The sequence below is a fragment of the Dipodomys merriami genome, unplaced genomic scaffold (assembly GCF_024711535.1).
Source record: "Dipodomys merriami isolate MVZ:Mamm:240054 unplaced genomic scaffold, mDipMer1.0.p SCAF_42, whole genome shotgun sequence".
NCBI lineage: Eukaryota > Metazoa > Chordata > Mammalia > Rodentia > Heteromyidae > Dipodomys > Dipodomys merriami.
This window is the reverse complement of record NW_027205826.1, coordinates 3,027,084-3,085,210: the sequence shown is the minus strand read 5'-3', so window position 1 is coordinate 3,085,210 and position 58,127 is coordinate 3,027,084. Positions and strand designations below refer to the sequence as shown.

The following is a 58,127-nucleotide window of genomic DNA, read 5'->3' as shown; positions in this document are numbered from 1 at the left end:
GCCCTACAGTCGTGTGGTGTGTGTGTGTGTGTGTGTGTGTGTGTGTGTGTGTGTGTGTGTGTGTGTGTGTGTGTGTGTGTGTGTGTGTCTGTGTGTCACAGGCCTGCCTTTCCTATGATCCTCCTGAGTGCCTGGCTTCTCAGCCTGTCCTTGTTCACTGCAACACCAGGAGCATCTGTTCTAAGCGAGGTCTGCAGAAAGTCTCCAACTTACTGGACAGAGCCCCCATTCGATTGGAGCATCTACTTTGGTGTGGGGGGGATCGTGCCCTCAAATCCGTTAAAATTAAAGCAAAATAGAAGATGAGGTGATGGGGAAATTGGAGAGTGGTTCTACATCAGCCAGGGCACATATGTTCAGCACAGGTATACTGGCGTTAAATCATTTTTGGAGGCACTGGGGGCCTGAACTCAGGGCTTTGTACTCTTGCTTAAGCGGTTTGTTGTTGTTTGCTGTTTGTTGTTTGCTTAAAGCTGGTGCTCTGCGACTAGAGCCATATCTCCACTTCTGGTTTTTTGCCAGTTAATTGGAGATAAGAGTTGGAGACTGTTCCTGAGCTGGCTTTGAACTTTGATCCTTAGATCTCAGCCTCCTAAGTAGCTAGGATGACAGGAGAGAGCCTTGAGAACTCAGCATTATCCCTCAACTCTAAAACTACCCTCTCCCTTCTGATCACTACTGGGGCCTTAGCTAGTGGATATTCACTCCCTGTAGCTTCCTTACTGGATGGAACTGGCACCTCCCCACTCCCAAGAGCCCCACTGAGTGACTGTCCTCAGGGGACAGGACAGACAGGAGGAGGGGGTAAAGAAAGCAGTTTCTAGCAAGGAGGTGAAGTTGTGCTCTCACTCCTGCCACAGACCTGCCATGTGCCTTCAGGAAAAGCTAACATTCCTCAAGTATCTGGAAGAAAAAGAAAATTTCTAGCTGGACTCTTAGTGACTTGTGCCTGTAATCTTAACTACTAAGAAGTCTGAGATCTCAGGATCACAGATCAAAGCCAGCCCAGGCAGGAAAGTCTGTGAAATTCTTACCTGCAATAAAGTGATTTTTTTTAAAAAGGGTCACAAGTGGAGTTGTGGCTCAAGTGGTAGAGCACCAGCCTTGAGGAAAACCTCAGGGACAGCACCCAGGCCCTGAGTTCTAGCGTCAGGACCAAAACACACACACACACACACACACACACACACACACACACACGTGGGGAGTGGTATCTGTGAGCCCATCAGCTACCAGGAATGGCTTGATGATTTGTTTTTTGAAGAAGAATCTCAGTATGTAGCCCACAATGAGTGGGCTGTAATCCTAGCTACTCAGGAAGCTGAGATCTGAGGATCATAGTTCAAAGCCAGCCTAGGCAGGAAAGTCCGTGAGTCTCTTATCTCCAGTTAATCATCAGAAAACTGGAAGTGGGCTGTGGCTCAAAGCAGTAAGGCCCTAGCGTTGAGCAGAAAAACTGAGAAACATTGCCCAGGCCTGAGTTCAAGCTCCACAACTTACAAAACAAAAACAATAGGTAGCCCAGGCTGGCCTCAAATTGACAATCCTCCTGCCTTAGCCTCCTGAGCTCTGGGATTACAGGCATGCACCACCATGCTTGCCATCGATGATTCTTCGTCCTTTTCTCCTCTTTCTTCTCTCGCCATGAATGTCCCCCTCCTGAAGCACTATCTCAACCTGTGAAGGAACTGAGGAGGGGAAGGAAAAAAGTGACGCCAGTCTTCAGTGTCGGCCTTTCTAGGGGAACAGGTGGCTTCTCTCAGGCCTGGTTCTCCCAGAAGGGCCTCCATTCTGGATGTTTTCCTACAGCAGCAGGTGAGGGGTGCTTGCCAGCTGCTCTATTCTCCATCCGAGGGCAGCTTGTCTCATTCTCTCCTCTACCCCCACCTCTTCCAGAATCCAGGCCACCAGATGGCCTGAGCAGGCTGTGTTTATTTGAGGCCATGGAAACCTACAGCTTCCTTTTCCTGAGGCTGTGCGGGACAAGCACAGGCTGGATCGCAGCCTGGGAGCGACGACGATTCCATCTCTGAGTTTCTTATTTCTAATCTTGAGTCCTAGACCTGAGTGAGTGACTGGCTTTGCTCTCCTGAGCAGCTCATTCCAGTCACCATGGAGACAACTCTGTTCCCTCTGGGACCGTGGGACTAAGTCAGACAAAGAAGGACCCGGGAGAGTTTCATTGCAGCCTACAGCTCCAAAAGAGTATGTCAATTGCCATTCCTCCCTGGTTGGAGTTTACAATGTCAGTGCCTGGAAATTGGTTTATCTCCTCAATGATGCAGAGATAGTAAAGGTTCCCTTCAATGATAATCTCCGGTTTCAATCAGCCAGCATCCCCAGGGAATACTTAAACTATCCCAGGGGCTTATTTTTGTAGGTAATTATGCTTTTTGCCCCTAAAAATAGCACTCTTCATGAAGAAAACTACCACAAGCATTACTACTAATGACTACATTTATTGAGTTCTGTTTTCCCTCAACACTGTATAAAGGAACTTTGGGTTTAGCTTGTTTTCAAACTGCTGGCTCTACTTGGAACCTTTTCAGAATTAAGAGCTTCTCAGTTCAGCAGAGCTATTTAAAAAAAAAAAAAAAAGATGGGGAGGGGTTGCTTTGCAGCTTGGGTGCCAGTGGCTCATACTTATAATTCTAGCTACTCAGGAGGCTGAGATCTGAGGATCCTTTTCTTTTTCTTTTTGTCAGTTGTGGGGCTTTAACTCTGGGCCTGGGCACTGTCCCTCAGCTCTTCAGCTCAAGGCTAGTGCTCTGCCACTTGAGCCACAGCACCACTTCCAGTTTTCTGGTGGTTAATTGTAGATAAGAGTCTCAAGGACTTTCCTACCTGGGCTGGCTTTGAACTGTATTCCTCAGATCTCAGCTTCCTGAGTAGCTAGGCTTACAGGCGTGAGCCACTGGCACCTTGCAAGGGAATCCTATTTCAAAGCCAGCCTGTGCAGGAAAGCCCCAGACTCTGGTCTCCAATTAACTAGCCAAAAGCTAGACGTGAGTGTGTGGCTTAAGTGGTACAGCACCTGCCTTGGAGCAGGGGAAGCTAAAGCTGAGTGAAAAGCCCTGAGTTCAAGTCTTAGTACTCCCTCTCCCCATATACAAACGAAGATCTAACTATGGCCCTCTGTACCTACCTCTCCAGGCTCCCCTTTACTTCCTGGCTAGAAGAAATCACCTTCCAAATCCTGGAAGCTGGGGGGGGGGGGCGGGGAGGGGATGTTGTCAACGCTTTGGAAATACTTTCCTCTGTGACCTTCCTTTCTAACATGCCCTACAGACCTGCAAAGGTGTGCTGATAGGCTGCCTTTTGGAAAGATCCAAAATCCTTTCATCTGTATCTAAACTCAACTCTCAAATACACATCACCACAAAAGGACCTCCATTCTGGATGTTTTCCTACAGCAGTAGGTGAAGGGAGCTTTGCCAACTGCTCTATTCACCCCGGGGCAGCTTGTCTCAGTCTTTCCTCGACCTTGCTCAGTATTTGTGGAGTGCTACGGAGGTGCCATGCTCCTGTTGCTAGGCAGGGAGGCTCTCTCCTAGGGCTCACATTCTGCCTAAGAGACAGAAACTTAAATTAGAAAAGTAAGATCGGATGATGGGTAGCTAGAAGGCAGGCAAGCAAGTTCGAAAAATAAGATTGGGCCACAGGGGAAGATTACACTAATGATAGTTTTCATTTGGATATTGAAGGATCCTAGAGGAGGCCGAACACATTGAGAAAAGAAGTATTTCTAGGGGCAAGGAATCCTGGGTTTTATCTTAAAGGTCTCCCAGCGTAGCCCACGGACGCGCGGCCCGCCTGCCTCCGCCTGCCTCCGCCTCCTGAGTGCTGGGATTACAGGCGTGCACCACCAGCTGACCCACGGTTCCTTTTACTGGCGGGCTCTTTGGGAAACTCGCTGTCTGGGAGTCTTCCGGGTGCCAACCAGGCCTCCCCAGGAACAGCTGACCCGGGAGTATTACGGGGCGCCCAGCCTGCCGCCTCCAGGACAGGAGACTCGGAAGCGGGACGCAACCCCAGAAGCAGGACGGAACCGAAGTGTCTAGCGCAGCGCGAGCGCGCAGACCGCAGAAGGACGCGCACACCGGAAGTCGCTTGAGATTCCAACATGGCGGCCGCCAGGTGCCTGCGCTGGGGCCTGACACGAGCCGGAACTTGGCTGTTCCCGCCGCCCGCACGCTGTCCCCGCCGGGCTCTGCACAAGCAGGTAGACGGCCCCGAGTTCCAGAGCATCTACAGCCTGGACAAACTCTACCCCGACTCCAAGGGTTCGGACACCGCCTGGAGGGTCCCGGTGAGCTGGAAAGGACGACGTCATGCCGACGGCGTTCCATTGGCCGGGCATGGAGTCACGTGAAGGCCTCCGCGCAGAACGTGGCGACGGGGAGGGGCTTGTCGTCCTGGCAACCAGGGGGCGGGGCGGGGACTGCAGCGCTGGGACTGAGGGGCTGTGGCCGGGTCTCCGGTGGCTACAGCGGTGGGCGCGATGGGAAACTTGGTTAGATGGACTTCTTTCGAGGCCTGTAGCTTTTCCGCGTTTGTTCCTGGTCGTCTGGCCCACATTCTTACCCCCAGAGGCATTCTGGCCCTCCACGATGGACAATAAAGGTAGAGGCTGCCTGGTACCGGTGACTCACACCTGTAATCCTTACTGAGACTGAGATCTGAAGGTCCGTGGTTCGAAGCCAGACAGATCAGAAAAGCCCCCGTAAGACTCATCTCCAAATAACAATTCAAAAACCAGAAGTGGAGCTGTGGATCAAGTGCCAGAGAGCTACCCTTGAGCGGGGGAAAAAGCTCCAGAACAGTGACCAGACCCTAAATTCAAGCCCCAGTACTGGCACAAAAGTAATTAATTAAGAGTCTGGGAAGGTGGCTTAGTGGTAGAGCGCTTGCCTTGCATGCCTGAGGCCCTGGGTTCGATTCCTCAGCACCACATAAGCAAAAAAGAAAAAAGCCGGAAGTGGCGCTGTGGCACAAGTGGTAGAGTGCTAGCCTTGAGCTGGAGAGTAGAGGGACAGCGCCCAGGCCCAGAGTTCAGGCCCCACGACCGGACCCAAAAAAATAATAATTAAGACCAGAAAGAAGGAGAAATGCTAGAGATAGAGTTGCCCTTTAAAGTAGGATAGGGCCTATGAAGAGTTGGCATTTAAGTAACAGTAGAAGAAACAAATCAATGAGCTGTGAGAATATGGGGGAGGTGAACATCCCAGGTGTGTTTTATGCTCCCAAGGCAGTCCCTGTATTCAGGTTTTCATAATCCCTTCACGTATATGTATAGACACAGATAAAGACATACAGAAATACAGATTTCAGCCACCCACATGTGAGCAGCACATAAACTCAAGGCAGTAGCATGCTGGACAGGTATGGCTGATCAGGGCAAGTCTAGAGTGAAGCTAGATAGGAGAAGGGTAGTTGGGGAAAGCGTCTTCTGGCCGTTAACCTTTCCTCTGAATGCAGTAGAGACCTTTTGGAGAGTTGAGGTAGAGAATGGAATGTTAGAACCCAGTTTTACAAGGATCTTTTATAGAGTCTGGCCACTAATAGACAATGGCCATCGCAAGATAAATTAGGAGGTTGTAATAATGCAGCCAGAGGGCTGGGAGTGTGGCCTAGTTGGTAGAGTGCTTGCCTAGCATGCATGAAGCCCTGGGTTCGATTCCTCAGCACCACATAACAGAGAAAAAGCCAAAAGTGGTGCTGTGGCTCAAGTGGTAGAGTGCTAGCCTTTAGCAAAAGAAGCTCAGGGACAGTGCCCAAGCCCTGAATTCAAGCCCCAGGACTAGCAAAATAATAATAATAATAATAATCATCATCATCATAATAATAATAACGTAGGCAGAGAGGACAAGCAGGGTGAAAACAGGAGTACTCTAAATTGATCAGATTCTAGCCTCTGTGTGTATGCGGACAGGGCAGTCCCCAGTGACAGTGAGGTGTGAAAGTACATTAGCATCTCAGAAGTGACTTTACATATGGAACTGAAGTTGTGAGGTTTGAGCCAGCAAGTAGTCAGTCACCAACACAGATGACATTTTTTTTTTTTTTTTTTTTTTTTGCCAATCTTGGGGCCTGAACTGAGGGCCTGGGCACTGTCCCTGAACTTCATTTGCTCAAGGTTACAGCACTCTACCATTTGAGCCACAGTGCCACTTCCAGCTTTTTTCTGCTTATGTGGTACTGAGGAATCGAACCCAGGGCTTCATGCATGCTAGGCAAGCATTCTACCACTAAGCCACATTCCCAGCCCACAGATGATATTTTCATCATGGAAATATGAACAGAGAAAGGATTTCAGGCAGACACCAGTATTTAAGATTACAAAGGCCAGGATTATGCCTGTAATCCTAGCTCAAATCTGGAGGATCATGGTTTGAAGCCAGGCCAGGCAGAAAAGCCTGCTAGACTCTATTTCCAGTTAAACAGCAAAATGCCAGACCTAAAGGATGGCTCAAGTAGTAGAGCATCAGCTGTGAACAAACTTCATGAGACCCTTGGCTTAAGTCCCAGCAAATGCATGTGCGCGCGCGCGCGCGTGTGTGTGTGTGTGTGCGTGCACACACACACAGCGCGCGCGCACACACACACACACACAAAGAGATTCTAAGGAAGAGACGTAGGGAGATATCTTCCCTCAGTCATTCTTTTTGTTGTTGTTGTTGAATTCAGGGCTTGGGCCCTGCAGAGCTCTTTTGCTCAAGGCTAGTGTTCTACCACTTTGAGCCACTGCTGCCCTTGCAGTTTTTGAGTGGTTAATTGGAGATAAGAGTTTCATGGGGACTTTTCTGCCCAGGCTGGCTTTGAACCATGATCCTCAGCTCTCAGCTTCCTGAGTAGCCAAGATTACAGTAGTGAGCCACTGGCACCCAGCTTTCCTCAGTCATTCTAAGACAAAAGGGATGCAGGCAGCCAGAAGGAATGTTTGGGATTGGATGTCGGCAGCCAGAGGGCGTCCAGACAAAGATGCTTTGTGCTTAGAGGGCCAGAAAAGCCTTGGAGAGGGTAGTGATTGTGCTGGGCCTCAAGGATTTAAGGCTGAAGAGGACAAAGAGCTTGGGGAGAAACACATGATAGATAAGTCCTGGGCTAAGGTAGTTTGACAGGAGCCTGCAGGGCAGAGGTCCCAGGCCCAATCAAGGTAGGTATCCTCACCTGGGAGCCTCCTGTGACACCCAAAGGAGCCGGGAGCAGAGGTGACCAGGCTTGAGGCTCAAGGGTGACAGTGGATGTTGGCTCTGTTCTGCAGCTACATACAGATGCATGTGTACAGGTCTCTGGCCGTGCCTCCCAAGAGCTTATGTGCACTCAGTCAGGGACAGCTGCAGATGTGAATTCTGTTTCCTAGAGGATCGGAGTTTTGGGTTTTTTGGGTTTTTTTGTTTTGCCAGTCCTAGGTCTTGAACTCAGTACCTGGGCTCTGTCCCTGAGCTTCTTTTGCTCAGGACTAGTACTCTGCCAGTTAACTTCTGGCTTTTTCTGCTTACGTGGTACCAAGGAATTGAACCCAGGGCTTCATGCATGCTAAGCTAAGCCACAGTCCCAGCCCTCAGAGGAGTGTTTCTAAGGGGGTATTTCTGGAATCAGCAGATACTGCTTCTGTCACTCTGATCTGATGATTTTGTTGGACATTTGAAAATGCTCATTATTTCATTTGAGAGAATTACAGTTTTAAAACCACTTCTTTTTTTGCTCTGGACCAGTTAGGGGGTCACCCAGCAGGTAATACTTTTTTGACACTGTGTACATTACATTCCAGGGTGATTTGAAACAAGCCATCAATGACATCCCTCTGGGTAAGTAATTTGGCTTTCATTAAAATAGCAGACAGGGTGGAGACGTGGCTCAGTTGGTAGAGCACTTGCCAATGAGCGAAAGTGTCGGTTACTGAGTTTGAGTCCTGGTCTCAGACTAAAAAAAAAAGAGAGAGGCTAGAGGTATAGCTAAGTGGTAGAGCGCCCCCCTCCATCTCTCACTTGTTCCTTCCAAAATCCCTTGCCCGCTTAAGGAAAAGAAATGGTTTGAGGCTCGGAAGGTGGCTCAGCAGTAGAGTGCTTGCCTTGCATGCATGAGGCCCTGGGTTTGATTCCTGAGCTCAACATAAGCGGAAAAAGCCAGAAGTAGCACTGTGACTCAAGTGGTAGAGTGCTAGCCTTGAGCTGAAGAGCTGAGGGACAGCGCCCAGGCCCAGAGTTCAGACCCCATGACCGACCAAAAAAAGAAAGAAAGAAATGGTTTCTGGGTAAAAAGTAAATGGCGGTATAGCTACTCATGTACAACTATACAGGTTACCACACAATTGAAGAGTGAGCTTGCTTGCTTTCTCTCTCTCTCTTTGTCTTTTGTTCGTGTGTGTGTGTGTGTGTGTGTGTGTGTGTGTGTGTGTGTGTGTGTGTGTGTGTGTGTGTGTGTGTGTGTGTGTGTGTGTGTGTGTATTGGTACTAGGGCTTGGACTCAGGGCCTTATGCTCTCATTCAGCTTTTTCTGCTTGTAGCTAGTGTTCTACTACTCGAACTCTGCCTCCAATCCAACTTGAACTTGGTGCGTGGGCACAGTCCCTGAGCATTTTCACTCAAGGCTGGCGCTCTACCACTTGAGCCACACTACTACTTGGATTCTTGCTGGTTATTTGGAGTCTCATGGACTTTTCTGCCCAGGTGGCTTCAAATCTGAAGCCCCAGATCTCAGCCTCCTGAATAGCTAGTGCCACTGGCACCTGGCTTGGTACTAGAATTTAAATCCAGAACTTTTTGCTTGCTGGGCAGGTGCTCTGCCCCTAGAGCCACACCTCCAGCCTCAATCTGTGTTTGACTGTGTGTGGCTAGAGGGGAGGACTGTGCACGGGGGCAGCTGGACTGACGGTGGGTTCACAGTTTGCGTATTTGGGTGTGTGATAGTCATTTGTGTGTGTGTTCCTCCGTTTCACAGACCGCCTGACCATATCTTACTGTCGGAGCAGCGGGCCCGGGGGTCAGAACGTTAACAAAGGTACAGCACCGTGGTGTGTTCTTTTGCTCTAAAACTCAATTAGAGGATGGGCTTGAGGAGGGAGCACTGTGCATGCATGCCTGTGATATAAAGGGATTTTTCAGCAGCAGCTTACTTGCCACCAGCTTAGAATAATCCTCTCTGTTCTGAGTGTGGTCTAACCGTAGGCTCTCTGCTGTGGGTTGCTAGACTGGCTTGTGAAGCTGAACAAAGAGAACTCAGTGTGAGCTGCTAGCCTGGCCAGGAACAGGTTTCCTGCATTCATTTTGTTTTGTTTTACTTTGTGTGTGTGTGTGTGTGTGTGCCAGTATTAGGGCTTGAATAGGGGCCTGAGTGCTGTCCCTGAGCTTTTGTATGCAGTGCTAGAACTCTACCACTTGAGCCACAGCTCCACTTCAGGTTTTCTGGTGGTTAATTGGTGATAAGAGGCTCATGGACTTTTCTGCCCGGGCTGGCTTTGAACCATGATCCTCAGATCTCAGCCTCCTCAGGAGCTGGGATTACAGGCGTGCGTCACCGGTGCCTGCTGGTTCCCTTCCTTCCTTATGGGACACACTCCTCCTTTTCTTTTTGGGACCACAGTAGAACTGTACATGAGCACTGTACATTGGGTTCCCAGGAGCTCTTTTGTCTTAGCCCACTAGCTTTGCAGGCCTGTGCTGGGGCTGTTGCTACAGGACTCAGTGTGTGTGGTCGGGGTCCCCTGGGCACTGGCCTTCCTAAGAGCCTTGTGATCTATGTGTGCTCTGTTCTCCCTTCATCCACAGTGAATTCCAAGGCAGAGGTCAGGTTCCACTTGGCATCTGCTGACTGGATGGCAGAGTCTGTGCGGCAGAAGATCGCTGTCAGGGTACTCTTCTCCCCGTCTTCCTCCTGGTGCCACGAGGGGCAGGGAAGGGAGGGCTAAGCCTGCCCCTGCAGGACCCATTGTTACGTTTGTTCTCTGCAGCATAAAAATAAGATCAACCGAGCAGGAGAGTTGATAGTCACCTCTGAAAGCAGCCGCTTTCAATTCCGCAATCTAGCAGACTGCCTACAGAAAATTCGAGATATGATCGCTGAGGCCAGCCAGACACCCAAGGAGCCATCCAGAGAAGATGCTCAAATCCAGAGAATTAGGTATCAGACAGTGCCCTAGGCTTCCATGAACTGGTCTGTGTGGCCAAAGGCTGCACTGGTGAGAGGAGGCATGGTGGAGCCTGGGAGCTCCCACGGGGGGGGGGGGGGGGGGGGGAGTGAGGACTTTGACCTGGCTGAGGTGCGCCTCTGGCACCTGCAGGTGTGGGGCTGCTCGGCTTCCAGCTCCTCTCTCCACTCTGAAAAGCACTGATTGGACATCTGGGCCTCACTGCAGTGTTTTTGTTTCTAGGATAGAAAACATGAATCGGGAAAGGCTGAGACAAAAGAGAATCACTTCCGCCACAAAGACAAGCAGGAGGGTAGATGTGGATTGACAATCACCCGCAGCAGCAAAGACCAGTGCTTGGGACGTCGCAGTAACACCACAGAAAAGATGGCTCTGTTTCATTTGTCTGTGGCGAATGATTGTGCACTGACTCCGTACAAGCACCATCCGTGGTCTCTAGGCAGTGTCATTGTTCTTCCCGTCCCCCAACATTGTTGGCCCCAGTAAACTCCCCAGCTTGCTGGGCTCCACTCCCCATTCAGAATGCCTCAGAGCCGAATTCTTACTTTTTCTCTCAATGAGATAGATCCACCTGGGCACCAACCCTCATAACGTGGCGCAGGGCAGAGGGTTCTGGCTCTGTCCTTGAGGGCTGAAGCGAGTAAGCAGCCATTTCGGCTGAGCTTTGGGAAAGGTGTGCGTTTTAATCAGGGAGGGAGTAGGACATGGCGTCTGAAGGGGACAGACAGTGTGAACACAAGACAGTGTGAGCACGGAACAGGAAACAGCTCTCTACTGGTGCCTAGGAAAACAGTGGTAGGTCCTGCCTGGGGGCTGAGAGTTTGCCTAAGGGGTAAGGGAGATGCAGTGAGAAGACCTCAGATCCAAGGGAAGGTGGTTAGGTTTGGGGGGTTTTTTGGCCCTTCATGAGGCTTGAACTTGGGCCTGGGCATTTTCCCTAAGCTGCTTTTGCTCAAGACTAGCACTCTACCACTTGAGCCACAGCTCCACTTCTGGTTTTTTCTGAATAGTTTATTGGAGATAAAGAGTCTCATGGATTTTCATGCCCAGGCTGGCTTCATATGATTCTTGGGATCTTAGCCTCCTGAGTAGCTAGGATTGCAGGTGCGAGCCACCAGCACCCAGTAGGAGGTTAGGTTTTAATAGAGAAGCTGGACACTGGTGGCTCACTATAATCCTAGCTACTTAGGAAACTAAGATCTGAGGATCACAGTTCATAGCCAGCCTGGGAAGATAAATCCAATAGACTCTTAAGTCCAAATAACCAGTAAAAAGTCAGAAGTAGAACTGTAGCTTAAGTAATAGAGCATCACTTTTGAGGGAAAATGCTAAGCAAGAGTAGAGTATAAAGCCTTGGGCTGGGAGTGTGGCTTAGTGGTAGATTGCTTGCCTAGCATGCATGAAGCCCTGGGTTCAATTCCTCAGTACCACATACACAGAAAAAGCTAGTAGTGCTGTGGGTCCGGTTTTAGAGTGCTAGCCTTGAGCAAAAAGCTCAGGGACAGTGCCCAGGCCCTGAGTTCAAGCCCCAGTACTGGTACCCAAAAAATAAAAGAAACAGGAGGCATAGAGTATTTGAAGGAAGAAGCGGCATGCATGAGGAGCTGTGTTAGGTGTAGACTTCAAAGGCAGGGCTGGGAAGATTTTTACAGTCCTCTGAGGATGAACACAGAGGCTAGCATGACAGAAGGTTACTTGGAAGTTCTTAGAATGTTCTATACTGTCAGATCAAGTTCTCCCATTTGACAAATATCGCGTCGTGATGTATCAGATGTGCGGTAATGAACCAGGTGTGAGCAGGCCAGGCCAGATACCAGAGAAACATTGTTTGGCATCATATAGATGAGCAGGGGGTTGAGGGTCGTACACAGGATGTGCAACGTTCTTTAACTCAGTGATGCTGGGTGTGTGACACACTGGATGAGGGGGAGGATGGCAGGGAACAGAGGAAGTCATCCTTGGATATTCTAGCAGGTGACAATGAAAAGCTGAGCTTGGGGTGTGGCTCAGGAGGCAGAGCTGGTGAGAGACTGAGTTCAAACCCCCAGAAAAGGACAGGGGGGAGAGGATGCATTGGGAAGGTGGCTCAGTGGTAGAGTGCTTGCCTAGCATACATGAAGTCCTCAGTACCACAGACACAGAAAAGGCCGGAAGTGGTTCTTTGGCTCAAGTGGTAGAGCGCTAGCCTTGAGCAAAAGCAGCTCATTGACAGTGCCCAGGCCCTGAGCTCAAGCCCCAGGACTGGCCAAAAAATGGGGAAAAAATGGATTTCTATTCTACTTATGTAACCCAAGAAAGGTCTCAAAAGACAGAGGCAGGGTGACAACAGCAGCTGGATGGGCAGAGGCGAGGTGGTATAGAAGGCACGGCTCCGTGGCAGGGAAGCGAGGTAAAAGTGTTTCTTGGAGAAACCAGTGGTGACTCAAGGTACAGAGGGGGGTGGGGAGGAGGCGTTACTCCTAGACCTGCCTGGAGCTGGGATGGTGAGTGCAAATTACAACCATCTCCTGCCCCCCACCCCAGCTGGGACACTCTGGGAAGTGACTACCCTGTCGTTATTACAGGGGCTTAAATAAGAGACTCCTGCTCATCTCCAGAGAATCATAGCCTTGGTTTCTAGCTCAATTCACTGGAACCCAGAGGTTCCAGCCAAGATACCTCACCCCTACTGGGGCTGCTGCCCAGCCAGGGTGTGAGCAGGCAGGGACCCCAGGGGCAGGTGGAGAGGAAATGCCAGGTGTTCCAGGAACCTGGGGACAACATTGGTCTGGGAAGAATGGGAGCTGGGGGTTGGGGGTAGGTAGCCCCAGCCAAGCATGGCTGCATGAACCCTCCTGGCCTACAGGAGCTGGATGTGTGGCCAGGAGTGAGGTGAAGAAGGAGGGGTATTGGGAACACAGACAAGGCAAGCCAGCACTCAGGGAGGAAGGAAGGAAAGCAGAGGAGGCTTAGAAGACACTTGATTTGTGAAGGCCCCTGGGAAAGCAGGAAATGCACAGGAGGGGATGGTAGGGGAAACAGAAACATACCAGTGGCTCACACCTGTAATCCTAGATACTTAGGAGGCTGAGATCTGAGGATCTTGAAGCCAACCTGGGCAGAAGAGGTCATGAATGAGACTCTTCTCTCCAATTAACTAGCAAAAAAACGGGAGGCTAGAAAATGGAGGTATGGCTGAAGTGGTAGAGCACCAGCTTGAACAAAAAATACCAAGTGAGAGTATAAGGCCCTGAGTAGTGCATGCGCCCCCCCCCCCCCAAGCAGGTTCAAAAGAATGAACATGACAGGTCTCAAAGACTCAGGACTGAGTGACAGAGACAACTACAATTCCACTAAGGTGATACTCAAGAAGATGCAAAACTACTTCAGGAATGCCCTGTCTCAACGGAAGTGGCTCAAAGACGTGTGCATAGGTACACACGGAGACTCAAGTCTTTTTTGGTGGAACTGAGGCTAGAATCCAAGGTCTAGTGCTTGCCCTCTACCACTTGAGTCACACTTCCCAACCCTGTTGTTTGTATTGTGTGTGTGTGTGTGTTTGGATAGGTCTCCCTAAAGTTGTCCTAGCTGGCCTCAAATTCCTGATCCTCCTGCCTCTGCCTCCCAATGGTGGTACAGCCATTGTAAGACCTGTAGTTACTACTGCTTGTTAGGTTTCAAAGGCATTGTCTTTTTTTTTTTTTTTTTGAGGGTCCTGGGGCTTGAACTCTGGGCCTGGGCGCTGTCCCTCAGCTCTTCAGCTCAAGGCTAGCGCTCTACCACCTGAGCCACAGCGTCACTTCCGGTTTTTTCTTTTTTGCTTATGTGGTGCTGAGGAATCAGACCCAGGGCCTCATGCATGCAAGACAAGCACTCTACCACTGGGTCACCTTCCCAGCCCTTATTTGTCATTCTTAAATAGGATTTTAAATACATAAATAAATAAACAAATAAACAAACAAATAAATGGACACTATGTTTATCACTTGCCTAAGGCAGGGTATTCTGCTCCAACAGGAAAGCAAGACTAGGGTGAAGTACCCCTTTGCCTGATGCATACATACAGAACAGACAGGCATAACAGGACCTGTGGGGGACGACTGTCCGCCGTGTTTTCCTTTCAGGGGTATGATTCCTATTTGTTCATCTTCAGCCTAAAATTCTTGGGTTACCCTGATAGGGTATTTTTCCTCTTTGTGGGGGTCCCCCTCCACACACGGGTTTGACCATAGATGGACACAACAAGCCCAGAGCAGTAGGAACGTGCATCCTTGGTGCAGATGTCCTGGCGGCCTCAGCGCGGCCCCAGCGCGGCCTCGCCCCAGCGCGGCCCCCTGCGCGGCCTCGGGCAGCCCCTGCGCGGCCCCCAGCTCCCTTGTGTACTGGGACTGAGCTGGAGTCTGGTGCTGGCCCAGCTCTCTGCTCCTGAAGACGCTACAAGGTCACCGTCCTGGAAGCGCCGTCCATTAGAGGCATAGGGGCAACCAGCACGTGCTGTGAGCCCCAGTGGCCTAATGGATAAGGCACTGGCCTCCTAAGCCAGGGATTGTGGGTTCGAGTCCCACCTGGGGTAAAGGTATTCTTTTTACCAAACGACAGGGATGTATTGATCCACCTTAGACTCCTACTGGACTCCGACCTACAGGAGAGTCTCCAGTACCGACGTGGGAAGAAAGATTAACCTCCCCAGGCAAAAGCAAGGCCAAGTAGGGGAACTGCGTGGCCACCGCCCTTCCATAAGCGAAGTCTTGCCCCCCAAAGTCATTTGAAAAGCTGCAAATGAGGGCACCACCCCAGGTGGGACTCGAACCCACAATCCCTGGCTTAGGAGGCCAGTGCCTTATCCATTAGGCCACTGGGGCGCGACAAAAAGCTGCATCCACGTGTTCCGTGATAGCGCGTGTGCAAACACGTGTTCAGACACTGCGGCAGGCCGAGGTCCCGGCGCAGAGGTCGTGGAGGTCGAGCCCGCGGGCGCCGCCCGTGGAACCCCGCACAGCGCCGACTGCGGTGCGGTGACACGCACCGCGGGGGGCGCTGCACCTCCGCACCTCGCAGAATAGACTTGAACCCACGGCTTCCTGACTCGCAGCCAATGCCCTAGCCGCTAGCCCACGCCCGACCCGAGCGCCCGGGGCGATCCCCGCCCGCAGTGTCCCGGTGCCGGAGGCGCGGCGGCGGCCGGAGTAAGCCAACGCGGCAGAGCAAACCACAAGCCGCGACCGAGTCGCCTGTGTGCCCTGAAACGGCAAGTGATGGCTAGTGGACCAACTAATAGTGCCTGGCAAAGCGAGCCAGGGAGTGGACCGCGTGGCCTAATGGATAAGGCGTCTGACTTCGGATCAGAAGATTGAGGGTTCGAGTCCCTTCGTGGTCGTAGCGTTTTAATCCCATCCATTACGATTCTACAACAGAATTCCACTTTTGATCCTTGCTTTGAGAGACACCAGAGCCGCCGCACCACTGAGCCAGGGACTCCCCTGTTCCGCGGATACTATCCGGAGTCTCCTCCCTTCCGTGTGATTGGTTTTGTTTCTGATTACAGCCGGACGTGATGTCATCACGCAGCCCACGGCGTCACAATTTAAGAGGCATCGGAGCTGACGCTTTTTGCGTGAAGCCCCAGTGGCCTAATGGATAAGGCACTGGCCTCCTAAGCCAGGGATTGTGGGTTCGAGTCCCATCTGGGGTGTGTGGAGGATGCGTTTTGTGTTTTTTAGATTGTGTGTGTTGTTTTTGTTTGTTGTTTTTTTTCGAGACTCGATCTCGTTATCGAGTCCAGACTTGATCTTCAATCCCCAGATTCTCCTGCTTCGTCTTCCCAAGTCCTGGCCTGCCCAGCCCGTGCCAGCATGCCCAGGAAATGATCCCAGCGTGAACAGAAGTGACACGGCGGCATCCAGGGGACCCAGCAGGGAGACGTCGAGGTCGTGAGCTCCGTGCTGCCCGGCAGGCTCCGGAGAGCGGGGCGCAAAGCTGGAAGGAAGTGGGAAGGCAGCCGGATCTTCCCGCCAGCTCCCACACTGCCCGATATATTTTACTTCCAAAACATGTATCTATTTCTGTTGTTAGGAAAACAGCTTCAACTCACCCACACTAGATTTAACACTTAAATCTAACCAGGATATATTTTTATGTAACTTAAGGTATCTTCATGGTGCTGTAAATATTTAAACAGACTAATGACTTTTCCAATGACTCAAAATGCTACTGGGATTATCCATTACTTAGGAGCATTGTTCTGCTCCACGGATCTCAGTCCTAGGTTTTTGTTGTTGTTGTTTTGTGTTTTGTTTGCCTTTTTGGTATTGTCCCGGGGCTTGAATGCAGAGCCTGGGCACTATCTCTGAGCTCTTTTTGCTCAGGACCAGCACTTGACCACTTGTGCCACAGTTCCGTTTCTGGCTTTTTGGTGATTCATTGGAGATAAGAGGCTCAAGGACTTTCCTGCCCAGCTGGTTGTGAACATGTATCCTTAGATCTCAGCCTCTTGTCCAGTCTTTTCCAGTTTTTTTTTTAAATAATGTATGACACTACAGTATTCATTTACTTCTCGACTTTTTTTCAGTATTTCGATTATTCTTTTTTCTATGATCTAATATACTGTGTATTGGGGCTGGGAAGGTGGCTCAGTGGTAGAGTGCTTGCCTTGCATGCATGAGGCCCTGAGTTCCATCCCTCAGCACCACATAAGCAGAAAAAGGCATAAGTGGCGCTGTGGCTCAAGCTCTAGAGCGCTAGCCTTGACCTGAAGAGCTGAGGGACAGCGCCCAGGCCCAGAGTTCAAGCCCCACAACCGACCAAAAAAAAAAGAGAACATATATGTATGCTGTGTATTGTATACTAAAATGTTTTAGGATTTTATTTGTGGTATGGTCTTGCTATGGAATCCATCAAAGTGTAGCTCAGGCTGGTCTCATGCTTAAGATACAAACTTGCAACCTAGCCTACCTTTCATCTTCTGTATCTTCTTTTTCTGGCAAACTTTAGAAAGCTTAATGCATTGCATGTATGAGCCTCTGGGTTGGAGCTAGGCATAATGGTACACCCCTAACCCTGCTACTCAGGAGGTGCCAGGTGGTCAGGGCTTGAAGTACAAGACACTGAGAAATAATTTAAAAAAAAAAAAAGACTTGGATCAAATTGCAGATTACTTTCCTAAGAAGCAACAAGGCCCTGAATCCAAACCCCAGTACTGTTTAAAAAGCTCTTTCATTCTGCTCATGCCTGGCAAATACCCTACCACTGAACTATATACCCAGACTCTGCAAAGCCATTAATGCACTCCCCAAAATGAGTATGCCAGTAGTGGCTCACGCCTGTAATGCAAGCTACTTAGAAGACTGAGATTTGAGGATTATTATTTGAAGATGGTCCAGGCAGGAAAGTCTGTGAGATTCTTACCTTCAGTTAATCACCAAAAGTCAGAAATGAAGAGGTGGCTCAAGCAGTAGAGCACCAGCCTTAAGCAAAAAAGCTCAGGGACAGCACCCAATCCCTGAGTTCAAGTATGCTCTAGTGCTTAGTCCACATTGGAATATCTCAAAGATATTTTCTCCTGGGTAATTGGTACAAATGAAAATCTAAATAAGGCCCGTATGCAGTATCTCAATGTTGGATCTCTTCAATCTCTCTCTGTCTCTCTCTGTCTCTGTCTCTGTCTTTCTTTTGGAGGAAAGGGAAGTCCTGGTTTGAACTCAGGGCACCTGGTAGGCACCTAGCTGTACCTTGAGCCATTTTTGCTACTGTCATTTTTGAGATAGGTTCTTGATTTTTTTGGCCAGATGGAGCTGGACTGTGATCCTCCTCTTTATGTTTCCTGGTGTAGCTGAGATGACAAGCCTGTTCCACTATGGGCCTGTGAGGCAGGTGCTCTACCCCTTAAGTCACACCTTCAGGGCAACCCTCCCACACACACACACCTTTTAATGTTAAATTAGGGGCTGAGGATGAAGCTCTGTGGTAGTCTGAGCACTACCTAGCAACTAAAAAAAAAGTAAACTGAATGCATGTACAATGTAAATATGACAAACAACCCATGAGGGCATAAAACAAAACGAATGTAAAGCATCCCCAACTGTTCATCGTGAAACTCAGACCCTCCCAGGGCCCCTCCCAGATGAGCTGTCTCCTGGGGTGACAGCACGAACACAGGAGCCACCATGGTGATCTTTGATGATCAGTAAGTTGAGGGTTTTTCCCCCCCAAATTTTCAAGGTTTCTGCCTGGCTGTTATCTGAATTCCTAGAGCTTCAGCCAGATGGCTGGGGACTCTGCTATCCAGAAGCAGGCGTGCATGGGACTTTCGTTCTGTTTCAGACATTTAAAAACATAGTCACCACTGAACAGCTCTTGATGGTTCTGGGACTCACAGCACTTCTCATGGAATAGATCTTGTCTCCTGACTACCCTCCATCTTTAGCCAGCACCAATTCCCCCACCGGAGGGAGGGCCCCACACTCTCAGCTCTCATCAGCTTCTATTCCAGAAGACAGAACAGACTTACCCAAGTCAGCCAGTGCAGATGGCCGTGTTGCAGGAACACAGGTTTGGATCTGTACATGCCACCCTTGTGTATGTGATGTTCCCAACAGGATTTACGTCGCATTAAGTTAGATGGTTGTGCTTACACATCTCCAATTTCCTAGGTTCTCTCACTTGATACTCATTACAATCCAGTTTATACATACAATAACTGAAGTCACCATATGCTGGTGGCTCACGCCTGTCATCCTAGCTACTCAAAAAGCTGAGACCCAAGGATCAAGGTTCAAAGCCAGCCGGGGTAGGAAAGTCGCAAGACTCATCTCCAATTAACCACCAGAAAACCAGAAGTGTCAGTGTGGCTCAAGTGGTAGAGCAATGAGGGACAGCGCTGAAGCCCAGAGTTCAAGCCCCATAACCGAATAAAAGAGTTTAAAACCCTTGAGGTCTCTGCTCAAACTGCTCCCAAACTCAGGTTTGAGAGCTCCTGGAAGTCGAGGCTGCAGTGCTGCTGCCTTATTCATGAGTTCTAAAAGCGCAATAATGCAGTAGGAAGTTACTGTTGAGACAGGGCCTTGCTGTTGCCCAGAATGGTCTCAAGCCATCCTCTCTCCCCCCTAGCCTCTAGGAGGAGCCGAGACTACAAGCATGCATCACTCTTTTAGTAGGAATTTAACCAGTTCACTTTAGTAGGAATTAAGGATTTGTAAAATGCCTACTAAAGTGAATTAGTGGAATGAAAACAATTTTCTAGCTGGGCGCCCATGTCTCACGCTTATAATCCTAGCTACTCAGAGGCTGAGATTGAGGATCACAGTTCAAAATCGGCCCAGGCAGTAAAGTCCATGAGACCCTTATCTCCAGTAAACCACTAGAAAACCGCAAGTGGCACTGTGGCTCAAGCAGTAGAGTGGAAGAACAGCGCCTACGCCCAGAGTTCAAGCCCCATGACTGACAAAAAAAAACAAAAAACAAAAAACAATTTTCTGCTCAGATGTAAATGGCTGTCAACTGTTAACTTTGTCACAAGGTTTCCTTGTGCTCTGAAAAGTTGAAGGAGAGGAAAGCCAGTCCCTTCTGCTTGGCCCGCAGTTGGGACGGGATGTTACGGCTCACAAAGCAGTGTGGGGGTGGGGACTTCCTTGGATGAAGTAGTTGGAAAGTAAAGCAAGAGTTAAGGGCCTCAGCAGACAAAATTCCTTTTTCATATCTCAGGGGAATACCTGGTCTCGGGCCCCAGGTCCTTCCTGGATGTTCGAGGCTTTGGTCATGCGCTCTTGGGAATGCTGATCCTTAGCCACCAGCTCATCACACACCCTTTGCTCACCCTTCCACTTAACAGACTCCCACCTCCGTGAGACCACGTCAAAGGAGAGGTCTGACCACCTCAACCACAAAGACAGCTCATGAAGACTATGTAATTATGTTTATTTTTCAACATCCAGAGTTTGCCATGTGAGGACCCTCAGAGCTTCCTCCCAGACTTGATTTTATAAATTCTCGATTGGCTGGTGGGGCCAGTAGGGGTACTTCTTTGTGTCCAATTTGGTTTCTGGGAAGACTTCATTCAAGTCCTCTATGGTCATCTGCTCAAAAGGAATCATGTTTCTCAATTTTTCCAGCTAGAAAGAGCAGAAATGTGTTTAGTTAAGGGAAGGCAGGAGATGGAGATGCAAATCAAGAGCCGCAGGCGAAGGCTGTGTGCGGAGAGGGTGGAGGGTGCCCAGCCCCCACCGCCCCAGTGCCACCTCACCTGTTTCTCATACTCCTGGATCCTGACCCTTGACTGAGACACAAACTCAGCACAGTGTTTCACCTTTAAGAGAAGAGAGAAATGCTGTCAGAAACCAAGTTGTATTCTGCTGCTAAGGCTGCGGCTCGAAGTGGCTTGCCCTTTCCCAAGGCCTAATAGAGCTCCCGCTCTGGCAGGCCAAGCGCTCACAGTCAGGACTGAGTTAGGACAAGCACCCAGCCATCCAGCCACACTTCTCTCTGGTGCAACCACCTAGGTTTCAGCACCAGCCTTCCTGGCTTTCAGGGTTACTTGAACACAACATGGACAAAACTTCTACCTAATAACTCCTTATAGTTGCTTTGAACAACTTGATTGAGGTACAACTGACATATAGAAACATGCACATTTAAATGGCACCACTCAACATATATGAAGCCACTACTTTATTCAAAAGAACAAATATAGCTGAGCACCAGTGGCTCATGCCTATCATCCTAACTACTCAGGAGGCTGAGATCTGAGGATCACAGTTCAAAGCCAGCCCAGGCAGGAAAGTCTGTGAGACTCTTATTTCCAATTAACCACCAGAAAACCAGAAGTGACACAATGGCTCCGGTGGTAGAGCAGCACATGCCTTGAGCTGAAGAGCTGAGGGACAGCGCCCAGGCCCAGAGTTCATGCCCCATGACCAAAAAAAAGAAAAAGAAAAAGAAAAAGAACCCAATATATTTATCATCTCCCCTTCTGTCCACAAGCAACTACTAATATAAACCTCTGTCACTACATATTGTGTGTTTTCTACAGATTTGTGAAACAGAATCATATGTACTTTTTTTTTTTTTTTTGGGTCCAGTAGTGGGGCCTGAACTCTGGGCCTGGGCGCTGTCCCTCAGCTCTTCAGCTCAAGGCTAGCGCTCTACCACTTGAGTCACAGCGCCACTTCCGGCTTTTTTCTTATGTGGTGCTGAGGAATCGAACCCAGGGCCTCGTGCATACAAGGCAAGCGCTCTACCAATGAGCCACCTTCCCAGCCCCCACTTCCGGTTTTCTGATGATTAACTGGAGATAGAGTCCCATGGGGGGGGGGGAGGGGGGACTGGGAAGGTGGCTCAGTGGTAGAGCGCTTGCCTTGCATGCCTGAGGCCCTGAGTTCGATTCCTCAGCACCACATAAGCAAAAAGAAAAAAGCCGGAAGTGGCGCTGTGGCTCAAGTGGTAGAGCACTAGCCTTGAGCTGAAGAGCTGAGGGACAGTGCCTAGGCCCAGAGTTCAGGCCCCATGACTGGACCCCCCCCAAAAAAAACAAAAACAAAAACAAAACAAAGAGTCCCATGGGGACTTTACTACTGGCTTTGAACCACAATTCCAAATCTCAACCTCCTGAGAAGCTAGGATTATAAGCGTGAGCCACTGGCACCTAGCCAGAGCATGATTATTAAGGAAATTCCCTAATAAGGCTGGGAAGGTGGCTCAGTGGAAGAGTGCTTGCGTGCGTGAAGGAGGCCCTGGGTTCAATTCCTCAGCACCACATAAGCAGAAAAGGCTGGAAGTGGCACTGTGGCTTAAGTGGTAGAGTGTTAGGCTTGAGTTGAGCTGAGGGAGTGTCCAGGCCCTGAGCTCAGGCCCTAGGACTGACCAAAAAAGAAAAAAAAAAAAAAAAAAAAAAAAGAAAGAAAGAAAGAAAGAAAAAAGAAAACTCCATAATAAATAAGCGCATCAACAACTTACATCTTCCTTTTCTTCAGCATCCACCAAGGCCGTGTATTTATCTTCGGGTACAGGAATCTTCAGGGCGTTAAACTGCAAACAGGAACAGTGGGTTGTCACCAACACACCCAGAAGTGCGAGAGCGCAAAGCTGCTGTTCTGTATAAATGTTATTACAATGCATTTTCCATCCAAAGAGGAAACTGGTAGCATGTGTCACAGAAGGAATACTGAGAGAAGGGTCTGCTCGACCCCATCACTAATTAACTAGGATAAACTTTTAACACAGTGAGCTTGTTTCCTCATCTGAAAGCACAGCTACACTTGATGACCAAGAAAACAGCCTCGTAGCACTTCACATTAATCATGTTAACATAATGGGGATAGACATGGTCTGTGGAAGACTAGCAAATGGTATAGCCTAAGCATTTTCCTTGGCACAGACTAGTAAATGAACTTTGAATATGGAGCTTAATCTAGAAGACTCAAAGGAAGAGAGGTGAATGAGAAATTACAGCTACAAGGGCTGAACAAGGAGGAACCTGTGAAAGAGTAGAAAACATGCTAGTCTGTACCGAAGGGAGACAGGTGGGCAGCCAGAAGAAAACCAGGGAGATGAGTTGGTGGATTTCTGACTCAACAGGGGCAAGGTTATACTGTACAGTCAAAGGAACAGACCCTCAGTTCCCTGCACCTATTCACTATTTAAATCTAACACCATTTAAATCTAACCAGGGCTGGTGGCTCACTCCTGTAATCTTAGCTACTCAGGAGGCTGAGATCTAAGAATCGAGGTTCAAATCCAGCCCTGGCAGGAAAGTCCATGAGACTCTTATAGTCAATAAAAAAAAAAAAAAAGGATGGGGGAAGTGGCGCTGTAGCTCAAGTGGTAAAGCGCTCGCCTTGAGCTGAAGAGCTGAGGGACAGCGCCCAGGCCCAGAGTTCAAGCCCCACGACCGACAAAAAAAAAAAAAAAAAAAAGGACGGGTGGGTGCCACGCCACATACACTTGGTTGAAACTTTTGGAATGAAAGGTTCTGGACAGGAGTGGAGCCTGGCATAGACTCAAGCCCCAGGCATCCCCCAGGAGTTGGTGGAAAACTGGATTCCCTAAAAAAGACAATCTGGTCAGACTTAACCCGTTGTTCCCTGAGAAAAAGAAGTTCCAGTGTGACTGCTGCTCACCACAGTGACCCAGGGCCCAGTGGCAGGATGCCTGCCCTGTGCCCTGACAAGTCCCACCTGGGAGAGCGTTTGTCCTGCCTCCAGGCCAGTTCAGGCCTGCCACTGTATACAACAACTCTTGTTTCCTCCTCTAACAAGCAGCTCAGTATCCAACCACCATGGGAACCCAGTCCGAGAGGCACAATGGAGAAGAAGCTGCCAAAGCAAGCGTTTGGAAAGAAGCAGAGATCACAGCAGGCAAAGCAGCCATAAAGATGTGTCTGCAAGGAGTCCTTAGCTGGGTTCAGCAAAGAGAGGCCGGCGCAGGTGGGCAGGGCACTTCCATAAAGCTGCCTGTGGTGGATAGATGGCTTCTGATTTGACATCGACAACAGAATAAGGAACTGCAAGTTCAATGAATAGTCTCTGGCCAGAGAAACAAGGTCAAATGCTTAAGTTTCTGCACTTCCAGTGGTTCCTGGTATTTACAGCTGAGTGGACATCTTTCTGTGACCAGTGGGTGCCACGCCACCTTCTGCGGAGTCTGCGTGAGAGATTGTGTTGGACAAAGAGCTTCAAGGAAGCATGCCTCCAGGAAGGGGTGTTGGTTCAAGGCTTCCCATACACTTGGCTGCACCTTTATAGCCTCTACCTTTATTCTTACTATATTCTTCTTGGCTTTACATTCGTTGCCTTTATTCTCGTTTTGGCTATTTTTCTATTGATCCGCGAACAGAGCATGTTGTATTTTTCCAGTCCAATAGAGATGGCTTCTCTAAATAATAAAGACTAAGGCCAAAGATTAAATGTGGGCAATCCCCCAATCAATCTATCATCTGATGTGACGTTGCCTCCAGAAACTCCTACAACTTCACAAGCGGTTTTGCAGCTCACGCATAGTAAATATAGAGACTTAAAATTTCCAGATATGTCCAACAGATAAAATCAATAAATTAAACTAAGTTTTTTTTTTTTTGGGTCCAGTCGTGGGGCCTGAACTCTGGGCCTGGGTGCTATCCCTCAGCTCTTCAGCTCAAGGCTAGCACTCTACCACTTGAGCCACAGAGCCACTTCCAGCTTTTTTTTTTGCTTATGTGGTGCTTAGGAATCGAACTCAGGGCCTCAGGCATGCAAGGCAAGTGCTCTACCACTGAGCCACCTTCCCAGCCCCTTAAACTAAGTTAAAAAGAGTTATCCCAGTACCTCAGAGAGTTCTAAAAAAGAAGGGACCTCTGGTTATAAAAGAAAAAGATTCTCCCAACAGTTATGATTAAGTTTAGTCCAACTTACGTTATAGGGAATAGATGGTGTTTTCACACAAAATATAAAGTTAGTAACATATTTCCTAAACCAACCAAGAACCATTTCCTTATACAGGAGCTTATAAAGATAAAAATAGTTGGATAAAAATAAAATTAAAAAGAGTATAATGTAAGTACAGCCCTGTCTTAGGTTTGTTAATTATCAAACATAAAAAGGCTGAATAGATGACGTATCCTATTAAACAATATGCTAGACTTGTTTCGTACCACTTAGCTTAAACAGTTGGTGGGATAGTCATTAATTTTCATGTAATTCATCAATGCTTTGCCTTTTAAAAAAATTGATTACGTGCTTAAATAAACAAAGAACCTATGTCACAATCACACACTGTATAAAAATGTTAATTCTCCTCAATAAAGATACACTCAGATGCAACTCTTTTGAGTCTGTGTCTGTTTGTCACTTCGCCAACTCCTTTGCCCACCTATCCCGAGATCCCTGTCCCGTCGGTCCCAGTGCTCCGGCCGAGCTGGTCCGTCGCAGGTGGGTGTGTGGAAGAAAATGAGGAAGGGGTAACAATGTTTACAAGAAATGTACTCGTTACCTTACTTATATAGCTGGATGCCCTCTGTACATCATCCTTAATGTAAAAAATTTTTTTAAAAAGCTGAGCCGGGCACTGATAGCTCAGGCCTGTAATCCTAGCTACTCAGGAGGCTAAGATCTGAGGATGGTGGTTCAAAGCCAATCTGGTCAGGAAAGTCCGTGAGACTCTTATCTCCAATAAATCACCTAAAAACATGAAGTGGCGCTGTGGCTCAAGTCGTAGAGAGCTATCATTGAACTGAAAAACTGAGGGACAGAGCTCAGGCCCAGAGTTCAAGGCCCATGACTGACAAAAAAAACAAAAAAAGCTGGAAATAGAAGTGTGGCTCAAGTAGTATAACAATAGCCTCAAGAAAACAAACGAAGAAAAAGCCAGGTACCGGTGGCTCACACCTGTAATCCTAGCTACTCAGTGGGCTGAGATCTGAGGATCGTGGTTCAAAGCCAGCCCAGGCAGGAAAGTCTGTGAGACTCTCATCTCCAATAAACCACTAGAAAACCAGAAGTGGCGCTGTGGCTCAGGTGGTAGAGCCCTCACCTTGAGCTGAAGAGTGCAGGGACAGCATCCAAGCCCAGAGAGTTCAAGCCCCAGGACCGACAAAAAAAAAAAGAAAGAAAGAAAACAAACAAACAAAGCTTAGGGATAGGACCCAGGCCCTGAGTTCAAGCCCCAGGACCACCACAAAAACAAAATAATAAAATCTATTAGGTCACACCATCCTTCCTAAGCCATATGGATGTTAATACCACCATCTTCTCTTGCGGTGCCTATTTGATTTTCTATCTGCTGCTTCCCACCCACTAACCAAGTGAGTGTCACAGTTATCTGGTCTCACCTTCTTCTCAAAGTCATCCACCAAGCCGGCCTTGGCCACGTTGGCCTTATAGTAAGCCCAGTCGATAGCTGGTGGTTTCTCAGGCAGAGCGGCCAACCTGTTCATGTGGAAAGGCAGTTAGAACTGTTCCATGCACAGGAGAAAATTCAAACAGAAACTTCCCTAGTCCTTATTCTCATGCCTGGTGTCATCACCCTTTTCTAAGGTCACCATGAAAATGCCAGAAAGTATGTTTATTTGGAAAATACATGGATTTATTTTTTTGTTAGAAAAATTCCAGAAACGTGTAATTCCAAAGCATTTTTTGGGGGGGGGGAGGGGCAATCCTGGGGCTTGAACTCAGGGCCTGGGCACTGTCCCTGAGCTTCTTTTGCTCAAGGCTAGCACTCTACCACTTGAGCCACAGCACCACTTCCAGCCTTTTCTGTTTATGTGGTACTGAGGAATCGAACCCAGGGCTTCATGCATGCTAGGCAAGCACTCTACCACTAGGCCACCTTCCCAGCCCCCTCAAAGCATTTGTTTCAAGATCAGTATTGGGTTCCCTCTCAGAAACACACTGACCTGGAGCTGAGGATCTCATTCCACGACTTCAAGGAGTTAGCAATAACCTTTTGGTTTGAGGGGATAATTTCCCCAAAAGCTATCCAGTCAATGGCTTTTACAACAAATTTGCGCCCAGCCATCTTGGGATCCTAGAAAATAAAACAGGTCAGATCAAACCAGTGTTCTTAGCTCTACACCAGTGGCCCATTCCTATAATTCTGGCTTCTCAGGAGGCTAAGATCTGGAGAATCACAGCTGAAAGCCATCCTGAATAGAAAAGTCAAGACTCTCTCCAAAATAAGTAACAGAAACGCCCCCAGCCAGGCCAGATACATGGCTCAAGTGCTAGCTGAGCAAGGGCAAGGCCCTGAGTTCAGGCTCCAATAACACCAAAATTAACACATTTTAAAAAATTCCCAGGGCTGGGAAGGTGGCTCAGTGGTAGAGCGCTTGCCTTACATGCATGAGGCCCTGGGTTTGATTCCTCAGCACCACAAAAGCAAGAAGCAAAAAAGCTGGAAGTGGCGCTGTGGCTCAAGTGGTAGCGCACCTGCCTTGAGCTGAAGAGCTGAGGGACAGTGCCCAGGCCCAGAGTTCAGGCCCCACAACCGGACCCCCCCAAAAAAAATTCCCAAAACGGTGTTCTTACAAAGAATATTTTAAAGAGCAATTTATCAACTTACAAATTTTTATTTTATTTTTTGGTCGGTCATGGGGCTTGAACCCTGGGCCTGGGCGCTGTCCTTGTGCTCTTCAGCTCAAGGCGAGCGCTCTATCGCTTTAGCCACAGCACCACTTCTGGTTTTCTAGTGGTTTATTGGAGATAAGAGTCTCACAGATTTTCTTGCCCAGGCTAGCTGTGAACCGCTAAACTTGAAATTTCTTTTTCTGATTTTTTTTTTTTTGTGTGTGAAAATACTGTACAGAGGGGTTACAATTACATGGGCAGGATAATGAGTAATTTCTTATCAAGCATTGTAGCCTCCTCCTTTGTTTCCCCTTCCCATCCCATCCTCCCCCACCACCAAAGTTGTAACATTTGTTTTCGACATAACAACTTGTATGTCTCATTATTGCAATGGGTCCATCTGTATCCCTATTTAAACGATTTGTTTTTCCCTTCCCCTCCACAAATTATACCAACATCAAATACAGTGAAAGCAGGGGTTATACCGTGGGGGAGGGACATACAAAGCAACAAAGAAATAATCTTATAAATGTTTTAGAAACAATTGCATGAAAGAAAAAAACATTTGAATACATATCTTAGGGTTCATTTCCCTAACATCAACTTATCTGACCTTTTCTGCTTGACTCAGACATATAATAGTTATTGCAAATAAGGGAAACCATGGGACCTATGTTTCTTTGGGCCTGGCTTACTAAACTTGCAAATTTTTATGAAATGTATCAGAACTGGAGGTGTAGCTCAAGTGGCAGAGTGCCTGCCCAGTGAGTGCAAACCCTGGGTTCAATTTCCAGTACTGCCAAGGAAAAAAAAAAAGGAAAGAAATCACTTGGTGGGTCTATCTATCAACTACAGGGATGAGGATTACTAACTCAGAAAAGAAGGGTAGTAACTTCACAAATTCAAGCTGTGTAATCTGGCATCTCTTCCAACAGAGTGCCTTCTCGCAGAGAGTGCTTTCTCAATTTTCCTATTCAACCTTAAAAGCTCAGACCTCTCCTTTTTGCTGTGTCTTTGGAAATGTTACTAAAATAACATTCATGCATTGCATAACAAAATAAGTTAAATATTTTTCAGCCCAGATTGTGCTTTATTCACTAATTCTCCAGTGCACAAAACTTGACATTAAAAAAAAAAAATTTTTTTTTTTTTGGTAGGTCGTGGGGCCTGAACTCTGGGCTTAGGCCCTGTCCCTGCACTTGTCAGGGACAAGGCGAGCGCTCTACCACGTTTGCCACAGCACCACTTCCGGCTTTCTAGTGGTTTATTGTAGATAAGAGTCTCACAGATTTTCTTGCCCAGGCTGGCTATGAACCGAGATACTCAGATCTCAGCCTCCTGAGTAGCTAGGATTACAGGTGTGAGCCATTGGCGCCTGGCTCGACATTACATTTTTTTTTTGGGTCCGGTCATGGGGCCTGAACTCTGGGCCTGGGCGCTATGCCACTTCCAGCTTTTTTCTTTTTGTTTATGTGGTGCTGAGGACTCAAACCCAGGGCCTCAGGCATGCAAGGCAAGCACTCTACCACTGAGCCACCTTCCCAGCCCTTGACATTAAAATTTTAACTAGGTTTAGGGGCTGGCTCAGTGGTAGAGTGCTTGCCTTGCATGCCTGAGGCCCTGGGTTCGATTCCTCAGCACCACATAAGCAGAAAAAGCCAGAAGTGGCGCTGTGGCTCAAGTGTTAGGTAGAGTGCTAGCCTTGAGCTGAGGGACAGAGCTCAGGCCCCACTACTGACCCAAAAAAAAAAAAATTTAACTAGGTTTAAATACAACAAATCATAGATAAAATTTCAATTACCTGTAAACTGTGGAAAATAGCCATTCAGTGTACTAGAAAATACCAGGTAAGTGTGTGCACATCAACTCCTACTGTTTCTAGAAACTTCAGGGGCTCTCTCTGCCCTTGCCCTACTAATTTGTCACACACCTGTATCTCTTATTCAAGCCCCCTCCCCCCGATACACACCCGGCATTCACCCATGCCCTGCATTTGATATATAGGTGAATGTAAGATACATGACTGCAGCAATCTTTTTTTTTTTTTTTTTTGTCGGCCGTGGGGCTTGAACTCTGGGCCTGGGCGCTGTCCCTCAGCTCTTCAGCTCAAGGCGAGCGCTCTACCACTTGAGCTACAGCGCCACTTCCGGTTTTCTGGTGGTTTATTGGAGATAGGAGTCTCACGGTATCTCCTGCCCGGGCTGGCTTTGAACCACGATCCTCAGATCTCAGCCTCCTGAGTAGCTAGGATTACAGGCGTGAGCCACCAGCGCCCAGCGACTGCAGCAATCTTAAACCAAGACAACACAAGGAAAATAATCAACTTGAACTAAAAAAGATTGGGGACAAGATCAGACCTAAAAAAAACCTCAAAGTTAAAGGTCTCTAACAGGAGAGGTGGAAATCTTCCTAGAGATCTTTAAGAACGTAAAAAATACAAGTGGTGATACACCTATTCCTGTCCCTTCTCATGATCATTTTATGTCTCCTGGAAGAGAGAGACGGGAGTGAGTAAGGGTGGCTGATTAACTTTTTCTTTTGTGCCAGTACTGAGGGTTAAACACAGAGCCTGGGCGCTGTCCTTGAGTTCTTCGTTAAAGGCTAGCGCTCTACCACTTAAGCCACAGCTCCACTTGTGGCTTTTTGGTGGTTAATTGGGAGGTAAAAGTCGCATACTTTCCTCCTCGGGTTGGCTTTGAACCTCCATCCTCAAATATTAGCCTCCTGAGCGGCTAGATTACAGGTGTGTGCCACTGGTGCAGCTTAACTTTTGAAGATGCCAGAGAATTAAACAACTTCGTACACTTTCTCGACCACCAGGAAAGAGGAGTAACGAAGTTTCCCCCCTCCCCCCTCCTTTTTTTTTTTTTTTTCCAGTCCTGGGGCTTGAACTCAGGCCCTGGGCGCTGTCAATGAGCTTCTTTTGCTCAAAGCTAGCAGTCTACTCCTTGAGCCACAGAGCCACGTCTGGCTTTTTCAGCTTATGTGGTACTGAGGAATCGAACTCAGGGCTTCATGCATGCTAGGCAAGCACTCTACCACTGAGCCACATTCTCCCCTCCCCCCACCTTGTTTATTGCAGTTTTCACCGCAGAGAACAGGTCAGGAACCTACGAGGTGCTCGACGAAGACTTGAACCCTATACTTGAGCAGCCTCAACTCGGCCCACGTCGGAACCCCGGCCCCCAACCCGAGGAGGTTCGGCCTGTCCAGGGTTCCGCGACGTGACACTACGACCGGGTCACGTCCCTGCCATCCCTAAAGCCAACTACACGACCGTCAATGTGCTGGCGGCGGACGGAGCCTGACACGGTCTGTGGCAACGCCTAAACTCTGGCCCCGGCCCGGCCTCCACTAGGCCCCGCGACCTCGCGGGGCCGCACGGGTGAGCCGGGCCAAGCGCAGCAACCCCAGGCCTCTGCCGACCCGCACGCCGAGAGTCCGGCGTCCTCGGGGTGGACGCGGCAAAGGCCGGCGCAAGGCCTGAGAGATCCGGGGCACAGCAGCCCCCGAGGACCCGGACGTGACCCTCGCAACCCACTCACCTTCACCGCCGGGGACGGACCGTCGTCCCCGCTCAGCCAGAAGCGGCGGAAGTAAGTCGCCGGAAGGCCTTCCCTCGCCCAACCGCAGCGCGCAGGAGGCGTGTCTCCTGTCGCATATCAGCCAATAAGAGTGAAGCATGGTGTGGCCTGCCCCGCCCCGGGGGCGGACGCGGCGCCTGCGCCTCCAGGGGCCCCCCCGCGAGTTGAGGGGCGCTCCCGTCCGCTCCCCCCGCCCCACCCCCGCCGATGGGCCGGCCCGGCTCTCCCTGCCGAGAAATGGGCCGGCCCGGCGGTGCGCGGGCAGCGGCGGCGGCGGCGGCGGCGGCGGTGGCCCAAGATGGCGGAGCTGCAGCTGGACCCGGCGATGGCGGGGCTGGGAGGGGGCGGCGGGAGCGGGGCGGGCGACGGGAGCGGCCCGGGCCGCGGACCCCCCAGCCCTCGCCCGACGGGCCCCGCGCCCCGCGGGCACGGCCGCCAGCCCGCGGCCATCGCGCAGCCCCTGGAGCCGGGGCCGGGGCCCCCCGAGCGGGCCGGGGGCGGCGGCGCGGCCCGCTGGGTCCGGCTGAACGTGGGCGGCACCTACTTCGTGACCACCCGACAGACCCTGGGCCGGGAGCCCAAGTCCTTCCTCTGCCGCCTCTGCTGCCAGGAGGACCCGGAGCTGGACTCGGATAAGGTGCGCCCCGCCCTCGGGCGCGCCCCCGGCCCTGCCGACCCCCTCCTTCCTCCTCGTCGCCAGACCGACCCTCAGGCCGCGACCCTGACCCTCTGCCCCCCCCACCTCTGGCATCGGGAGTCCAGGACCCCTCCCCCCCACCCTCAGGCACGCCCCGGCTTTCCGTCTGACCCCTCCCTGTCCACCCGCGAAGGGCCACCCCATCCACACCCCTCTCCCAAATTCTCTGCCCCTCGTCCCCAGCCTCCCAGGTCTGCATGAGTGAATTTTTCCCCTGGCTTTTTCTTCAGCCCCTCACTGCCCGTACCAGATGCATCCAGAACTGGGTCAGGGTGAGCGAAGGCATCTTTGTAGCTTTCTCTCAGATTTCCTCTTGAACCCCTATACAAAGTTGAGTCCAAGCCTGGGTCAGATAACGACGTGCTGCCTGTGAAAGCACCCGGCTTTCCCAAAGTTCTGGTCCCGGGATGTGTATGCGATAGCAGTCAGTGTTTAGGTCTGTATTTGCGATCAAATGCGTCCTTGGGAAAAAGGTGACATTTGCCCGCTACACATATAAGCTGACCTGCCAAGAGCTGGGGAAAATGAGGACCTGGGAATGTTGTTGGGCGAGATACCAAAGGATAAAGAAGTGAAAAGACAAGCCATTTCAACGTATGCAGGTTCATCCTTAGGTTATCTGAAGACACAGCCAGGGCTGCGTATACATTTATCAATTTCATCTATTCATCTCTTAATAGATGGTATTAAAGCCAGGTGCTGGAGGGCACACACCTGTAATCCTAGCTAGTCAGGGAGCTGAGATCTGAGGCTCACCGGTTTGAAGCCAAATGGAACGGGAATGTCTGTGAAATTCTTATCTCCAGTTAACCATCCAAAAGTTGAAAGTGGAGGTGTGGCTCAAGTGGTAGAGGGCTATCTTTGAGCACAAAACCTCAGGAATAGCTCTCAGACCCTAAAGTCCCAGGACCAACACACACACACAAACACACACACACACACACACACACGATTCCAGAACCCATTTTGATGAAGGAATTATTTTTGTATACTCTAGATCTTCCTTATGGCTCTATAAGCCAGTTTCTTCATGTTCCTTTTACTGTAAAGATGAGTAGGATTAAAGCTGCTCAGAGCCAAGTCCTGGCAGTACCACGCTTCCTCTGGGCACAGAGCTAGGGTGTGTAAGATTACAGCTGGCAGTGCAGACTCCCACTGGCCTTGAACTCAAGGAGGGTTGCCAATTGAACACAGGTTTTCTTAGAATTAGGAATGAGGTCCAGGGGCAATAGAAAAATATCTATCTGAAGCACAGATCTAAAACACACAGCCGTGGCATTTTCTTCCTTCTCATAGCCTGAATCCAGCAACCACAAAAATGTTGGTAGTTGTCCAAAGATCATAGAAATTTAAGCCAGTAAATAATCTGGGTATGACTGTGCATCTGACACCTGACCTAAGATGATCTTAAAGCACAAGATGCCAAAAGCTATCTTCTGGGTTCAGAGTTTGCAATAAGCAAATGTGTAATAAAACTTATCTTTGTGTCTATGTATGTGTGTGTGTGGTGGTGATGTATGCGTACATGTGTGTGCTTGTTGTTCATGCATGTGCCAATACTGAGGCTTAAATCAGGGCCTGGGCACTCTTCTTAGCCTAGAGTTCTACCACTTGAGCCACACTTCAATTCAGGCTTCTTGGTAGCTAATTAGAGATGAGTTTCACAGATTTTTCCTGCCTGGACTGATTTCAAACTTTAATCCTCACATCTCAGCCTCCTGGGTAACTAGAATTACAGGCATGAGCCATCTGCATACACTATATAGAGGTTTATTTGCTTTGTTTTTGTTTTTTTGAGACAAGGTCTCACTACGTAACCCAGACTGGCTACCACTTGACAGACCACTTGTCACCTGACAAACTGGAGAATGAATTAGGTCAATTAACTCGGTATCTTCCTGCCTCAGCCACCCTAAGTGCTGGCATTATAGCCTTATGCCACCACACCAGGCTTAACTAAAAAACTTAGTTGGTGGAATGAATTGTTGTCTCAGGGCACTGGCAAAGACGAGAACAGTACTCAGTTTTAAAATGCTCCTGAAAGCTTCACAATGACTCCTTGTGCTTGGTTGGCAGGATGAGACTGGAGCGTATCTGATTGACAGAGACCCCACCTACTTCGGTCCTATCCTAAACTACCTCCGCCACGGGAAACTCATCATTACTAAGGAGTTGGCAGAAGAAGGTAAGAACCATTTGCCCTGGGCCTTTTCAAAATTCACGTCAATTAAGCTATCTCGCAGCCTTGAGTTTAATTTGAAATTTTATAGGCTCCTGTGCAGGTGGGTCATACAGGTTTATGAAAATGGACAGGGAAGGCTGGGAAGGTGGCTCAGTGGTAGAGCGCTTGCCTTGCATGCATGAGGCCCTGGGTTCCATTCCTCAGCACCACATAAACAGAAAAAGCCGGAGGTGTCGCTGTGGCTCAAGCGCTAGCCTTGAGCTGAAGAGCTGAGGGACAGCGCCCAGGCCCAAGTTCAGGTCCATAACCGGCAAAAAAGAAAATGGACAGGGAGCTGTCAATTACCTAGGCTTGACTTAAAAGAATTGTGTTGAGGAAAGATCCACTAGGCCTACTCAGCTTCCGCGATGAGAAGGAAGATGGGTAGCTTGCTTTGCAGACAGCTTTAGTAGTTTTCATTCAAACCTGCACAGTTGTCAACATCTATCTTCTTTTTTTTTTTTTTTTGGTCAGTTATGGGGCTTGAACTCTGGACCTGGGCGCTGTCCCTCAGCTTTTCAGTTCAAGGATAGCACTCTACCACTTGAGCCACAGTGCTACTTCCAGTTTTCTGGTGGTTTATTGGAAATAGGAGTCTTATGGACTGTCCTGCCAGGGCTGGCTTTGAACCACAATCCTCAGATCTCAGCCTCCTGAGTAGCTAGGATTACAGGCGTGAGCCACCAGCGCCTGGCTGTCAACATCTATCTTTACTTACATCTATCTGTTTATGTGCCGGTGGTGAATGGCTATTGCCTGAAGCACTACTCTCTGCCATCTGGTTATTTATGTTTTCAATTTTAGTTTGAATCTGCAACTGAAAAAAAAAAAAAAAGATAAAGGCTTGGCCTCATTTCTTTTTAAGACTCTGGTCTCATGCTTCCCTGTACATTTTTGCAGCTGACCTAATTCATTCTCCAGGACATTGTCAAGTGTATTACTGGTTTGTAGAGTGTTTAGGCTGTAAGTGGGTCTGGTCCTCTTTCTAAAGGCTTGGTTTGGTGTCCCTGGAGGCCTTCTGTGGAAAATGGGGGCCTTTCCTTGGATCCAGGACACCCTGAGTGATCGCTCTAAGCCAGAAAGCTTGCAGTGGCTGTCCTCATTAGTGAAATAAACAACTCTATTTCAGCTGGTAACAGAGTTGCTCTCTCTCCCTCTTGCTCTCACTCTGATTCCTGCTCTCAGTCAGGTAAGGTAGCTCAAGGCTATCGTTGTAGCTCCTTGGGAGGGGAGGTTTGGAGGATTGCAGTTCAAGCCCAGCCAAACAGAAAACATTCTTGAAACTGTCTCAACCAGTGGCTGGGCTTGGTGATGTACATCAGTTATCCCTGCTCCAGGGGCAGGAAGCACAAAGGCTGAGTACGGTGGCACACACCTTCATCTGTATTGACACTCAGAGGCACAAGTTGGAGTTATCAAAGCCCAGGCTAGTCCAAGCATAGGCTAGCCCAGACATAAAGCAAGATAATACCCTGAAAATAAGAAATATGAAAAGGGACTGGAGGTGTGGCTCACTTGGTAATAGTGCCTGCCCAGAAGCTTGAGGCTTAGTTCAAACACTCCAAACTCATACAAAGGTAATAATAATTGCCAGGTGCTGATGGCTCACACCTGTAATCCTAATCAGGAGGCTGAGATCTGAGGATCGAGGTGCAAAGCTAGCCCACGCAGGAAAGTCCGTGAGACTCTTATCTCCAGTGAACCACCAGAAAACCAGAAGTGGTGCTATGGCTCAAGTGGTAGAGCACTAGCCTTGAGCTAAAGAGCTGAGGGACAGTGCCCAGGCCCAGAGTTCAAGCCCCATAATCCACCAAAAACAAAAACAAAAATTAAAAAACCCACACATTTTCCTGCCCAGGCTGGCTTTGAACTGCGATCCTCAGACTTCAGCCTCCTGAATAGCTAGGATTATAGGCATGAGCCACCAGTGCTTGGCAGTAATTACCTTTTGGCAACAATATTTTTCCTGGTACAAGAGCATTCATCCCATGCTTGATCTATACAAGGTTTTTGATTTTATTTAGCATGAGAATCTTTCAATGATTTATTGCCTTTAAAAAATTATTTAGTTATCTATTTTCTAGCTGGGCCACCCTAGGGCCTTGTGCCTATTAGGCAAGCATTGCCCTGAGCTACATCCCCTGCCCTGATTGACTTTGAAAATTGCCGAAATAACAAGTATCCTATTAAATTTGATCCCTATAATTCTGTATCCATGCATCTGTCTGCCAGTCCTTTTTAGAGCCAACTGGATAAAAACTGCAAGCTCAGGAGGTGTCCAGTGTGACTAGCTCCCGGAACCAAGTGACATATGGAAAAGGTACCCGCAGCTAATGGGCCTGCGCCAGAGGAGACAGTGAGCAGAGCAGACCAACCCTGTGCTCAGGGAGAGACTAGATGTGTGCTTGAAAAACACACTTTTAGCCATCTTACTGCTGGTGAAATCACAAGTGTCTCACTACAGTCTTGTCCTTGTTCTAGGTGTGCTGGAAGAAGCCGAGTTTTACAATATCGCATCTCTTGTGCGGCTGGTCAAGGAAAGGATACGAGACAATGAGAACAGAACTTCACAGGTAAGGTGTTTTGAACTGCTATGGGAAAAACATCTGCAGTGCCTCTGTCTGTGTGTCTGTCTGGGTATGATTTGAAAAGAATCCCTTTCCCCTCAGATCTGTAGGTCAGGGTAGAACCCTGTCAATCCAACTGAACAGATGGAACATTCTCAGCCAGAGTTGTTTAGAGCTAAGATATGAAGGAGAAATAGCAGAAAGCTGAGGAGCCCGTGTCCCTAAGGAGAGCTTGTCAGAGCTGGCTGCCCGGTAGAGGGAGGAACTCAAGGCTGGGCACATTAGGCGCCAGGCCCGTTCTCCTTGACAGAGTGTCTCCTTTGACACGAAGCCCAACGTCTTGCTTCCATCTCTTGGCTGCCCTTTGTCAGGATGAGCCTTTAGCCTGTGATCATGTGGCATTTATCTCCTGTGACCCTCCTGAAACCTGCTGTGAATTGTGCTGCTGAAAATATAATACCAGGCTTCTTGTCTGTTATCATGTCTGGATTTTTTTTTTTTTTTTTGGTCAGTCGTGGGGCTTGAACTCTGGGCTTGGGCACTGTCCCTCAGCTCTTCAGCTCAAGGCGAGTGCTCTACCACTTAAGCCACAGTGCTACTTCCAGTTTTCTAGTGGTTTATTGGAGATAAGAGTCTCACGGACTTTCCTGCCTGGGCTGGCTTTGAACTGTGATTCTCAGATCTCAGCCTCCTGAGTAGCTAGGAATACAGGCGTGAGCCACGGGCGCCTGGCTGGATTTTTATATTAACGCAGTGGCCATAGCAGTAGAAATGAAACAGAGTTTCCTGTCTATGTTGAGGAAGGGGAGATGATCGATGGACTTGGCTTATTTCACATGTTCTTCAGCATGCATTTGAATAACCACCATAGGATCAACTGCTGAACACTTTTTTTTTGGTGCCAGTTTTGGGGCTTGAACTCAGGGCCTAGATGCTAGCCATAAGCTTTTGGGCTCAAAGTTAGTATTCTACTACTTGGGCCACAGCTCCTCCAGCTTCTTGGTGATTGGAGATAAGTGTGTCACAGATTTTTCTGCCTAGGCAGGCTTTGAGCTGTGATCTTCAGATCTCAACCTCCTGATTAGCCACCAGTGCCTGGCATACTTTTTTTTGGGAGGGGGGAGGGGGAAGATCTGGTCGTGGGGCCTGAACTCTGGGCCTGGGCGCTGTCCCTCAGCTCTTCAGCTTAAGGCTAGGGCTCTACCACTTGAGCCACAGTGCCACTTCCAGCTTTTTTCTTTTTGCTTATGTGGTGCTGAGGAATTGAACCCAGGGCCTCAGGCATGCAAGGCAAGCACTCTACCACTGAGCCACCTTCCCAGCCCTGGCATACTTTTTTTTTTTTATTTTGTCGGTCGTGGGGCTTGAACTCTGGGCCTGGGCGCTGTCCTTCAGCTCTTCAGCTCAAGGCGAGCGCTCTACCACTTGAGCTACAGCGCCACTTCTGGTTTTCTGGTGGTTTATTTGAGATAGGAGTCTCACGGTCTCTCCTGCCCGGGCTGGCTTTGAACCGCGATCCTCAGATCTCAGCCTCCTGAGTAGCTAGGATTACAGGCGTGAGCCACCAGCGCCTGGCTTGGCATACTTTTTTTTAAGGGAACTAGAATTGAACTAAGAGCCTCACACCTCATGAAAACCTGATGTCCATAGATCAGCATGTGTTGATGTGTGGATTACCATGTGGAACCATGAGCTAGGGTCATCAGGGTCTTATATTTCCACGGATATTTTATTGCGATAGGCACTTAATGCTTTCGACATTGTGGAAAGGTAGCTTATATCTCAATTTTCCATATTCTGAAAACCTGGATTGCTTCATAGAAATTTTGATGTTACTATCAATTACATAATTTGAAAGCATTCAAATCATGGCACCTGAACATTGTACATTCTTTGCCATCAGTTAATTCTTAGAGAGCATTATTATAAGGCGTCTATTTGATCACAGCAATTCACTTAATTAGTGCTCTAGGTTCTGAAGGCTCATGGACTCAGACCCAGTTGGAAGCTTTTTTGTTGTAGGAATGTCAAGACCTTTTTGATGTTAATTGATCTTTCCATCTGTCCTCTTCATTGAGTGAAACGCTGAGGAATGGATTTGATTTTGTTCAAAGGACTTCTCTTCCTCTTGTCACTGGTCATTCTAAGAAGTTGGCTCTGTTTGGATTTTCAAAGATTACTGCCTTTGGCTTGTCTGAAGTTGCTCAAAGCCCGAGATGTAGGGGTCATAGCCCACTCTATTGTGAGGGCTGCTTATCTCTTAGTGGCTGCCACTATTCCAGCTCCTTGGCTGTCTCCATTAATACGTTCTGCAAGTGCTTTTCATAGCAAGCAAAGAAAGAGTTGGCAATGTAGCAGCTCTCAGATGTCATAGGTCATTGCGATGTTCTAAACTTTGTAATATAACTTTTGGTTAATTCCCAAGTGTGTGATAGAACCACTGAAAACTTCAGAGGATTTGTCTTTTTATTTTTTAGGCTTTTTGAGACAAAGTTTGCGATTAAGCTACACACAGCCTCAAAAGACTTTCTTTTTTTTTCTTTTAGTAGTTGTACAAAGGGGTTTCAGTTGAACAAATCAGTTTATAAGTACAGTACATCTTTTTTTTTTTTTTTTGGGGTCCGGTCATGGGGCCTGAACTATGGGCTTGGGAGCTGTCCCTCAGCTCTTCAGCTCAAGGCTAGCGCTCTACCACTTGAGCCACAGCGCCACTTCCGGCTTTTTTCTTATGTGGTGCTGAGGAATCGAACCCAGGGCCTCAGGCATGCAAGGCAAGCGCTCTACCACTGAGTCAACTTCCCAGTCCCAATACAGTACATCTTGATCAATGCTTTGTTTTAAAGTGAGACTAGGTCTCACTATGTAGTTAAGAGTTGGCCTTGAACTCACAATCCTCCTGCCTCAGCCTCCTTAGTGCTGAGATTACAGGCAGATACAATCACACCTACCAAGATTCTCTTATTAGGAAATTCCAAAGGTTTAAAGAACTCTGCTTAGGATGAGGCAAAACCCTAATATTTATATTTTATTATACCGTATTTCTGTGACAGGAATGCTAATGTTTAACCCTGAAGCACTCTTAGGTAGCATCAGCAGAGGTAAAAATACCTTGGGTATTTGTACATAGTATGCTTCCTCTTTGATAAATTTAACATATTGATGTTATTCCTATTACCATTCATATCAGTGTAGATAAAAATCAATATATGGAGCTGGGAAAGGTGGCTTAGTGAGACTCTGCCTTGCATGCATGAGGCCCCGGGTTTGATTCCTCAGCACCACATAAGCAGAAAAAGCTGGAAGTGGCACTGTGGCTCAAGTAGTAGAGTACTAGCCTTGAGCTGAAGAGCTGAGGGACAGCACCCAGGCCCAGAGTTCAGGTCCCATGATGAACAGGGAAGATAAGGGGGGAAATCAATACATAACATTCACTTTAAGATATAAATCAGATATAAACTACTTCAGAAAAAATGTGACTGTTTCATGCAAACTAATTGGTGAAATGATGCAATCCGAGTTTGTTAACATGATTGCTCATATGTAATTCAGCCTTCCAAAGTTCAGAATTATTTTGCCCACTGATCTGTGTTCTTGGACCCTTGGCTGAGCGATCATTGGGAAGCCACAGTGCTGTTTGTGGAGGAGGCATGTGGGTGGGCAGAGAGAGTAAATGATCGTGTTCTTAGCGTTGCTCTTCTTAGCCTGTGTGTTTGTTGCAGGGCCCCGTGAAGCACGTGTACAGGGTCCTGCAGTGTCAAGAGGAGGAGCTCACACAGATGGTCTCCACCATGTCTGACGGCTGGAAATTTGAGCAGGTAAACATTTCAAAGAGCAGCAACCCTAGGCAGGACTTCATCGTGGGGAGGGGAGGGCACAGCTCCACCATCACCAGCCAGTCAGTACCCTGGGAGGGGCGGGAAGAGAGAGCCACTGGTGTTCACTCGTCCAGTAGCATGTGATGGCGGCGGAGAGACGGGCCACATCCACCAGCTTTGTTTGCATCCAGAGTTTGAACTTGACAGTGCTGGTCTGTGGCCAGAAAGCCCTCCTTTTGCTTTTCCTTCCCACAAGTATTTTGTTGGCATATTCTAGAATGAGTCCCTAAAGAAGACAGATTCAACAACAAGCCCCAGGGAGAGATTTTGAATTCTGATATGTAAACCAGCCACCTTAAACTTTTACTGGGAGGGGTCAGCAAGAACCAGAGTGTGGTTCCCCCCCCCATCATTATTTTTTTTTCACAAGTTGTTGTTATGTGGTGTTTTGTTTTGTTTTGTTTTTGGTTAGTTGTGGGGCCTGAACTCTGGGCCTGGGCACTGTCCCTGAGCTTTTCAGCTCAGGGTGAGTGCTCTACACAGTGCCACTTCCCCTCCCATCATTCTCCCCGGCCAGAACCAAGCCAACTGAGTCTGGGCGTTGCTCTCTTCTTCCACTAGGTGGCAGGATTGTTTCTCTTCAAAGTTACAAGAAGGCTGAGTGGCTATTGGGAAAATATTTTACATGGATTGTGCCAGTTGCTGTAAAGAGTTGAAGAGGCCAGCTAAACTGTCACCATAAACTCACCCACAAAGATAAAAGTTGGAGTTTGTGGAATTACTGTTAGGTTACAGTTCCCATGCCGCCCACGTCTGTCCTCAGAGCAGTGCTGGACTGTTCCCCGCCTGCCTTCTGCGGCAGTCCTGCCCCTGTGCCCGCAAAGCACGGCCTAGAGTTGATTGGTCTCCACCCCAGAAACATTTTTCCCTGAAGCAAAGAATATGCTGAGAATGGGGCCCAGGGCCTCAGGTGAGCTGGTGGGCGCATGCTCTGTCACTGTGCTGCACCCCAGCTCTTACGTTGTTTTCCCATGTGAGGACACCCCATGGAGGACCATGCTTTTATGGCATGGACAAGGTTGGGCATGGGGGTTGGTGAGGTGCCCTCCCGGTCACACAGAGGGGCAAGGGGTCCCTCTAATCATACAGCAGGGTGGGGGCCCCCCCCTCTAATCATACAGCTGGGGTCTTCCTACTTGAGGCCTTGCCTGCCTGGGAGGAAGCCCTTGCTCTCTGACTCAGCTTCTCCCTTTAGAACTCAATTCTGAATTCCATTCTCCAAGAGTTACGAGTACTAGCAGCACACGCCGTTTGGTTCACGTAGAACCTTCCACCTTGCGCCACAGTCTCTTGTCTCAGACTTCTGCTTTCTGATGAGCCAGTTCTGTTTTGGCTGAAGCAGATGTCCATGCTCATTTAGAGACCTGCAGAGGGAGAGTGATTGTATGCTGCTCACTGCTGCTTTGTGATTTCAAAGCTTGGGTAAGGGGCAAGGGTGGGACTCCAGCTTTTCTTCTTAGGGAAGCCTCACTCTTGGTGTCTTGATGAACAGCAGGGGCCATTACTCCCCTGGCTCAGCAGAGAGTTCTTCCTCTTCCAGACAAAAAATTATCAAGTCCAGTCAGAGGGCATGTGATTTATGAGGCACTTGAATATTTCTTTTTTCTTTTTCTTTTTTTCCTGTCAGTTGTGGGGCTTTAACTCAGGTCCTGGGCATTGTCTTTGAGCCTTTTTGTGCTCAAGGATAGCACTCTACTACTTGAACCACAGTGCCACTTCCAGTTTTTAAGTAGTTTATTGGAGATAAGGGTCTCCTGAAGAGTTTTCTGCCTGGGCTAGCTTTGAACTGCTATCCTCAGATCTCAGCCTCCTGAGTAGCTAGGATTACAGGCGTGAGCCACCAGTGCCCAGCACGCTTGACTGTTAGAAGTCCACTGTTTACATGGTTACCATTTTCTTCTTTTGTCAGCTAATCAGCATCGGCTCCTCCTATAACTATGGAAATGAGGACCAGGCAGAATTCCTCTGTGTCGTCTCCAGAGAACTAAATAATTCTACCAACGGCATTGTCATAGAGCCGAGTGAAAAGGCAAAGGTAAGAAAGAAAAAGCCAGGCCCACTCCTGAGACTCCAGAGAGTTGAGGGCCAGCCTGGACCACAGAGTCCAGGGGTGGTGGGACCCTCAGCTTCCCCAGCTTGTGTTCAGAGCTGCTCCTCTGCCCTGCCCCTACAGCCCACTGTGCGCTTCCCTCCTGTGCCAGGGCTCAGAGCAGCCACGGGTTTGCCAGGGTGGATTCTCCAGCCTCTGTCAAGTCAGCAAAAGAAAGGCTTCATGGCGATGATGATGGCTACCCAGAGAGAAGGGGAAAGTGTCCACCTTTGTTCTTTTCAGGGCCTTAGAGGAGAGAGTTGAAGTTGTCTTAGGCTGTTACCTTCTCCTCCACTGTGTCCCACACACGCTTCTGAACTATCTGTCAGTGGTGACCTTGGCCTGGTCCTGTAGCGTGGGAAAGCAGGCCCAACAGTACACAGACTTCAGGGCCTGCTGTGTTTAGCAGGCAGGCCTTCTGCAGTCAGGCGCTCAGTGTGGCAGGGGCTCCGCCTGCCGTGCTGCTTCGGCTGACCCAGGGCCACGTACTCACAGATGCCTGTGGAAGTAGCTAGGCAGGGTCATCTCTTTGTTCAACCATTTTTATTATTTAATATTTTAATATTTATTGGCAGTACTGAATGGCATTTGAATACTGGGCCTCACACTTGCTAGTCAGCACATAAGATACTCTGCAAACCCTTTTTGCATTATTATTTTATTATTATGATTTGTTTGTTTGCATGCTTGCTTTGTGCCAGAACTGGGGCTTAAACTCAAAGCCTTGTGCTCTTACTTGGCTTTGTCCACTCAAGGCTGGTGCTCTCTCTTTTGAACCACACCTCCACTTCAGCATTGCTTATTTTTGAGATAATAGCCTTGCTCTATGCCCAGGCAAGCCTGGTCTGTGATCCTCTATTTGTTCTAAGATTACTAGAATGATAAGTGCATACTACTGTGCCCAACCATTGATGGAGATGGGATCTCATTCACTTCTTTGGCCCAAATTGGCCTCATATCACAATTCCCCAGTCTTCAGTATCTAGGATCACAGGCTTGAGCCACAGTACCCAGGTTTCCTGATGGATTTCAAACTTCATTCTACTGCAATTAGAATATTTGCTATGAAGCCGGGCGCTGGTGGCTCACACCTGTAATCCTAGCTACTCAGGAGGCTGAGATCTGAGGATTGCGGTTCAAAGCCAGCCCGGGCAGGAGAGACCGTGAGACTCCCATCTCCAATAAACCACCAGAAAACCGGAAGTGGCGCTGTAGCTCAAGTGGTAGAGCACTAGCCTTGAGCTGAAGAGCTGGGGGACAGCGTTCAGGCCCAGAGTTCAAGCCCTACAACCAACCCCCCCCCAAAAAAAAAAAAAGTCTCATGGACTTTTGTGCCTGGGCTGGCTTCGAACTGTGATCCTCAGATCTCAGCCTCCTGAGTAGCTAGGATGACAGGCATGAGCCACTGGTGCCCGGCTTTGATTTGAATCTTTTAAGCACTTCCTTGTTCCAGTGCAGTGAGGGAAGCAGCACCTGGCTCTGTTGCCAAGCCATGCCCTCAGCTCGTGTGGACCTTTCCTTCCCTCAGCCTTCTCCCTGCTCTTCCACTTCCAGATTCTTCAGGAGAGGGGGTCTCGGATGTAACCTGAGAGTCGCATATTTCAGAATCCTGAGGGGAAGGAGAGTGATCTAGCAGAGCAGTTCTGTGACATGAAATCTTGCACCTGTACAGTAACCGAGCTACTGCGAAGCACAGCCAAGCCTGGCCCCCAGGGGAGAGGTGTTCTGGTCCGAACCAAAGGATTCCCCACCCCGCCGAAGGCAGATGCACCTCTGGCTGCAGATGAGCTTTCCAGAAACCTGCTTTTGTTTTCTTAGCCAACATATGACAGACTTTTACAATGGCAGCTGGGCTGGGTCCCCAGTTGGAGCCTTTCAGGGATCTGAAGGAAGGAGATGAAGGCCAGCTCCTTGGAAATAGCCTAGAATGCCAAGGAAGCCAGAGCAAGGAAGGGAGCGCTGTCCCTGGCGGAGCCAGGTCTCTGGTGCCCAGCCTGGGTGTTGGCAGCCCCTTTGGACCACTCTTCCCCTCTTAGGCAGCCACAGAAGGGGGTGAGAGATGCAGAGCTCCAGCTTCAGTGTGCCAAACTGAGGTGTGGGGGAGCAGATATTGTTGCTGGAAGACCCACATTCCTTTAAAGAGAGCCTCCAAAGCAGGGGAGGGCGGTGGCCCCTCCAAGAGATTTTGCCCCGTGTGCCCCAGTGGCTGGCCCCACGTGGCCTGCCTGCTCCCGAGGGGAGGTTTGAGGTGGTGGCATCCCGAACCACGTTGGACAGATGAAGGAGCCAGGCAGTGGGCATGACTGCTTCTTACCCATTGACCATCTTCCGTCGTCAGAGGACCTTGTGGACTGACCCTCTGGTGGCTTGACGTGCGCAAGTTGCCAAATGTTGTCCTCTTGTAGCTAATAGTCCTGTTTCGTGATTGTCCCTGAACATGCCCTGACTGCAGGGCAGCACTGTATGTCTCCTGGTTTCCAGCCTTGCTGCACCAGCCCTGGTGACTGTGCCAGCCCTGCCTGGGGGCTGCTGGGTGGGTGATCCTGAGTGCCCCAAACCCCCAGGGGTGGTAACTGCAGAGCTGGTCTGTGCATCTCTGAGCTTCCCTGTCTTTGTGAGCAGTTGTAGAAGGCAGGGCCAGAGACACTGCCATTTCCCCTGGACAGCTTGGAGCCAAATGGCATACATGTGGAGCAGGGCAGGGGACCCCAAGAAAGAGCATCTGTAAAAGCTGGCTCTGGCCTGGCACTGCCCGGTACCCTGGGTGCCTTCAATGCCCAGGTTCTCTGCAGTCCCAACACCCAGCTGCTCACCAGGGGTTCAAGCGACATCTGTCCACTCTGCCGGAAGTGTTTTAAGCACCTGGCTGACCATGCCCAGCTGGGTTCATTTTTCTTGCACATTCTCACTTTGTCCTTTCTGTGTGTCTGTAGCGTGGCATAGAATTGTGAGCGTGTTTGCACCTGCGTGCCATCACAGTGTGAGTACAGAAGTGTTTGCACAGGTACAACAGTAGATGAGCCTCCTGCTGCAGGAGCCCCCGTCACCTCTTCTGCGGGGTCGCAGGGCTCTGTCCAGGCCTGTCTTTCAGGAAAACAAGCTTGGCTGTGGTGGAAAGAAGTAGAAATGCAGGAAGAGTTGCTCTATCCATAGGACAGAGGACTTTGGACAGAGCAGGTGAGGTCAGACTAGGAAGAGCAGCACTTTGGGGCTTTGAGCCTCCTCACTCTGCTATAGGCCTTTGTCCCTCTACCTAACGGCGTCGAACTGCCGGGCTCCAGCCAGGCCAGCTTGTGACCCCAACCCCAGTTCTACCACCAAGTTCAGCGAGAAGGGGAGGAGAGGCTGGAGTGCAGACAGCAAAGGCCTGGCGGATGCACTGTTACTTCAGTTAAGCGTCTAGAGCGCTTTGGAGTGCTGCTGAACGTCAAGTCGGTCTCTGGGAAACAAAACGTATCCCTGGCGTTTCTGGTCTCCCAGAGGACTGTGACAAGTTCCCATCCTCACCGCAGCCCTGTGTCAGATGAGGCCTGTAGTCTGGGGTGACTCGTTTCTAAGGCTTCTGAGGAGTGTTTCACTCAGTATTTCTTCCCAGGCAGGTCACTGCAGAGGGAGGGCTGCCCCCGGGGACTGCCAAGTGGGAGCATCTTTCTGCCCTTTTCTCTGCCCAAGCCTGGGTCTAGGTGATGCTGGCTGGGCCCCAGAGTGCTGCTGTCCCCTCTCTCCTCGGAACCTGGCCCCGACTTGGCCGTGTGGGCCCAGCCTCCTCTAACAGGACTTCATCTCCGCACAATCTGCTGTGCCGTTTCTCTCTGGGGTCAGCCAAATGTGGGGGGAAGAGTGAGGTTGAGGGAATAAGGCTGAAGGGATGCGCACACCCTCCAACATGGCCTTTGACCCAGACCTTTGGGACCATGCCTGTTACTCTTGGGTGCCCTTGTTACTGTTCATGTGTCTGAACAAAGTTTGAAATGCTGTGACTTTTTTTTGTCAATAAAGATATAAAACAAATATGAGTCCTGGACCTCAGGTATTTGTGCCACACTGTTGGCTCCCAGCGTGCCCTGGCCCTGCCCCGCTCATTTCCCAGGCTGGCCTTCCCACCCCCCCTCCTCAAGAGTACCTCACACAGCGCCATTGCTGCTCCTGCTGAAATTGCCAGACATATGCCGTCCTTATTCCTTCCACTTCACTAAATTCGAAAGGCCCAGAAAGTACTGAGGGACAGAAGGCGGGACAGATGGGCCGTGTGTGGAGACCTTAGATGACCAGGGAGGAGCAGGGAAGAAAAGAGGTGACCAGGTGGTGTGTGCATGGAAGAATGAGTTAAGAAAAGTAAGACTAGCCAGGTGCCAGTGGCTCACACCTGTAATCCTTGCTACTCAGGAGGCTGAGATCTGAGGATCACCGTTCAAAGCTAGCCAAGGCAGGAAGGTCCAATAAACCACCAGAAAACTGGAGGTGGCACTGTGGCTCAGGTGGTAGAGCGCTAGCCTTGAGCTGAAGAGCTGAGGGACAGCGCCTAGGCCCAGAGTTCAAGCCCCATGATTGACCAGAAAAAGAGAAAAAGAATAATCTGCCTGTAACCTCAGCACTCTGGCAGAAGGAGTACTGTTCTGATAACCTTGCACATGTTAGCAAATCAAGGAGTAAAACATTCTTTATAAAATGCCCATTTTTGGGGGGGGGGTAGAAAATGAGGGAGCTAGTAACATTGTTCCAAAAAATGTACCCCTTATAAAATGGTAACCCCTCTGTACATCACCTTTATAATAAAATTTTAAATAAAATGTCCATTTTGCTCAATTGAGGTGAACTGCTGACAAGCGCTTATATGCAAAGGAAGAGCATGGATGGTGGCAGGGCACTCTTGAACTTGACTCTGAAGGTGGAAAAGAACATGACCAGCAGGAGCAAGGAGGCCTGTACTCTCTGTCCTCTAGACTTGCTCTGGCCTGCCTCCTGTATCCCAGGGCTAGAGCCCAACGGTACTTACACAGCCAGGTGGTCCACATCTGCAGCTATGCTAGCCCTGAAATCCTAGGGCTGAGTCTCCAAGCCTTATGGTAGACCAGAGAGGCAGCCAGGAAGCTTCTGTCACAGCTAAAGAGGAGTGCAGAACGCAAGAAGAGTGGCAACAAAGAGACTGCTGAACCTCAGAAGGTAGACCAGGATTTATACCGCGTGCTAGGAGGAGGAGCCCGGAGTGATGGGCAGGTGAGGATGAGGAAAGTGGAATGGACTTGGTTTAACTTGGGAGAGTAGATTGAGTCAGAGGAGTCACCTGGGAAGGGCTCCCTAAAGCTGTCTCTGAGAGAATGGTCTGGGTATGAGCACAGATTTAGTGCTTGCTTCTTTAGACATTTCTGATTACATCCTCACAGCCCTGTGGACACTTGCCTGATAGCAGAAAGCAGTGGCCATCAAGTTCTGAAATCTGAACCACATTTAGTCACCACAGCAACCTCCTGAGTTATTGTCACTCCCATGTTTGAGATGAAGAAACATGACAAAATGATAGGTGATTTGCCTGGTGACACACAGCTATTTGGATGTGTATTAGTCTGTTGTTTTTGTTTTTTTGGTTGGTTGTGGGGCTTGAACTCTTCAGCTCAAGGCAGCTCAAGGCACTCTACCACTTGTGCCACAGCGCCACTTCCGGTTTTCTGGTGGTTTATTGGAGATAAAGAGTCTCACAGACTTTCCTGCCTGATCTGGCTTTATACCAAAATCTTCAGATCTCAGCCTCCTGAGTAGCTAGGATTACAGGTGTGAGCCACCAGCACCCAGCTTACTTTATTTTTTCAAGAAGAGTTTTTTTTTTTTTTTTTTTTCTGCCCCCAAGGCCAGCCTGGACTTTGATCTTCCTACTTAATGTTTCTCACATAGCTGAAATGATAAGTACACACCACTACTCCTAAGCTTATTGTGATGGGGGGAATGTCTCACTGACTTTTCATCCAGACTAAGTTTGAACCTTGATCCTCCTGATCTCTGCCTCCTGAGTAGCTGGGATCAGAGAGGCACAAGCTACTATGCCTAACACAGAACCATCTTACTTTAGGTCAAGAAGGAGCCTCAAAGCTGAGTGCCTTTGGCTCACACCTGTAATCCTAGTTACTCAGGAGGCTGAGATCTGAAGATCACAGTACAAAGCCAGTCTGGGCAGGAAAGTCCATGAGACTCTTATTTCCAATAAGCCACCAGAAAATGGGAAGTCACTACTTTCAGTGGCTCAAGTGGTAGGGCACTTGCCTTGGGCTGAAGGGTTGAGGGACAGCGCCCAGGCCCAGAGTTCAAGCCCCCGACTGACCAAAAAAAAGAAGGAGGAGCCTCGATCTGCCATTTACCTCAACATCCCTGTTGATTCACAAAAGAACCAGGGTCCAGAGGAAATAAAGGAGCCCATGATCCTGCCGTTTCCCCCTCTAGTCAGAAATATGAGAGGCCATTAAGTCAGCTGTAGTGGCTCTGCCTTCCAGTGGCTTCCTCATTTCCTGGGATAAAGGTTCTGGAACACAATTGGCCTGTGCACCAGCAGGAGTATCAGCACCAAAGCAAGCCCACCTTTGCCCTGCTGACATCACAAGCCAAATGAGGGGGTGGCTGCATTTGAATTGTGACCTCAGGGAGCAAAAGTACAGTGGTCTTTAAGGAGGGGAGCCAACTTGACAGGGAGACCACAAAACAGCAACCACAGGGAAAGGTGAGAAGGACTCACCCCGCCCCCCCCCCAGGAGCCATGATGCATTTGGGGTGGGGTTCAAGGCGGATGGAGATCTTCCCAGCATCTGGTGAGTATGGCTGGGGCAAGATGCCAGTGCCTGATGACTTGAAGTTCTTTTTTCTTTCTGGTACAGGGTAGTGAAGTCTCTAACTCTCCCTGACATGCAGAAGCTTTTCCGTAAGTTCTTGTGATCTTTCCTTCCAAGTGTCAAGAAGTACTTCCTTTGCCTCTTCATGATCCCCCCCCCCTTTGGTCTATCTCTCTCTTTGTGTGTGTGTGTGTGTGTGTGTGTGTGTGTGTGTGTGTGTGTGTACACCAGTACTGGGGCTTGAACTCAGGGTTTGGTTTTTGTCCTTTAGCTTTGTCACTCAAGACTTGTACTCTACCACTTGAGCTATATAGCCCCACTTCCAGCTTTTTGTTGGTTAATGAAAGAAAACTTTCCTACTTGGGCTTCAAACCTTGGATCCTTAGATCTCAGCCTCCCTAAGTAGCTAGGATTGTAGGTGTGAGCCACAGACTCCTTCCCTCTCCTCCCCCCCACCATGATCTTTTTTGTGCTTCTCCTCTCTCGCACTCAGAAATGGGACAAGGAGAACACAACTCCCAGGGTATACAGTCCCACGGAGGCACAGCCCTGGATCCCCTAGGCAGATAGAAGGCAGCAGCGCCCCACCAGATGCGGCTGCCGTCCAGCTTTGCTCTGTCTTTCCAGGGCCAGCCCAGGACCAGGTCCCAGGTCCGCAGCTCCCTGCCCAGCCTGAAACACCTCCCCCGGGGCCTGGAACACCTTCCTCGGGGAAGGCCCTGACAAGCAACAATAGCAATCTCCGGATGCTGGGAGACCAAGTCCTCTGTCCCATTTGTCTCGACGTGCTCTGCAACCCAATCACCACCGCCTGTGGCCACAACTTCTGTATGACCTGCCTCCAAGACTTCTGGGATCACCAGGCTGCGGTGGGCGAGACTCACTACTGCCCCCAGTGTAGACAGCGCTTCCCCATCAGGCCCAATCTCTGCAAGAACGTCGTCCTCGGGGAGATGGTGGCCTGCTTCACCCAGGCCAAGGGCCAGGCGTCGGGGCCCCTGTGGGCCCTGGCGAGCCCCCGGGATGTGCCCTGTGACTTTTGCTCCCCGCAGAAGCTGCGGTCCGTCAAGTCCTGCTTGCAGTGCGTGGCCTCCCTGTGTGAGAAGCACCTGCGGAGCCACTTCGAAGACCAGGTGTTTCAGGACCACCAGCTGCTGGAGCCCGTCTGGGACCTGAAGACCCGCCTGTGCCGGAAGCACCGCAAGCTGCGCCGGCTGTACAGCCGCGCGGAAGGCAGCTGCGTGTGCGGGGCCTGCCAGATGGAGGAGAGCAAGAACCAGGACGCGGCGGCCCTGGCGGAGGAGCGCGCGCTCAAGGAGGTGGGCGCGGCCCCCGGAAGGGGCGGGGACTCCCCGAAGGAGGTAGGCGCGGCCCCCGGAAGGGGCGGGCACTCCCCGCTGTCCATCACGCTTCCGCGGGCGGGGTGGGCGGGCTGGATCCCTGGGTAGCGCAGGCCCCGAAGTTAAGACCCCGCCTAGAATAATAATACTGACCAGGGCGGGGAAGCTAGCGTGCATGAAACCACGGGTTCGATTCCTCAGTACCACAAACACAGAAAGAAGCCCGAGGTGGTGCTGTGGCTCAAGAGGTAGATCTTGAGCCAAAGAAGCGCAGACTGTACCCCAGGCCCTGAGTTCAAGGCCCATGACAGGCAACAAAAATGATGATCATGATGATGATGATTGCAAACACATGTCCTCCCCTTCTTTCCTCCACTTTCAAATTATTGTATACTGTGTGTATATACAATTTATTTTGGTGCCAGTACTAGGGCTTGAACTCAGAGCCTGGGCACTGTCTTTTAGCTTTTTCACTCCAGGCTATCACTTGACCACTTGAGCCACGGCTCCACTTCCAGCTTTTTGCTGGTTAATCGGAAATAAGAGTCTTCCATACTTTTGTGCCCAGGCTGGCTTTGAAGTATGATCCTCAGATCTCAGCCTCCTGAGTAGTTAAGATTACAGGCAGGAGCCACCTGTGCCCTACTTATATTGCTTTTCTTCCTTCCTTTCATTTTTTTTTTTTTCCTTTCTCTTTGTGCCGGGCCTGGGGCATGAACTCAGAGCCTGAGCTTTGTTCCTGAGCTTCTTTGCTCAAGGCTAGCACTCTGACACTCCAGCCACAACTCCATTCTGGCTTTTTGGTGGTTAACTGGAGATAAAAGTCTCATACTTTCCTGCCCAGACTGGCTTTGAACCACCATCCTCACATCTTAGCCTCCTAGGATTACAGGTGTGGGCCATGTCTTTTTTGCTTTTTACAGCAAAATTCTTGGCATTTTATTTTATTTTATTTTATTTTTATTTTTTGTCGGTCATGGGCTTGAACTCTGAGCCTGGGCGCTGTCCCTCAGCTCTTCAGCTCAAGGCGAGCGCTCTACCACTTGAGCTACAGCGCCACTTCCGGTTTTCGGGTGGTTTATTGGAGATAGGAGTCTCACGGTCTCTCCTGCCTGGGCTGGCTTTGAACCGCGATCCTCAGATCTCAGCCTCCTGAGTAGCTAGGATTACAGGCGTGAGCCACCAGCGCCCGGCATTCTTGGCATTTTAGATTCCATGGCAAAGCCACTGATCAGTAGTCCATGGTAAGACAGTTTTATTACTAAGCACAACACAGTACAGTGACAATTTTCACACTGCAAGCTCTTCTCGAAGAAGGAAACCCAGGAGCCATTTACAATCAGAGTAGCATAGACAGGCACTTAAAATGCTGTTCTGTTTTGTATTACCATGGCTGGAAGAGGTGGAGACGAGGGAAGGTGATTGCATTCCTTCTGTGTGCCTGGCCTCCACTGTCAATGGGGGGAGGGGATTCTCAGGGGTTGAGAAGTCAAAACAGAGGAGTATACCTAAGGGCTCTACTTTTCTGCTTTGGTCTCATTCTTACTGAAGCCAAGCAGATACATGAAAAAAGGTATATAGCTCTTCTGTGTTTGGACAGATGTGTCTGCTCTGCCTCTCTGGTCTGGTGTATTCTCTGAGCTCCCTCTCTGAATCAAAGGTTTCTCTCTCTCTTCTACCCCACCCCACCTGCAGGTGGAAGTTCGGAAGGTCCAGGCTAACGTGGACAACCAGATGTTGATCATTGCTTCTGACAGCCAGAAGCACCAAGGGCGGGTAGCCTTTCTCACAGTAAGGGCTACCCATTCCCCACCCCAGACCCAGGCTGCCCCAGAGCCTTGCATTAGGCTGGCGGGGGGGGGGGAGATGATATGGAGGAGAGAGGGGCAGGTAGACAGATAGGATGCCCAGATTGGCTCTGGATGGTAAATAGCAGAGAACAGGAGTGAAGCTCAGTCCTGACTCTCTGCACCCACCCCAGAAGCTGATCCAAACAGTTCGTGATGAGGTCAACATCTGCTTCTCCGACATCATCCATGAGATCAAACAACTGCAGACAAAGGTCTTGGATTTTGTGGAGAAAGAAGAGGCTGTCACCCTGAGGAAGCTGGACCGCGCCATTCAACAGAACCACAGCCGGCTCATGAAGCTGGAAGGGGACAGTGTGTGGCTCCACATGCTGCTCGACAACCGAACGGATGAGCAGTTCTTACAGGCAAGACCTCACACCCTCAGCTTCTCGCTGTCCCATAGAAACCAGCCTTCCTCTTCCAGGCCTTTCATTCCACTGAACAATTAGGGTGTACCCAGGCATCTGGCACGGTCTATTTCTCTCCAGACTCCCGTAGACCAGGGCTGGAAGTGAGACCAGGACAATCTACATACTGAGATCTTTTTTCCTCCCCAGCCCCAGTCTGGTTGGTGGTGCAAATGGGAGCTATGGCTAGCGTATCAGGAGAATTGGCCAGAAGGTGGCAGCATTGTTTTATTTTTGGTTTTTTATGGCTGGGCCCCTCCTAGCCGAGGCGGACCTTTCTTTCTTTCTTTTTCTTTCTTTTTGTATGTGTGCTGGGGCTTGAACTCTAGGGCGTGTGCACCCTCACTTAGCTTTCTTGCTCAAGATGGGCACACTACCACTTGAGCCACAGCTCCATGTTGGCTTTTTGCAGGTTAATTGGAGATAAAAGTCTTAAGGAGGGCTGGGGATGTGACTTAGTGGTAGAGTGTTTGCTAGTATGCATGACGCCCTGGGTTCAATTCCTCAATATCACATAAACAGAAAAGGCCAGAAGCAAGGCTGTGGTAGAGTGCTAGCCTTGAGCACAGAGAGGTTCAGGGACAGTGCCCAGGCCCTGAGTTCAATGGATTTGTCTGCCTGGGTTGGCTTCAAACTGTAATCCTCAGATCTCAGCCTCCTGAGGAGCTACAATTACAGGTGTGAGCCACTGGTGCCCAGCTCAGACCTCTTTTTTTTTTTTTTTTTTTTTTTTTTGCCGGTTCTGGGCTTGAACTCAGGGCCTGGGCACTGTCCCTGGGCTCCCTTTTGCTCAAGGCTAGCACTCTACCACTTGAGCCCACAGCACCACTTCCAACTTTTTCTATGACTAATTGGAGATGAGTCTCAAAAGACTTTCCTGCCCAGCTGGCTTCAAACCACAAGCCTCACATCTCAGCCTCCTAAGTAGCTGGGATTACATGTGACAGCCACCAGCGTCCAACTCAGACTTTCTTTTTCAAGTTGCTCTCAACTCCCTGGACATTTTTTTTTTTTTCTATTAGTCATGGGACTTGAACTCTGAGCCTGGGCGTTGTCCTGAGCTCTTCAGCTCAAGGCTAGCACTCTACCACTTGAGCCACAGCATCACCTCCAGTTTTTTTGTGGTTTATTGGAGATAAGAGTCTCACAGCCGGGCACCAGTGGCTCACGCCTGTCATCCTAGCTACTCAGGAGGCTGAGATCTGAGGATCCCAGTTCAAAGCCAGCTTGGAAAGTAAAGTCCATGAGACTCTTATCTCCAACAAACCACCAGAAAACCAGAAGTGGCGCCATGGCTCAAATGGTAGAATGCTGGCCTTGGGCTGAAGAGCTGAGGGACAGCGCCCAGGCCCAGAGTTCAAGCCCCACAACCCATAAAAAGAAAAAGAAAATGGGCAAGTCTCCTACCTGCTTGTGGTTCTGAGCCTCTAGCATCAGAGGAAACCCTTGGCATCTGCCAGGGCGGTGACTAACGCTGGCACCAATCTTCCCCTCCCCACGTGCCAGGAGTTCCCTAGGCTGAAACACCTCCCTGCGTTCTTAGAGCCCCTGGTGGGCACCAACTATGAGGAGACACAGAGCTTCCTGCAGCTGCCCGAGACACTGGCCGAGCTCTGCACCCAGCTGAAGGACAAAGGGCTCAGCTTCCTCAACCAGCTCCTTCAGAAGGGTCAGTCCCTGCCAGCTGCGGCTCGCATCCCTGGGGTGGGTGGTGCTTGTAGGAGCCCTGCCTGCCTGTGTGCACCTTCCTCGGGGATGCAACCTCCAGGGTGCTCGCTCCCCTCTCCGGAAGGACGCTGGGCTGGTGAGAGGGGTGCTCAGCAAAGTCCTCCCATCTCCTGCAGGCATTAAGATGAACTCCTATGATGTGCTGCCTCCGGCTGTGGACAAGAAAGAGCTCCTCCAGTGTGAGTCCTCCCTACTAGTGCGGCCTCAAGGAACAGGGAGGGGAACAGGGGGGAGCCGGAAAGGTGGCTCAGCGGTACAGTACCCACCTCACATGCATGAGGCCCTGGATTCCATTCCTCAGCACCACATAAACAGAAAAGGCCGCAAGGGGCGCTGTGGCTCAAGTGGTAGAGTGCTAGCCTTGAGCTGAAGCGCTGAGGGTCAGTGCCCAGGCTGAGTTCAGGCCCCATGACTGCCCTTAGGCCAGGGCCTCCAAGGAAATGCCTGGTCTCCCTTACCTAACCTCTCCCTCCAGACTGGGACATCTCAAAAGAACTTTTCTGGGCCCAGGGCACTGGTTAGGAGTAGGTAGGAGACTGTGTACCACCCTGCCCAAGTCTGCTGTGTCTCTCTTTATCTCTTTGTATTGTTTTTGTTTTAGTCTAGACCTGGGGCTTGAACTTGGGGCCTAGGCCCTGTCCCAGACCTTTTGTGCTCAAAGCCAACACTCTACCACTTGAGCCACAGTTCCATTTCAGGCTTTTTGGTGGTTAATTAGAGATGAGTCTCATGGATGTTCCTGCCCCAGGGTTGGCTAGGACCTGCGATCCTCAGATCTCAGCCTCCTGAGTAGCCGGGATTATAGGCGTGAGCCACTGGTGCCTGGCTCTCTCTATCTTGTGTTGCATGGTGGGCTCTGTCCTCCATTTGGCGTGGGCTAACCCCCTTGGGCTTTTAGCCATGCCAGCTTGGATGAGCTCTGATCATTTCTTCTTCTGCCCTAAGTTCTCCAATGAGTCTCTTCCAGGTTGGGTTCTGTGGTTTCTCTGAGATCTTGCGAGTCAAGGTTGTGTTGTCTTTGAGGTCCCCTTCTGGGTCACCTTCTCCAGGAACCCTTCAATCTCCCCCAGTGCTGGTCATCATAGCTACTCAGGAGGCTGAGATTTTGAGGACCCTAGTTCAAAGCCAGAAAAGTCAGTGACACTCGAGAGAATAAAACCAAGTGATGGACTCGGAAGGTGGCTCAGTGGTAGAGTGCTGACCTAGCATGCATGAGGCCCTGGGTTCGATTCCTCAGCACCACATAAGCAAAAAGAAAAAAGCCAGAAGTGGCGCTGTGGCTCAAGTGGTAGAGTGCTTGCCTTGAGCTGAAGAGCTGAGGGACAGTGCCCAGGCCCAGAGTTCAAGCCCCACAACCGACAAAAAAAAAAAAAAAAGAAAGAAAGAAAGAAGGAAAGAAAGAAAACCAAGTTGAGAGTACAAGGTCTTGAGTTCAAGTCCAGTACTGACACGAAACAGGAGAGAAAGTTAGGTTCTTGGGGGAGGCAGGTGTAAAGAGTTCCTAGCCTCAACCTTTCTCTCCCCTCGGGTGGAGCAAATCAGACAAGGGACCAAACAGATCCTTTAGGTAATGTCCTCTAAAGTTGGGGAGCTTACCTCTTCCCCATATCTGACCCTGGCTCAACCCCAATTCCCGCCCCTCTCCCCCACCGCCCCTTGTACCCTTTTAGGTTACTGCAACCTGAGCTTTGACCCCTCCTCGGCCAGTGAAGATCTGTTCTTGTTCAAGGAGACAAATTCAGTACTGAATCTGGGCGTGGTCCTGGACCCCTCGCCCCCGGGCGGCCCCATACCTGGCTTCAAGCAGTGGCCCCAGGTGCTGTGCTCCCGCGGCCTGTCGGAAGGCCGCCACTACTGGGAAGCCGAGGTGTCCAACTCGTGGATGTGCCTGGGGGTCACCTACCGCCGCAGCCTGGCTCCCAGCAGCCGCACCTGCCGCAGCATCTTCTACCTGCTCGGCCGCAACCCCTACTCCTGGTGCCTGGAGTGGGACTCGCTCAAGTTCTCCGTGTGGCACAACAACACGCAGACCGTGCTGCACGGCGCCTACCACCGCACGCTCGGCGTGTCTCTGGACTGCGCCGCCGGCTGCCTGTCCTTCTACGGGGTGGCCGGCGGCGTCAGCCTCCTCTACCACTTCCTGGCCTCCTTCTTGGAGCCTCTCTACCCTGCTGTCATGGTCAGCAGCGGGGCTTCTGTCACGCTCAAGCAGCGCCCCGAAGCCTAGCCACATGCCACCCACTTGCTCAGAAGGCCGATCAATAAAGCAGGACTCAAGCTGGACCGGCCAAGTGGCCTCCAGAGAGGGGAGGTTCCGGCTGTGAGGCTCTACCCTATGACCCATCCTCCACCCCAGCCAAGGCCCTGGGTGGCTTGGTTTCCAGGCCAATTCTTGTCACTCCAAACTGGGGGGGCTTGCCTCCCCCCGAAAACCCTTAAGGCTTGGAAGTCTGGGAATGGCTTGGACCAGGTGGCTTCTCTCCGGGCCTCCCTCCCCAGGGGCCCAGACAGAGAGATGGCACAGCGGGGGAGGAGGAAGGGGAGATCCTATCTAGATTCTGGTTTCCTCCAGGGCTGAGGAAGCCAGGCCGATCTCAGACCCAAGACTACAGGGCTGAGACCCGAAGGCCCCAGCCTAGGCTCCCGGGGTACCTATCCCACATCTCCCACCACCCGTGATTCCATCCTGCGGGGCGGCAGATCCCAATCTAGTTGATTAAACTACTCCCCCCACAGGAAGCTCCGTCCCCCCGCAGGCCTCCACCAGCCCGTCTGCCCAGCCAAGCGTGTGGAAGTCCGTGGGAAAGGCTGTCTCTGCCGTGGCTGGGGTCTCCGCCCCACCACCCCAGTGGCAAACACCTCCACATTTCCAACCCCAGCCAGCCCCAGAGCCTGCGGGTACAAAACAAGGGCTCTTAGTAAAGTTAATGATCCACTCTGAAGAGGAAATTATACCCATCATTGGGGAGACTTCCCCTAAGGCAAAGCAGTGGGCACCCAAGCCAGACCAGACCCCACAGAGTGTTCCAGAATTCCACCACTTGGCTCAGTGGTAGAATTTCTCCTTGAGGTGTTTCATTCTGGAGTGGACAGAGCAGGGTTTTGGGGGAGGGGGTAGCATGTACTTGGGACGTCTCCTGGGGAAGGAGGGGGGCAGCTTCTTTGGTGGTTCTGAGACCTCATGGAAACCTTAGAATCTTCGCTCAGCTTCAGACCCTGTAACTCGTGTGTGTGTGTGTGTGTGTGTGTGTGTGTGTGTGTGTGTGTGTGTGTGTGTGTGTGCACTTTTGTACATGAGTACTAGGAATTGAACTCAAGGTCTTTCACACGTAGGTTTTTTTTTGCTCATGCTCTACCACTTGAGCCACAGCTCCACTTCTGGCTTTTTGCTGATTAGTTGTGTTTTAAGAGGTTTTTTTTTTTTTTTTTTTTGGGAGGGGGTCCGGTCATGGGGCCTGAACTCTGGGCCTGGGCGCTGTCCCTTAGCTCTTTAGCTCAAGGCTAGCGCTCTACCACTTGAGCCACAGCGCCACTTCCAGCTTTTTCTGTTTATGTGGTGCTGAGGAGTCGAACCCAGGGCTCCATGCACGCAAGTCAAGCACTCTACCACTGAGCCACCTTCCCAGCCCCTGTCTGGGTTGTCTCCATCTTCACATCTCCGCCTTGTGAGTAGCTAAGATTTCAGGTGTGACCCAATGGTGCCTGGCCCTTGTACTGTGTGTGAGGGATCAAGGAGTGAGGGGTGAGAACTTTTACTCCCAAATCCCTCCCAATCTTGTCTCCCCACCTCCATTTTTA

At 49.9% G+C, this 58,127-nt stretch overlaps 4 protein-coding genes and 4 non-coding genes across 9 annotated transcripts; 6 read left to right on the top strand and 2 right to left on the bottom strand.

Moving 5' to 3' along the window:
- The first annotated feature begins 4,092 nt into the window (after window positions 1–4,092).
- Mrpl58 (mitochondrial ribosomal protein L58) lies at window positions 4,093–10,503 on the top strand. 2 transcript variants are annotated; one of them, XM_069993057.1, is made up of 6 exons: window positions 4,093–4,309; window positions 7,775–7,811; window positions 8,944–9,003; window positions 9,771–9,853; window positions 9,953–10,122; window positions 10,373–10,503. In XM_069993057.1, exons 1-6 carry the CDS (start codon window positions 4,124–4,126, stop codon window positions 10,455–10,457), a joined length of 621 nt encoding a protein of 206 aa, XP_069849158.1. In that variant the 5' UTR covers window positions 4,093–4,123; the 3' UTR covers window positions 10,458–10,503. The 2 variants fall into 2 exon arrangements, with proteins under 2 accessions (XP_069849158.1, XP_069849159.1); XM_069993058.1 differs by having other exon boundaries at window positions 4,094–4,222.
- A 4,126-nt stretch (window positions 10,504–14,629) lies between these two features.
- On the top strand, window positions 14,630–14,702 carry Trnar-ccu (transfer RNA arginine (anticodon CCU)). The gene has a single exon. It is a non-coding gene; the product is annotated as a tRNA-Arg (tRNA).
- A 216-nt stretch (window positions 14,703–14,918) lies between these two features.
- On the bottom strand, window positions 14,919–14,991 carry Trnar-ccu (transfer RNA arginine (anticodon CCU)). Its single transcript has one exon. It is a non-coding gene; the product is annotated as a tRNA-Arg (tRNA).
- Window positions 14,992–15,433: 442 nt separating this feature from the next.
- On the top strand, window positions 15,434–15,506 carry Trnar-ucg (transfer RNA arginine (anticodon UCG)). The gene has a single exon. It is a non-coding gene; the product is annotated as a tRNA-Arg (tRNA).
- Window positions 15,507–15,748: 242 nt separating this feature from the next.
- Window positions 15,749–15,821, top strand: Trnar-ccu (transfer RNA arginine (anticodon CCU)). Its single transcript has one exon. It is a non-coding gene; the product is annotated as a tRNA-Arg (tRNA).
- Window positions 15,822–20,022: 4,201 nt separating this feature from the next.
- On the bottom strand, window positions 20,023–30,787 carry Atp5pd (ATP synthase peripheral stalk subunit d). The gene is made up of 6 exons (XM_069993056.1): window positions 30,702–30,787; window positions 26,487–26,617; window positions 25,923–26,019; window positions 22,076–22,147; window positions 20,367–20,429; window positions 20,023–20,235 (listed from the first exon to the last, which is right to left on the bottom strand). The coding sequence occupies exons 2-6, from the start codon at window positions 26,606–26,608 to the stop codon at window positions 20,104–20,106; spliced, it is 486 nt and encodes a 161-aa protein (XP_069849157.1). The 5' UTR covers window positions 26,609–26,617; window positions 30,702–30,787; the 3' UTR covers window positions 20,023–20,103.
- Window positions 30,788–31,030: 243 nt separating this feature from the next.
- Kctd2 (potassium channel tetramerization domain containing 2) lies at window positions 31,031–46,216 on the top strand. The gene is made up of 6 exons (XM_069993055.1): window positions 31,031–31,377; window positions 33,514–33,622; window positions 36,140–36,231; window positions 39,945–40,040; window positions 42,010–42,135; window positions 43,744–46,216. Exons 1-6 carry the CDS (start codon window positions 31,039–31,041, stop codon window positions 43,771–43,773), a joined length of 792 nt encoding a protein of 263 aa, XP_069849156.1. The 5' UTR covers window positions 31,031–31,038; the 3' UTR covers window positions 43,774–46,216.
- Window positions 46,217–48,837: 2,621 nt separating this feature from the next.
- Window positions 48,838–56,610, top strand: LOC138807487 (E3 ubiquitin-protein ligase TRIM65-like). Its single transcript, XM_069993276.1, has 8 exons — window positions 48,838–48,895; window positions 49,050–49,093; window positions 49,632–50,323; window positions 52,040–52,135; window positions 52,326–52,559; window positions 54,108–54,270; window positions 54,446–54,508; window positions 56,000–56,610. The coding sequence occupies exons 2-8, from the start codon at window positions 49,078–49,080 to the stop codon at window positions 56,554–56,556; spliced, it is 1,821 nt and encodes a 606-aa protein (XP_069849377.1). The 5' UTR covers window positions 48,838–48,895; window positions 49,050–49,077; the 3' UTR covers window positions 56,557–56,610.
- Window positions 56,611–58,127: the final 1,517 nt, after the last annotated feature.

Excerpts from the sequence above, each read along its gene's own strand:
- Mrpl58 (XM_069993057.1), top strand. The coding sequence starts at position 4,124 with ATGGCGGCCGCCAGGTGCCTGCGCTGGGGCCTGACACGAGCCGGAACT. Across the intron at positions 9,854-9,952 it reads GGCAGAAGATCGCTGTCAGG|CATAAAAATAAGATCAACCG; the intron begins GTACTCTTCTCC and ends TGTTCTCTGCAG. Across the intron at positions 10,123-10,372 it reads GCTCAAATCCAGAGAATTAG|GATAGAAAACATGAATCGGG; the intron begins GTATCAGACAGT and ends TTTTGTTTCTAG.
- Atp5pd (XM_069993056.1), bottom strand. The coding sequence starts at position 26,608 with ATGGCTGGGCGCAAATTTGTTGTAAAAGCCATTGACTGGATAGCTTTT. Across the intron at positions 20,430-22,075 it reads ATGCTGAAGAAAAGGAAGAT|GTGAAACACTGTGCTGAGTT; the intron begins GTAAGTTGTTGA and ends CTTCTCTTAAAG. Across the intron at positions 20,236-20,366 it reads TCCAGGAGTATGAGAAACAG|CTGGAAAAATTGAGAAACAT; the intron begins GTGAGGTGGCAC and ends TGCTCTTTCTAG.
- Kctd2 (XM_069993055.1), top strand. The coding sequence starts at position 31,039 with ATGGCGGAGCTGCAGCTGGACCCGGCGATGGCGGGGCTGGGAGGGGGC. Across the intron at positions 33,623-36,139 it reads TAAGGAGTTGGCAGAAGAAG|GTGTGCTGGAAGAAGCCGAG; the intron begins GTAAGAACCATT and ends TCCTTGTTCTAG. Across the intron at positions 40,041-42,009 it reads ACGGCTGGAAATTTGAGCAG|CTAATCAGCATCGGCTCCTC; the intron begins GTAAACATTTCA and ends TTCTTTTGTCAG.
- LOC138807487 (XM_069993276.1), top strand. Across the intron at positions 52,560-54,107 it reads CGGATGAGCAGTTCTTACAG|GAGTTCCCTAGGCTGAAACA; the intron begins GCAAGACCTCAC and ends CCCACGTGCCAG. Across the intron at positions 54,509-55,999 it reads CAAGAAAGAGCTCCTCCAGT|GTTACTGCAACCTGAGCTTT; the intron begins GTGAGTCCTCCC and ends GTACCCTTTTAG.